At 39.2% G+C, this 72,089-nt stretch overlaps 1 pseudogene; it reads left to right on the top strand.

The window, feature by feature from the left end:
- The first annotated feature begins 20,866 nt into the window (after positions 1–20,866).
- Positions 20,867–69,602, top strand: LOC132693171 (small ribosomal subunit protein uS2-like; annotated as a pseudogene).
- The last annotated feature ends 2,487 nt before the right edge of the window (positions 69,603–72,089 follow it).

The following is a 72,089-nucleotide window of genomic DNA, read 5'->3' as shown; positions in this document are numbered from 1 at the left end:
GTGGGTAGTCTAGGTCACTTTCTCGCGATAGAAACTTACTTTTTGGATTCAAACGTGAGAATATTTTTTAATACCATTTACCAATTGCTAGTTAGGTACAATGTGACAGTGTTTCTGAAGAGGTAAAAAAAAACCCAAAACATGGCAAGATATAGTTCTTTAAGAACCCACCGTCCACCCTGAATATGCACAGTGTTCACAAGATGGGAAACCTTACCCATGAGCACCCAAATGCTGCCTGCTTTAGTTGAGAGGTGAGGTGAACAGGGCAGAAGAGAGGTGCAGAATCAGCTGTGTGCTCTTATGTTTATCACAAAACATACTTAGACCAGTTGAATATCTAAAATGAAAATTGTTCTGCTTTCAAAGTGCCTGGGGATGTTTTTAGTGCTACACGATGGGAAAGGATACTAGCATTCAATCAATCTTTCTTTTTGGGTGAAACATACAGTCTCTTTCAACAGAAAAATGACCACTTACAAATATGCAAATATTGCATACAATTTTAGAAAGCCTTGGCGTTTTGGTCTTTTATTTCTGCCGTAACAAATTAGCACAAAATGAGTGGCTTAAAACAACATAAATTTATGATTTTACAGTTCTGGGGGTAGAAGCCCACTACCTCTCTCACTGGACTAAAACCAATGTGTGTGCAGGGCTGGGTTTCTTTCGCTGGGCCCTGCAGGGGCTTCCTTTTCTTTGCTCATTCAGGTGTTGGCAGAATGCAGTTCAAGTGAATATAGGACTGAAATCCCTGTTTCCTTGCTGGCTTTCACCTGGGAAACTTCCTCATTTTCTGTAGTCCTCTTTCTGGTCCTTGCACAAAGTCCCTCACATTTTTTAGCCAGCCACTGGCCAGCAAATCGTTTTAATACTCCCATTTCTCAGACCCATTACCTGCCTTCTGCGTTTAAGAGCTCATGTGGCTAGGTTGCACCCACTTGAACAATCCAAGATAATCTTGCCATTGTAAAGCCCCTACCGACAATCACACCTGAAAAGTCCCTTTTGCAGTGGAATTTAACATATTCATGGGTTCCCAGGATTGGGGCCTGGACATCTTTTGGGGAGGAAGGTATCATTCTGCCTATGATCCTTGTGATCTAGGACCCAGCTGTGGGCCTTCAAGAAGTACCAAGGAATCTAGGTTGAAATTCTTGAATTAATACTTGACTTTTTTTCTCTGCCTTCCCTCCAGTTTTTGTTCATCCTCGAGAATTCCCTGATGACCACTATATATGACTTTTCCTTTGGGGGGGGATTTCTTAAAAGAAAATGTCTACGTATCACTCACCAATTACATGATTCAGCAATGAACAACATTGAAACCACACAAACCCCTATCCTATTTAAATAAGGTAATTTTAATATATGTCACCCAGCATTTTGATATCGCCATACTGGTGCCGGGGACAGTTTGTCATTGTCAACAAATTAACTATACTTTCAGCTTTGGAAAAATGTACTGGCAGTTGGACGTGATTAATTGCTCTGCGCAATATCTCACCTGGCCATACCCCAGACTTCTTCCTTAATTTCTCAGTGCTTCTTGTAAAGTAATGGAGGCAAGCGATGATACTGCTGTAAATTCATGCTTTGACTTCAGATCCCCCTTCCCAAACTTGCCCCAGACTTCATGCCCTTCCCATAACTTCCCCCTGGCTCCACTCCATACCATCATCCCATCCCGGACCATCGTAAAAGGGTCTGTGCTTTGTGAATATGTAAAAGCACTTAAAATACCAAGCACTATTCACATTCTTTATGTCTTTTCAAAAACAGTTTTAGAAAAAAATGTAAATAATTTTAAATGAGTTTGAATAATATACGTGGGGTAACAAACATGCATCATTATAAACATTTTTTGGTTCGTTTATAAGAGAATAGTCATTGTCTCTGTCTGATAGAACCACTTAGTTGAAGTAGCTCTTCGTTGTTTGCACAGGAAATCTGGAGTGGATTATCTAATCATTTAGAAATCCACTATTGGGGGGCGCCGGGCGGCTCAGTCGGTTGAGCATCCGACTTCGGCTCAGGTCATGATCTCGCTGTTCACGAGTTGGAACCCCGCATCAGGCTCTGTGCCGACAGCTCAGAGCCCGGAGCCTGCTTCGGATTCTGTGTCTCCCTCTCTCTCTGCCTCTCTGCCTCTCTCTTTTTCTCTCCTCTCTCTCAAAAATAAAATAAACATTTTCAATAAAACTTTGAGATTAAAAGTTTTAAATTTAAAAAAAAAATGTTCATTTAATTTTGAGAGCAAGAGAGAGAGAGCATGAATTGGGGAGTAACAAGTATTACTGTGAAAGTGGAAGTGCTCCCAGTATGAAATAAATAAATGGTCTATAGCTTACCAAATACACATGGCGCACGTATCGCTTCTCAGCCCTTTGGCTAAGATCAAGTGCAAATACTCATGGCGTGTGTATATATATAATTATGTTATTACACATATAATCTATATCAATGGTATTTGCTCTAAAATTAATTGCCATTATTTTTAAAAAATTTTTTAATGTTTATTTTTGAGAGAGAGAGACAGAATGCGAGCAGGGGAGGGTCAGAGAGAGGGAGACACAGAATCTGAAACGGGCTCCAGACTCTGAGCTGTCAGCACAGAGCCTGACGCGGGGCTCGAACTCACGGACTGTGAGATCATGACCTGAGCCGAAGTTGGACGCTTAACCGACTGAGCCACCCAGGCGCCCCTAATTGCCGTTTTTTTTAATTGAGATTTCAGGAGTAATCTTAGTGGTTCAAATTGTGCCCTTTTCTTGTTTCAGGTTTTCTTTTAATCTTCTACAGATTCTACCCCAAAGCACCAGGTTTTTCAGAATGCATTCTGGTTATCAGAGCTAATTAATATATCAAGTACAGACACCTGATAATCTTGATCTATAAGTAATAATTAATATTACCTTTATCATATTAGGAACTTTTATGTGTAGTTATTTTTTTTTAAATGTTTTGGAGGGGTGCCTGGGTGGCTGAGTCGGTTAAGCATCAGACTCTTGGTCGGCTCAGGTCATGATCTCCCACTTCCTGAGTTCGAGCCCTGTGTGTTAGGCTCTGCGCTGACAGTGCTGAGCCTGCTTGGGAATCTCTCGCCCTCTCTCTCTGCCCCTCCCCTGCTTATGCACTTGCTCGCTCGCTCTCTCTCAAAAATAAATAAACTTAAAAAACATGTTTTGGAACATCCAGTTAATCCCGTCTTACATGTTCCTTGAACTTTTAGTTACCATTTTAACTTAAATGATAAAGGACTATTAATGCATAAAAGTATGAAAATTCTGCAAAATGAAAATGAAAAACATCCTCTACTGCTTTCTCTTTGAGATGAAGATGTTTGTGCATACTTTTCTATGCACTTTCTACGCTTACCATGTCTCCTAATAGAACAGAACAACATGAGATTTTAACATTACAGTCCTGTATGGTCTCTGAAAGTTTTCCAAACATTTGAAATCTCAAATTTCTTTTTTAAATGGTAGTGCCCCAACATATCTGCGCGTCTATTTATCAATAGCACGAAGTAAAGCTCCCTGCCCCTCTTGGTTGTAATTTGTATAACGTCACCAGCATCTTCTCTGTTGAAAATAGCTTATTGTGCTTCCTTTAGTGGCAAAAATGATTATTTCTGTTTTCCTTACCCTCAACATCAGTATTACCTCATATGAGCTTGAGGTGTAACTGTACCTTTTTAGTGTAATTTATGTTACCAGATTTAAGTTTAGCAAAATAGAATTCTCAAGGACATACTCACCCTTAATTAAATATTTCAACATATATTACAAAACCACATGATCAAATAAGATTACTCATCTAGACATCTGCTTAGATATTTGCAGCTAAATACAGTTTAGCTTTGGGGTAGGGGTAAAGCCAGTTCTGCCTCTAATAATGAAACACTAATTTAAAGCTGGAGATTTGGCTCCTGTTCTTTCCTACCGCTAACTCACCAGATGGCAATGGGATTCAGATTTTCTCTCTAAAGCATGTGATGAGTAGTGAAGGTCACTGATAATTTTGTGATGGCAAGTCTCTTATTATTATAATCATGTCATCAAATAACCTAGAAGGTTCTGTGAAGTTGTCTTGCCAAGGGTAAAAGAAGAATTTTGTTTTAAAAACAGAGTGGCTTATTCCTGGCAATGTTTAAAAAAACAAAAAACGAAAAACAAAAAACAAAAAACCAAGGTTGATATAAATCTATCCTATATCTTTTAGTAACTGAGATATTTATGGTTTCCAACAAACTATGGCTGTTCATTTAAATATTACCCTTATCAGTGATTTCTACCATGCATGCCCATGCATGTACACACACACACACACACACACACACGCACACACACACACACACACACACACACACACACAGATTTCAGTTATTAGTATACAATGCCTACATGTTTGGTTTTCAGCACACATATAAAGTGACAATGATAGTCCTGGAACTTTTGGAATTTTAATAGTATGAATGAAGTTGTTCTTTTTGTTTTCTCAAGAGTTTTTTTGTTTTTGTTTTTTGATTTTCCTAGTGTGGTAGGGATGAATAATGGCCCCTCAAAAGTTGTCCACATCCTAATTTTTGCAACCTGTGAATGTGTTACCGTACGTGGCAAAAAGGACTTTGTGGGGGTGATGGAGTTAAGGATCTTGGAATCAGGAGATTATATTGGATTATCCAGGAAGGCCCAATATAATCAACAAAGGTCTTAGGGAAAGAGATAGATAGGAGGGTTGGAGTCAAACAAGGTAGTGTGATGACAGAGGCAGAGAGAAAAGGATATGTGAGAATGGAATCAGATGTTGGGAGTCATAATAGACTGTGAGTCAAGGAATATGGCAGACTTGGGAAGCTGGAGAGACAAAATATTGGATTCTCCCCCAAGGCCTGTAGAAATTATGCTCTTGACAACTTCATTTCACACTACATATCTCCAGAATGATAAGATGATATAATTGCATTGTTTTAAGCCATTAATTTTGTAGTTATTTGTCACAGCAGCAAAAGGAAACTAACTTGTAGCATTAGTGTTTTCTCCTTTAACTCTACAATTTTATCTTATGATGATTGTCTTCCCTAAATATAGTACTCCATTGGAGTCTCAGACAAGTAGTATACCTATCCTTATTTATTTATTTATTTATTTTTTTTTTTTTCAACGTTTTTTATTTATTTTTGGGACAGAGAGAGACAGACAGAGCATGAACGGGGGAGGGGCAGAGAGAGGGAGACACAGAATCGGAAACAGGCTCCAGGCTCTGAGCCATCAGCCCAGAGCCCGACGCGGGGCTCGAACTCACGGACCGCGAGATCGTGACCTGGCTGAAGTCGGACGCTTAACCGACTGCGCCACCCAGGCGCCCCTACCTATCCTTATTTTGGAGGGCTTGTTTACTCCAGGAGAGTCTACACAATTATTTATCTTCATGGAGCACATGCGGAAATTGCTTTTATCTTGGCTTTTAACACACCAGATTGCTACTTTTTATACCTTTGCACACTAGGTGAAACTGATAAATACAATCCAAAAGATGATGGCTTTTATTAGGAGACATATGTCTACCACAAAAATATTTGGATATACTAGCAAATAGTGAAAACTCTGGTCACTTTAGGAAATCACAGTTTCAATAAATTTATAAATATGTATATGCACATGTACATGTTTATAAAAGCTTATGTATACAATGCTTTTGTCTTTTCAATGTTTTAAAGACTTTTAAAAAAATTTTTAATGTTTATTTTTGAGAGAGAAAGAGAGACAGAGTGCAAGCAGGGGAGGGGTAGAGGGAGAGGGAGACACAGAATCCAAAGCAGGCTCTGAGCTCTGAGCTGTCAGCACAGAGCCCCTTGTGGGGCCCAAACTCACAAACTGTGAGATCATGACCTGAGCCGAAGCTTGACGCTTAACAGACTGAGCCACCCAGGTGCCCCTTCAAATGTTTTGATCTTGATCACTGAAGCCTATGCAAATATTATTTACATTCCTACAGAAAATATTTTATTAACTTGGTAAATTATTAATCTACCATCTTCTAGGTAGAAACTACTGTACTCAACATAAAAAGGAATACTATGAGAGTTGTGGTCTCTGCCTCAAATGAATAAACAAATGCTGGTAAGTTGGGATAGCACAGTCTTGATCATCAGTACAGATGTGACCCAGTTATTTTGACAAAATTATTGAAAACTCTGGAAAATATAGTAGCATGTTAGAAATACCTGATCCTTTGTGTCTGTTGTTCCAACAAGATGTGTAGGAAAGTTCGCAAAAGGATGAACACTGGAAATACCAGTGAAAAAGAAATTTCATTCTTGGATCTTCCTTGAGTGGACTAAGTAGAGATGGATATTTTTAAGGGTACAGTTTGGAATAACTAGTTTACATCCTCCACCATCTCAAATAGAACATTAGAGAGATTGCCCCAAGAAAGTGCGAGCGAGTCAAACTTAGACTCATTCTGTATATGGTGCTACTTCTGTCAACCAGAGGCAGTGCTGGCCAACAGGCAGGCAGCAGGTTTTGTCTGAACAAAACCAGAGTGAAGCTCATGCCTTATCCTTGGTCAAAAGAAGAAAAACTTTGTGTAAATCTGAAAATCCGTTTAGAGCTAAGTCTCGGTACTTCATCTAAACAGGAAGAGAGGGGGTGGATGGAAACACAATGCACCCTTGGATATGTAGTGAACTAATGAGAAGTGTGATGTAAGGGGACAGAAGCAGTGAACTCGTAGACTCAGAGAACTCTCCGGACGTGTTCTTCCAGTGGTTACGTTGCATAAAACACATGGAATGTCTTCATTAGAGGAGCTGCACCTCCTAGCTGATGATCTGCCCTTCGTTCAGTCACCTTTCACAGATGCATAAGTGCTTGTTATCAAAGAAACTAATCCATGAGGTTATTTTGACCTAAAATTAGAAGAACATATTAGAAAACATTTCAGTATTGTCCTTTCAAAAAGAGACAGGACTACATGTGTTCTAAAATACAGAAGCAGGGTATCCTAATTAGAGTAAGCCTAGAGGGGTGGCAGAGATGCAAAGACAGTGGCCAAAATACAAAAAACAATCGAGAAAGAATAAAATACAAGAACAATCAAAATCCATATTGGGATGCATTAAAGAGTAAAATTGCCTGTACAGAAAACTTAAACAGATTGTGGTAGCATCAGAAATAAGAGGCCGGGGGCTCCTGGGTGGCTCAGTAGGTTGGTCCAGCAACCAACTGTTGATTTTGGCTCAGGTCATGATCCCAGGGTCGTGGGATTGAGCCCCACATCAGGCTCTGCACTGAACGTGGAGCCTACTTGGGATTCTCTCTCTCTCTCTCTCTCTCTCTCTCTCTCTCTCTGCCTCTCTCTCCTGCTCATGGTGTCTCTCTAAAATTAAAGATAAAAATAAATAGTAATAATAATGATAATAATGATAATAATAATAGGCCCAAAAGGACACTGAGAAATGTAATTAATTATCTGGAGTAAAGAGAATGAGTATCCAGTTAAGAAAGTAGCTATGATCCCAAGGATGGAGCCCGGACAACGTAGGATAAGGACATAAGGACAGAACATAAGGATGAAACCCATTACTAAGGCCTATATTGTTGGCATGCAGCCCCCATTCAAGCCCTGCATGTACCTGTGTCTATTTACAGCTGAAGCTGTAAATAGAGTGTCCTTGATGGCTCTAAAATTTTATCCTGGCAGAGCCATTTCCTTATCCAAGAGAAAAATGAAAGAAACATCATCCTTTTCATTCTGGGTCACCATATTTTCTTCTCTTTTATTCTGGCAGTTGGTCATATCCTTCCTTATACCTACCACCCAATGTGTGTCATAATCTCTTCGAAAATAAGTGTCACTTCTATTTCCTGTGCTGTTATGTGTGGTATTTCCTTGTCTACCCACACTAAAACCCCATCGCTAAAGCTGTCAACCTGTTTCATGGCTACTGTTAATATGTAACATGTGTTACATATTAAACTGAAATATTTAAACAGCTGCTTTCCAGCCGATATATTGTGAGGGTAACATTATTACTAGGTATCTTATTTGTAGATGATTACTACTATGTGGAAATTTAAAAGAGGAGTTTATGTGATTAAAGAACTTTCCTGTGTGTGCCTGAATTCAACATATCAGTATTGTCTTTATCTCTGGCAATATCTGTATTAGAATTTGAATAGTGGAATACAGTGACATCCTACATTGTTTCTAGCATTTATATTATATTAATTGACATACTAAAAAAAGAAAAAGCAAATGAATGCTCCAGGTAATGTCAGTAGTTACCAGTTCTGTCATTTGGGTGATAAAATATTTGCCTTGCTAATTGCAATTAACATAGTCATTACACATTGGTCTGAAGTATGCATTTCTCCAATTTCTTGTAGACAAAAAAAGCACACTCTAGTGAACTGATTGATTTAAGTTTCTGAAAATAATTTAGCCAGTTTCACATTTCACTGTCCTAAATATAAAGCTACCCTCTTCTGTCTTATTTCTTTTTCCTTAAATCCTATGGAAGGGGCGCCTGGGTGGTTCAGTCGGTTAAGCGTCCGACTTCAGCTTAGGTCATGATCTCGCGGTCCGGGAGTTCGAGCCCCGCGTCAGGCTCTGGGCTGATGGCTCAGAGCTTGGAGCCTGCTTCCGATTCTGTGTGTCCCTCTCTCTCTGCCCCTCCCCTGTTCATGCTCTGTCTCTCTCTGTCTCAAAAATAAATAAACGTTAAAAAAAATAAAATTAAAAAAAAAAAAAAACAGAAGTAGATTCAAAAAAAATAAAATAAAATAAAATAAATCCTATGGAAATAGAAATGATTGAACAAACACAGAATTCTGTATACCTCTTGTAAAATAATAAGGATATTTGTTTATCATACTTCCAATATGGTATTTGAGCCTAAGTCTATAGTTTCTTTATGAGATTCAGACACAGGTTCGGATTGATTTCTCCAATACCCCAGATGTAAGTGTGATGCTTACTTTTTCTAACAGAGAAATAAATCATTGGTTTAGGCATTCAGTGTCTCCAAAACTTAGATTAAAAAATCAACTGTAACAATGAATACCTCGTTTAGCCATGATGTAATCAGAGCTGAAAGATCAAGACAAAAATCTAGGGCTCCGTTCTTGAACAAGATTTTCTCCTCCTTGGTTGTCTGTTTAAGCACTTGAGTTCCCCTGTCTTCCAACAGTTGTCTCAGGAAAGCAGTACTGTTATGTTAGTAACATTCAATCAGTATTTCTCTGAATATATTTCAGTTTTTTGATGACCTTCTGCCTTCTGGTGACGTCTCCTCTCCCTGCAGTGGCACTGGTTTACTTACAATACCTGGAAATACAGAGTACGCAGCGCGAGGGAGCGTGACTGGGAAGGGTAGGGTTGGAAGTAGGTGGGAAATCACACAGCAGCTTCTTCCTGTCCAGGTTCCTACAACTGCACATCCGCCTGTGTCATTAACATCTGTCCTGTCACTGGGGTGTACTTCAGAGCACCTCACGCAGCAGCCTGGCCTCCGGAGAGGGTTAAACACACCTTGGAAGGAGACTGCCCCAAATCTATACCACCAATGGCCTTGGAGCCAGTAGCAACGGCCAGACTTGACTTACCTGACTAACAAGTAAAAGACAAGACTAGTGTTTCAGGAGGTTTCCTGAGGTTTTCGATACGCTTTTCTCACCAGTCCTGCTCTTTGTAGACACGGTGTCTGAAATACATTTCCAAACGTAAATCTAAAGCTATCTTGGAAAATAAAACGAGTAGAATCTTCACTGGAAGCTGGTAGCACTAAGTCCGCTTTGGGTTTGAATGAGCACAAACAATGCTTTCATGTGGAAATGAAGGCAACCGATAGCCAGTTTTCCAGATGACCCCAGTTAGATTGATTTCACAGTGACAGAGAAGTCTCCAAAGCAGCGGAGGCTTCAGAGAGAGTGAATTCTTTTTGCTTTCAGGAAAAGAAACTGCATTTCAAGGGCAGCTCAGTTGTTTCTGTGTTTACAATCCCTTGTGTAGAGACATTGTCTTTGGTCTTTAACTCCTACAGACATCGGCTCTCAGGCAGTGAAGGAAGTCAAGAACAGCTTCCTGCTCACTTTGGCAAACAAAACGATCAGAGAAAAAGGTGTCTGGGTGCACATTACAGTGACCCAAAGCGCCATCTCTCCATTTCTTTTCTCATGTAAATAGACGAGAGAAACATTGAGCCTGTGAACCTCAATTGAATGTGGTGGAACACTACTTTAGACCTCTGATTTGGTGTTTCGACACTCTTATCTCATCTTGACGTTTTAAAAGCCTTTACTAATCGAGTATTCTTGGGGTTCTCCCTTTGCGAATGGTCATTCAGATGAGCTTTTCGCTACTACGTAGTCATTGACATTTTTATACACTTGAGCGCATGTGTTGGTGACTTGATCTCACAATGTCACTTCCCTGGGCTCTCAAAAATTTAATTGGATTTTAGCTTTGTTAGACACCTCCTCCTCAACCGTAGAGTCAAGTAGATACAATTTTATTCCCCCCGGCCATGGGCAGTGCTGGCAAAATATCAGAACCTGATATGTGAATGATGTGAGTTAATACCGTCTCACGGAGATAACTGTGTTGGATTTTTGACAATGACTTAGTTCTGTGGTTTCAAGTGTTGGCCAGCTCTTACTCTTTTCTTGTGTTTATTTCTGGACCTATTCTTTCAGCAGTTGTAAAAATGACAAGAGTATATGCCACAAATAACGTTCAATGGTGTGCAAAAGTGGTAGGGATTTCTGAGAGGTTCGGAAGGATAAGAGTTGTTAATTTTGTTTTTAATTTTTTTTTTAACATTTATTCATTATTGAGCAACAGAGAGAGCCAGAGCATGAGCACGGGAGGGGCGGAGAGGGGAGGAGACAGAATCTGAAGCAGGAGGCTCCAGGCTCTGAGCTGTCAGCACAGAGCCCGACGTGGGGCTTGAACTCACAAACTGTGAGATCATGACCTGAGTCGAAGTCGGATGCTCAACTGACTGAGCCACCCAGGTGCCCCAGACCTGTTAACTTTTTTATGTTAAAAAATTTAGGGGCACCTGGGTGGCTCAGGTAGTTAAGCGTCAAACTCCGGCTTGGGTCATGATCTCACGGTTGATGGGTTCACGCCCTGCATTGAGCTCTGCACTGACAGCTCAGAGCCTGAAGCCTGCTTAGATTCTGTGTCTCCCTTTCTCCATCTGCCCCCTCCCCCACCTGTGCTCGCTCGCTCTCTCTTTCTCTCTCAAAAATAAATACACTTAAACAAATTAGATGACAATAAATCACATTATTTAATTTTTTAGTAAGATATCATTAGAATTTTTAGCCTGTTTTTTGTCCTACACTGAGAGGACTCAATATTTTTTTTTTAATTAAAAAAATGTTTTTTAATGTTTATTTTTGAAAGAGACAGAGCGTGAGCAGGGGAGGGGCAGAGAGAGAGAGGGAGACAAAGAATACAGAGCAGGCTCCAGGCTCTGAGCTATGGGTACAGAGCCCGATGTGAGGCTCGAACTCGTGAACCGTGAGATCATGACCTGAGCTGAAGTAGGATGCTTAACCGAATGAGCCACCCAGGCGCCCTGAGAGGACTCAATATTATAGGACTGATTCTAAAATAACTTATCAAAAGAAAATTCAGACAAATGCATAAGTTGACACCAGAAGACAGATAACACTGTGCTAAAGCATACAATTAGGTTCTTTTTTTTTTCTCTAGAGAAAGGTAATTATATTTACAAACAACAGTAGCAATAATAATTGTCTATAGGTTTGTATATCAAAATTATAAGATTTGAGCAGAAAAGAGCTAATGTTAGAGAAGATAGAGGGGGGGTAAAGAGGCTCAAATAAAATTTAACTTGATACATTTTTCTCAGTATGCATCAGTATAGCCATTAAAACCTGACCCAACTGGAAATGTTATACATCTCACATTGTGTGTGGTTACACAAGGGTACACATATGTAAAAATTCACTGAGCCATGCATTTAAGATCCATTTCACGATGTTTGCATATTTCAAAGGGAGAAAACGATTTTAGAAACTCAGCCACTGCCCAGCACCCAACACTTGGGAATACATGCTCGATAAACAACTAAAAACAGGCAATGTAAAAAAGATTATTATGTAATAATATTATGTATAATATAATATTATGTATAATATAGTATTATGTATAATATAGTATTATGTATAATATAATATTATGTATAATTATTATTATTATGTAAAAAAGATTATTTTGTCCCTGACACATGTCATGGAAAACTATTAGAAGCCTCTCAGATGTCTGCTAGGAAAGTAATTTTTTTTTATCTACATAATGGAATACTATGCAGCTGTAATATTATAGCATTTAAATTGTTTTAAGTTTATTGTGAGAGAGAGCGGGAAGAGCAGAGAGAGAGAGAGAGAGAATCCCAAGAAGGCTGTGCACTGTCAGTGCAAAACGTGACATAGGGCCCAACTCAAGAACCATGAAATCATGACCAGAGCCAAAATCAAGAGCCAGATGCTTAACTGCCTGAGCCATCTAGGTGCCCGATATTGTAACATTTTAGAGAAGAGTACTTAATGATATTTAAATATTTTCATAGGATATTAATCATTAAATAAAGTTGCAAAATCTGTATACAGTATAATCCAACTTTTTAAAACCAAATTGGTAACCAGGTTAGAAAGAAGTCAATTTCCTAGAAGATCTACACAGACTTTTAATGATACTAATAACTTGGGTGAAATTACAAGTAACTGTTTCCTTCTTTGGCCTTTTGTGAATTTTCCCAGTATACTACAATAAATAAATGATTCTGAAGGAAAAATGTGAAATGTAAAATATATGTTAGAAGACACATTATTGCCTACTCCTCTCTCAGTAAGAGAATCATTTCTGGGCCTGCTGCTTTATCTGTGGGGTCAGCTCCTTCCCAGTGTATTTGGGTAGCTGCCATTGTCCATCTGGCCCAAGTGTGAGTAAAATAGTACTTTCTGGAGAGATACAAGAAACTGGCTAGGAAGCAACTATGAAAAAAAAGCGCTTCTTCAGAGTAGTTTTAATATGCTTGACATATTAAAAGTGTCCAATTCATAAGGTCAGCAGAAGAGAGTTTTACAGCATCATCAGTGGCTATATTTATATCATTCTATCTACATATCTGAGTAATAATTTAGATATGTAAGACTGACATGAAAAAGTAAACCAACTTGAACACCTGGCAAATTACAGCAAGAGAACCCGGAGAATGGCTGACATTGACCTTCCCAACCGATGTTGGAAGCATATAGTGTCTTTGGCTGGGAGTGGAAGAAAAGGTGGTATGGATGGGAGTGGCTGGAATAAAAGAAAGAACTCTTGAATGTGAGTACCACTGTGCCTTTGCACAGTCAGTCCGCTCATCACGCCTGTAGTAACTTACACCTCTGGCCTAGGAGTCTTTGCAGGAATAAGTGCAGGGTGGGAGCTCTGTGCTTAAGAGGAACTGGGAAATCAGATGGAAACTAACTGACTTCAGGTTGTCACTTCTCTGCGCCACCATTTCCCCTTTTGGCCCATCACAGAGCCGATGACATTGAGTAGGTCTCCTAATGCTGCTTCTCTTTCAAAGGAGATGAGAGCCCAAGGAGTTGTTTGGGGGAGATGGGGGTTATTGACCATGGTGCCTGGTGCCTGGAGCACCAAATCTGAGGCTCCCCAACTACATTTCATGAGCTCATGAATAATGACTAGAACTGATGTCTGGCTTTAATACACATTGCTTGATAGAGAAGTCAGTGCCTCCCAGAGGGAAAGTGAGCTCACGGGCCAAAATATCAAGACATTTGAGGAGCACAACTTTTTCAAAAGGAAACCATCCCAGCATATCATGGATCCCATCTGAACCACAAATATTACAAGAGAAAGAACAAGAAATTAAAATTAGCACAATAAACATATTAAGGGAGATAGAAGAAGGCATTAATAATGGGAAACTAGAAGAATATGGAAGATAAATAAAGAGTAGAGATATGAACTAAAAAATGATAGTTTAGGTAAAGAGCACAATGTAAATAGCAGTTATATAGAGCAGAAGAATGAGTGAAGTCATCAGTCACTTAGGAAAACTCCCAGAGGGAAGGAGGAAAAAATAAATAGAACATATAATTAAAAAGTTGATATGTAGAATTGAAGTGTAAGTTCTGATATCTAGATATGAGTCCCCAAAGAGAGAAAATGAAATTTCGGAAGAAGGAACATATACCAAAACATGGAGATGGATTTTTGAGAAATAGAAGGAAAAAAATTAATTCTAATTGAAAGGGCCTATAGAGTGTCAAAGGGGAGAAATTAGGAGAAAAAAATGCCAAAACTACTTTTTTAAGTTATAGTAAAATGTAAGGATATATACTAGATTAGAAACTAAAAACATACATGGAGTCTATTATTTATGAAAACCAAATACTAAACATGTTTTTCAACAACTCTGCATTGAAGATGACTTGGATTAGTACTCTCAAAGTATTATACAAAAATAATTTAGAAACTAGAATTTCTTATTCAGCCATGCTACCCATCATTTCTCATTAAATAATTTAATTAAAACTATTTCTAGGCATTCAGGGCTTAAGAAGTTTTGTCACACAAAGACTAATATTGAAAATAGTCTCAGGTAGAGTCACTCAAATAAGGGGAAAGAAAGATCCAGAGATGTTTAAAGATTTCAGATGGCAGATATAGTTCCAAATGTATCCATACTGCGAATAAAACTCTAGTTAAAGTCTCTAGTTAAAAAATTCACAGTTTGGATGTTAAAAGTTCCAGACACAGGTTCTTGTTTACAAGAAGACACCAAAGCATGAATGTACTAACAAGGTGAATAATGTGTTAAAGCCAGAGTAAAATGAGCAACAAAACACAAAGAGTGAAGAGGCTCGTTCCCTACTGGTACGTTCTGTTAACTAAGAGGATATAGCAGTTTTAAAGATTATGTGTCCAGGGGCGCCAGGGTGGCTCAGTCAGTTACATGTCCAACTTCGGCTCAGGTCATGATCTCGTGGTTCACAAGTTCAAGTCCCGTGTTGGGCTCTTTGCTGACAGCTCAGAGCCTGAAGCCTGCTTTGGATTCTGTGTCTCCCTCTCTCTCTGTCCTTCCCCAGGTCACACTTTGTCTCTCTCTCCCTCAAAAATAAATAAAAACATTTAAAAAATTAAAGAAAAAAATTATGCGTCTAAAACAGCCTAAAAATATGAGGCAGAAGTTGACAGAATCATAGCAGGAAATTCCTAAAAGATTATAATGAAAATATTTTTCTTAATTATTGACAAGCAGGCAGACAGAAAACAGAATATTTTAAAAAATATGTAGTTAATGAGGGCCAACCCCTGGACATACAGAGTTCTGCTTCTAATTTTTTTAAATCTATGTTTTCCCTTCTAAAACTCTCGGGAAATTTGCAGAAACTGATCAGTAGTAGGCCACAAAATGTCTCAAATTTCAATGCATACATTACCATACAGGATGTGATTTATGTGTCAGAAGTTCATCATGAACAGAAAAATAGCTTTGCTTTTTCAGCTTCAGAACTCAAGGAATCTGCGATGCAGTAATAGCCATCACAGTCAACTGCCTTAGTTTGTTTGCTCTGTTTGTTTTGCTGCTGTGTATTATCACATTTTTTCATAAATGAGAATTTTCCTCTCTCCTTCTGCCATTTGTCTATTGCTTGTGTTACTTTACTACCCGTTAACCCTTCCAAAATCTGCCTCTTCAGTCTCAAATTGTTTTTCATTTTAAATGGTAGGATGAGCACTTTGGAGTTTATATTATCATTAAAATGGTCCCATCTAGGTTTTGTATTTCAAACATCTGAGTTTGGCTTTCCTGTGCTTCTAACATTAAAACAAAGTCAAAGAAAAAAAAATCAAATGAAACAAAGTAAAAAAAAAACAAAAACAAAAAAAACTTGCTGATTTAAAGCAGTTACTTAAGAAAGTTAAGTAGCACTATACATAGCACATCAGTGGATATTTATAATGGAAACCTACTGGGGATATAGGAAAGTTTACAAAAGTACAGATTTAAAATCAATAAACATATAATTTTAGGCTTAGATTCTGCAAAGGGTGGCAAAAAAAACTGTGTGTGTATGATTTCTGTTATACATGCTAGCATACATTCAGTGATTTAGTCACTAAGATAGGTTTCTTTCCTTTTACGAGATTGGGTTTTTAGAACTGCAGAGGAGTGATTAGCACTGCTCTGCCTCACTGGAATTACTCAAACACTCTTCTTATGCTTTGTTCCTAACAGTTTTTATTTTACCTAGTCATTGCCAGCTGGAAGGTAAATGAGTCTATAGAAACTACTCTTAGAAGTAAATGAGAATTCATTGAGGGACACTGAGCTTTTCTGGCTGGTAATTTGCTTGATTAGTTGCATAGAGCATATGTGTTCATGTTATTCTTAGATTTCTCTTGTGCATACTTTCAGATCATGTGTCCTTTTCTTCCATATGTTTCTTATCCTTATCCTTTCTTCTACTTGGAAGGAAAGGGTTGCCTATGACAACTGAAGTTATATTTTTAGTTCATTTATATTATTTGCTTGAACGTTCTTTTTTTCTTCCAGAATGAGGTGGAATCTAACCAAAATGTATTCCTGAATCAGCCAAATGTCATCCTCACTTCTCTCCATTAAAAGTTGTGGTTCCACTTTTTAAGAATCAGTGCCAGAGGCCAGAGAAAATTTAAGCTAGAGTCTCCGTTAGAATAATCTACTTTGTTTCAATCCAAAATCTCAATCAAGATTATGTTACTTTTCTAGATATATATTAAAACCACTTGGCATATACATCCACACACACATAGACACCCCCACACACACACAGCATAGGCCCTCACCTGGAGCACACGTGTGTTATAAGAAAAAAAGAAAAAAAAATATTTAAATAGTTATAGGGTTGCGTGAGTGGCTCAGTCAGTTAAGTGTCTGACTTTGGCTCAGGTCATGACCTTGGTTTATGGGCTCAAGCCCCACGTCGGGCTTTGTGTTGACAACTCAGAGCCTGGAGCCTGCTTTGGATTCTGTCTCTCTCTCTCTCTCTCTGCCCTTCCTGTGCTCACACACACATACTCTCTCTCTCTCCCTCTCTCTCTCTCAAAAGTGAATAAATATTAAAAAATAAAAAATAGTTACATGATATACATTAAAAATTACATGCTTACAAGAATGAAATTTCAAGCTAAAGCTTTATTTTTGAAATCAAGACTGTCTCAGAAAGTACAGGATAGCGGCCCCTGGGTGGCTCAGTCGGTTGAGCTTCTGACTTTGGCTCAGGTCATGATCTCACGGTCCGTGAGTTCGAGCCCCGTGTCCGGCTCTGTGCTGACAGCTTGGAGCCTGGAGCCTGCTTCAGATTCTGTGTCTCCCTCTCACTCTGACCCTCCCCGTTCATGCTCTGTCTCTCTCTGTCTCAAAAATAAATAAACATTAAAAAAAATTTTTTTTAAAGTACAGGATATATGTGTTCACAAGCAATTCGCGTCATAATTTAAACCTGCTTTAGCTTTTCTGTTTTTTAGCCCAGTTTTTCATAATGAGAATAGATACCCACTTGAAATTTAGGGGACGTGGTTTCAAATTCATTTTATTCTGTCCACATTTAATTATCTTAATAATATCCTGCATCAAAATAAAATCCTACAGAGTGAATATGGAGCTATCAGAAAATGTATAATCCAACGTTTCATTTGGTAGCATATGTAGACCTTTGTGCTAGTTATTAAGCCATTTTCTGTGTTTCAACTCCTGCCTCCTGCACTCTGCTTTGTGATGCTGAGGTTGGCACTCTGGGAACCACATTTCCCTTGGGCCAGTAGGGGGTGGTAGAGAGACAGTGGTAGGCTGGAGAAGGAGGGAACTGTTCATTCCTGTTTGTCTTCGGCCCTGTGGGAATCACCAGCAATGCCCCTTCCCCAGCAAGGGCAAATTGAAAGTAGGTTCAGCCCTTGGAGAATCATCCTCAACATGTTCCCTAAGGAACATCAGCACAGCTGGCTGCCTCACCCTCTTTTAAGGTCTCAAACCCAGCTCCATGGGCCTCTTCTCTAAGCTTCTGAGGCACCAGCACCAGCCCAGTGGGGTGACCACCTCAGAGATCTGGGTCTCAGCCCCTTCAAATTTCTAAGTTTTCTTTCTTCTCTCCAGAACCTAGAAATAGCTGCTGGTAGTTGCCTTGTGAAATTACAGTCTCTGTGATACCCCACTGTTCCCTTGATTGCATTTCTCTTCTTCAATATCTGGCTCATAATTCTTTATATGAAATTATCCCTAGCAAAATGAGTGGTATACTTTCTGTTCCTTTATTCGGCCCTGACATAATGCATTTTGTTCTTACGTAGGATCAGAACCTCTACCATTTACTAAGGAGTAGATATTGTAACACGTACACAGAACGTGTGTGTAATCTATATAATACCTACATATGACAGAGAGGTGCCGGAGAACATTTTAGGTACTTTAAGAGGATGAGCTTTTTGACAGAGGATCCTATAGACACATGATTTGGAAGTTATTTATAGTATATCTTTTAAGAATATTAGTTAAAATTGAAAAGGGTACTGTTCTAATCAACTCATTGGTAGAATCTATTAGATTTATATGTCATCAGGAATGAAAGTCACATTAAAATACAAAATTGTAAAACCTACAAATTATTCTGTTACATTTTGGTCACACGCTCTGAGAAACATGAGTGACTTATATAACTTAATCCTTTTTTTTCTCCTCTCCGCACCCAAGACATACAAACAAATACATATTAAGTTACAGTGATACAAAAATAACTCTGAAATTAGGATGATTCTTCCATCAAAATTAATTTCTGCAGTCTTTTTTTAGAGCCATCTACACAATAAGAAAAAAGTCAATTAAAAAAGTCAAAATCGGGGCACCTGGGTGGCTCAGTCAGTTTAGCGTAGGATTCTTGATTTCGGCTCAGGTCATGGTCTCACGGTTCATGAGAATGAGCCCCGCATCAGGCTCCATGCTGACAGCATGGAGCCTGCTTGAGATTCTCTCCCTCCCTCCCTCTCTCCCTCCCTCCCCCTCCTCTCTCTCTGCCCCTCCCCAGCTCACTCTCTCTTTTTCTCTCTTTCTCTCTCAAAATAAATAAATAAACTTTAAGAAAAAAAAAGTCAAAATTACACCATTTTCAGGGACACATCAACCATTGGAACTTTCAACCACACAGTATTTATAAAATTGGAAAAAGACATTGACTTAGTCCAATGTATTTTTCATTTGCAAGACATGCACCCACCCTTCACTATGAACATGTTCTTTGTTTTAAGCCACCCCAACTCATAAGTGTTGGTAATTCATCAGCTATCTAGTCTCTGACCATGCCACCAACTGCAGGCACCTACTGTGTGAATAGAAACTCAACATACTTTACATAATCAGTTCAGCCAGTGTTAGACAAAGCAGATAGCATCAAGCAAGGCAGATGGCAAAAGCAACATGGAACCAGGGAAGAAATGGGAACGTGTGGATGGGGCTGGTAGTTGCCTTATCCTTACTAGCAGAATCTAAGATGACAGTATTCTCAGTCACAGGACTTTCTATTTCCCATACACACTTGAAGCTAGTTTTCACGATGTAACTAAGTTCAGTTAATGAAGAAGTGTAATCAGAAGCATTTTGTGGGACTTTCAGGATGTTTAATTGAAAGGCAGTAGGTGGAAATTACACTTCTGGGTAGGATAGATTAGATAGCAATGGAACAGCACTTTTGCCGAAAATAACTGTAAACTCGGGATAAAATACAGAAGGATAATGTTTAATGGCAGTCAAGAGATAACAAAAACTGGGGAAAGGGAGCAGAGGAAGAATTGTCAGGAGTTCAGCTGAGCCGAAGAGAAGGCAAGCTGTCAGGTATGGAATAACTGATTACAGCAACAAGCCAAAAATGAGAGTTAAACCTTAATCACTTACTGAGGTGGTATGAACAGGAGGCTAAACCCAGAGAAGAGCTGACTCCTTGATTCCATTTGCCTCCATGGAATGATGCACCGTTTGAAGGTTAGGTGGATCCGTGCAGGTGGGGCCATCCCACAGCGGAAGGAGCCCTGAACAAAAGGCTCCCACAGTTTATGGACCATGGTGGTTAGGATAAAGTGAGGGGGAAATGCTAGGAGCAGAAAAGCACTGGGTACCGAGTCACAGTAGGGAAAAGTGTCTTGCTTTCCCCTTCTTCCTCTGCTAAGGAAAGCTTGGCAGAGATGCCTGAAAAAGATCTTGGCAGAAGGCCTAAGATAAGGAGATCTAGGAACAAAGGCCCTGGGATCGGTATTTAAATATGTGAGGAGGATAGCCAGCCGGAGGGGCTGTCGGGGAAAGCTTTTGGAATAGCCTATGGTCAGGCCCGAAGAAGCACATGGATGGTTTTGAACTCCTCAAAGGTGGAATCATTTTTGCAGTGGCTTTCACTGTGAGGTCAGTTGAGGAGGCAGGTGCATTGGGCTCAGAACCTAAGCTCTCAGCCACAGGGGAGGATGGAGTTCTGGTAGACTTTGGCATCTCCAAGCACGTGGTTAATTTTCCCCTGAAAATATTTGCCAAATTCTGGGCCCTGTGAGGCAGGAGATTCAAAAGCGTGGCAAAGCTATCAACAGTCTTGTAAGACAATGATTGCAATTTAGGACCTGAAACTAGAAGGGGGTCACAGAGAGTGCCCAGACCTCTTGGTTGAGTCCACATCCCACTAGAAGTACAACAGCAATAATGGGGCTGCAAGGCAACCATGACTCACAGTTCTTGTTAAGCCTCTGTTGTTTTAGCACAGTAAGAGAAAGGTTAATACTGTCTGCAGGAATGAATCATTGCCGTAAGTCTCTGTAGTTTTTTACTCCAGAATAATTAGCATTTAATAAAAATTACTACGACACTTCAAGACTAATATCAAGACTAGAAATAAAGTAAAATAGATAAAATAAGTAAAAGAGATAAAATGGTGTTCATAGAAACAAGCTCGCAGTTGACAGAGATAATGCCATCTGACAAGGACCTCACGATAATTGTGATTAGTATATGACAATACTAGAAACAGACGAAAAAATGGAGATTTGGGCAGAGAGCCGCCATCTCTAAAAGGGAAGAAACAGACTGCTAGAACTGAAGAAAAATTATTAAAATGTTGTTTTAAATAAAAGGTCTTTGAAGAATGAAGACAGCGGGAGCCAAGACTACTGAAATTGACATGTTAATGCAAAATTTGAAGGTGAAGTACAGAGAGAACAAAAAAACATTAAAAATAGTACGGTTTTTTTTAGAAGGTTTGTGAGACAAGAAAAGGTCTAATGTGCATGTAATTGGAGTCCCTAAAGGAGTGAAGGGAAAAATAAGGCAGAAGCCATAGTTGAAGAGATAATGGCAAGACCTCTACAAACCATTGAACAGCAGATTAAGGAAGTTCTACAACACAGGCAAGATAAATACAGAGAAAACCCCAAATCCAAAACAAACAAACAAGAAACCACCCAAACAGCAAAGACAGTGAAAACAATAGTTAAGCAACCTGAAGGAAAGAAACCTTACCTTCAAAGGGACAAGGAGACACACAGCTGGCTGGCTTCTAGAGAGTAATGATAGAAATCCTAAGATAACAGAATTGCATAGTTAAAGTGCACAAAGATAGTTACCAATCCAGAACCCATTAATCAGCAAAAGATCCTATAAAAACAGCGAAATACACATGTCTTCAGAGGAAATACTGAGATCGTCGAAAGAAGTGCTCCTGAATGGTGTTCGTTAGGTAGAAGAAAATGTATCCTCGCAGGGAAAAAAGTAAAAAATACATTTTAAAGATATACAGGAAAATATGAATGAATATTGACTGTAAACAAAACAACAGTGGTAGTGTCTTGTTGATGTAAATAACAATTCAGAGTTAAAATGCATGAAACCTTTTCGAGCTACCCAGGGAGGGGTCCATATGGTATTGTTCTGCATTCTCCTTAAAACTTAAAGGGAAACTTTCACGAAGTCTGGAGCCATTGATGTCCCGTAAGTGAAGCAGGAGGGTGTCCTCAAATTCCTTGCAGCAGGAGCCCGTTTAGGCGGCACCAACCTTGACTTCCAATGGAACAGTACATCTACAAAAGGAAACGTGATGGGTTCTACATCACAAATCTGAAGAGAACCTGGGAGCTTCTGCTGGTAGCTCGTGCCTTGTTGCCATTGCAAACCCGGCTGATGAGCGTGTCATCTCATCCAGGAGTCATGGCCAGCGAGCTGTGCTGAAGTTTGCTGCTGCTACTAGAATCACTCCTACTGCCGGCTGCCCGACTCCTGGAACCTTCTCTAACCAGGTCCAGGCAGCCTTCTGGTCGTTACCGATCCTTGGGCTGACCACCAGCCTCTCACAGAGGCATCTTACCTTAACCTGTCTGCCCTCGTTCTGTCTAACACTCTCCTCTGCTCTGTGTGGACATTGCCATCCCTTGCGACAACAAGGGAGCTCACTCAGTGGGTCTGATGTGGTGGATGCTGGCCCCTCCCGCCCCCCCCCCCCGGAAGTTCTGCGCATGCGTGGCACCATTTCCGGTGAACACCCCTGGGCGGTCGTCCTGATCTCTACTCTACAGAGACCCTGAAGAGAATGAAAAGGAAGAACAGCCTGCTGCCAAAAAGGCTGTGACCAAAGAGGGATTTCAGGGTGAACGGGCTGCTCCAGCGCCTGGGTTCACTGCTGCTCAACCTGAAGTCACAGACCCGTCTGAAGGCGGGCAGGTGCCCTCTGTGCCTGTTGGGCACTTCCTACTGAAGACCGGGGCAGTCAGGTCTGCAGCTGCCACTGCTCAGGCCACTGGGAAGGTAGGAACAACCACTGGGTGGTCTTAAGCTGCTCTTCCACAAAGGCAAACAAAATGGAAATACAGCTGATGGAAAATAAGCAGTTTCTAAAAATTAATAATAAAAGAAAATGCACAACAATGATGTTATAAAAGTTGAGGGGGTATGTTGAATTAAAGTGTCCTAAGGTTCAAGCATAAATAGGAGGAGTAAAAGCTGTGATTTATTTTTTAGATTGTAATATGTCAAAATCACATGTCATTATGGTGATTACTAAAAGAGTAGTAAAAGTTTAACAATTTAATAGAACAAAATGGGATCATAGTAAAATATTTCTTACGAAAGAGGCAAGAAAGAAAAGGGTACACAAAATGGATTGGTTAAATGGAAAACAAAGGGTGGTAAAGTAAATATGAATCAAATATGTTGGTATTATGTTAAAAATTAATTAAGTTCTCTAACTTAAAGACTAAGGTTACAAAGCTATGTGTTGAATGCTGGGTCACTGTGTGGAGGGACGTTTTTGTAGTTTTGTTGATTATAGGGGGCAGAGTCACAATGCGATCTGTTCCCACGGGGGAAGACAACCCCCAAAGTGAACTGATAAAGTTTGGGCAAGGTTTGCAGTAGCGAAAGGAAGCACGGAGACCTTCTGGGTGAGGACTTCTGGGCTACTCAGTCTACTGTAGTGCTTTTACACCTGTAGTTGATGGTCTGTGTGGTTGCATTCCTCTGTTCTATGTGTGTCAGAAGAGATTCTTTTGATGGGGAATTCTTGCATATGCAGAAGTGCATATACAGTGAGACACTCCCTCATCATTTACCACCAGTGGGACTATCAGATCATAACGCAAATGACTCTGTACTCTTGTTTTAAAAGTCTTCCATATACTCCTGATGTCCTGCTGGTTGAAAAGTCAGAAGCCTTAGTCACAATAGCGCTGACTTTGAAAATATCACACCTTGGCTCACAGATATGGCTGATAAAGCCCAAAAAATCTCAAGAGCTTGCTCTGTGAATAATGTTTCTTGGGAGTATGTGGATGGATTTGCAACACTCAGTCCCTCTGGAAGTCCTGGAAAGACTGTTTTTGTTTGTTTGTTTGTTGTTTTTTCAGACTTCCACCACCCAAGGGAAAGCCTTAAAAGTTCTCAGACACTGAGTATCAGATACAGTCTGTATCCCACTGGGGCACTCCATGTGGACATTTCAGTTGGGTATCGTAAGAAGTATCACCCTGTAAGCAGGTTCCAACCCAGCAGGCTTGGAGGCTCTTCCCAGGGAGCTGAAGCTCTCTATACCTCTGGGACATCACAAGTGCAATGCTCCCTTTGAGCTGTAAATCTTTGTGACTAATGATTTTGCTGATTGTGGCCTCTGGCAAAGAGAAGCAGCTCCTTTCAGTTTAGAACTTGGGACTCCTTTGGAAAGGAAGCTATTCATTTTTTACTCGGCTTTGTCAGAATTTAATATCTGACCTAGGGAGTCTCCCTCTCTCTCTTTTTCTGACATTTTGGGCTGGGACATTTGGGTTTAAGTCAACTGTCTTGTTGTTTATTGTCCACTTGTCTCATCTATTCCTTTTTCCCCTCTTTTCCTTCGTTTTTGTATGAATGAAGTATTCTTTATAATTCCATCATTTTTCTTTTTATAACACTATATAATGTTATTTTCGTGGTCACCTTAGGGTTTAAATTGTACATCTTTAATTTATTATGGTCTACTTCAGATAATATTATATTACTACATATACACCGTAAGAATTTTAAAATACTTCCATTTCTTCTCTCCCAAATTTGTCCCACCTTTTTTCTGCTGTATATGCTATTTATCTCATTACATTGTTATTCTTCTGGCTACAAGCAGTCTGTTATCTTTTAAAGAGACTTACAGGGTAAAGAAAAAAACCCTATTTTAATCTATGTTGTTCCCATAACTGGTGTTTTTTGTTCCTTTGTGTAAATCCATGTTCCTCTCTGGTATCATTTCCTTCCACTTGAAGGGAGGACTTGCTCTAACATTTCTTCTGGTGAAAACCATCCGTGATGAGTTCTTGAAGCTCTTGTGTGTTTTTGACCATGCAAAATGGAGGTGAGAATGTAGAACCACTTAAATGCCCTCTACTGCTGGAGGGAATGTGAAAAGGTAGAATCACATTGGAGAACTGAAAGTTTCCTGAAAAGTTTAACAGACACCTCCCACCTGATCCACTCGTTTCACTCTTAGGTGTCTATCCTAGAGAAACAAAACTTTATGTTCAAAGACTCGTATACAAATGTTCACATTAGCTGTATTTGTAATATCCCAAACTGGAGAAAACCCAAAGGTTTATTGGCAGGGAAACCGATTAAAAAAAAACAAAACAAAACAGAACTTAGCATATCCATACCAAGGATATTACTCAGCAAAAAAATAAGTGGTTATTGATATACACAGTCCTATGGATACATTTAAAAATCATTATTCTGCCTGAAAGAATTCAGGCAGAGTCTATACAATATGATTCCATGTATATAAAGTTCTAGAAATTTCAAACTCAGCTATAGGGACAGAAGGCAGATCAGTGATTGCCTGGGATTAGAAATTCAGAGGGACAGATTACAAAGAGAAAATTTTCAAGGAAAGTTTCTAGTATAATTGAAATCTTGATTGTGGTGGCGGTTTTATGGGTGTATATATACGTCCAAAATGATCACATGTTGCAACTTTAATATGTAAAGTTTATTGGACTTTTCATTCAATATAAATGGAGGTAAAATCCTATCTTTTCATTTGGATAATCTATATTCAGCATTTTCTATGCTGTATTAAATTTCAAAATGAAAATGTTAACACTGAATACAATTTTTGTTGACCTTAAATTGGTGCTCTCTACTTTTTTTCCTTAATTATGTAATTTTACATAAAATTTGGTAGATTAAAATTACTTATGATTTGGGTACACTGGGAGTTTTCAATCTTTGTATATCCTCAGCTATACATATTAATTTGTGGTTTTCAACCAACAGGGAGAGTGACTTTGCGCTTTCCCCTTAGGGGACATTTGGCTGTGTCTGCAGACATTTTTGTTTGTCATACCCAGGAGGGTGCCACTGGTCTCTGATGGGTAGAGGCGAAAATGCTACTAGATGTCTTACGATGCATAGTCAAGCCCCACAACAAAGACTTATCCAGCTCACATGTCCATAGTGCCAAGGTTGACATGAATGCAAATTAGTAATTATTGATTATGTTGAATGGTAGAGACAAGAAATAATAAGTCAGTCTTGTTTCTTAGTGATAGAATAAAGTGAAAGTTTATAATTTGAGCTACACGTTTAGTGTAACGCAATAGTACAGCACCTTTTTAAAATTTAAAAAAAAAAAAAAGGCGTTTTTTTATTCCAAATGACAGAGTAACTCCTAAAGAGACTTAGAACAACTCCTAAAATTGTTGCTGATGAGCAGTTACGTTTTTATGAAGAGATGGGACTGGATTACATTTCATAGTAATTTTAGCAGTGATAATGTCGTAAAATATTTGAAACGATGGAAATAATGCGAAATGTTTCCACTGGCTCCTCAGCCCTTCTCTCAACAAACATTTTTCAACCCCTATTGTTTCTACTGTTAGTTTCATAGCAAATCTTTTCATGAAAGAACAAAATAAGTAAGGAAAATTATAGCATAATAAGTAGGGTAAGAATTTCCAGTACATTATATAATATTGTGGTATTTTTTAATTATTAAAAAAACTATGTCGTTAGCATAAAAAAGCATTTCATGGGATTGACTTAGTAAATATTTTTATGAAGATAATGAATTCAATTACGCTTGTTAAACTCAGGCCTGTTTCTTACAGTACATTTTTTAAACATTTGTATTCTTAAGACAGTTTGAACCTTCAGAAATGTCCTATATTTGGCTTTCTTACTCTCAGAGAATATGCTATTTGCCTTTTCATGATTTTGTTACCAATCTGGAACAGCCCTTTAGGGGAGTGCCATAGACTTAACTCTGTTGATGTCTTCCAAAGCCACTCCAAAGCTGAGACAGAAACGTGGTAGCACAAGACTAATTTAAGATTAGATATGGGGTATCTCTCTAAATGTTGTTTTAGTTTGCCCCCTGGGAAAAGCGAAACTCTGCAGCTTAATCCTATTAATTAGCTTTTGACCAGCACAGCTACAAACAGTTGAAAAATCCTCTCACTCTGGTGTAGGAGGTTTAACAAAACGCTGATAACCATGGCTTGCCCTTACGGTCCCATTTCAGTAGCTTTTCCAACTCATTATTGTGGTGGCTTCCATTTTACAAAGTACACCATCAGAGGGAAGGAGAGGCCAGGGGGTAACTTAAATGTTTCTCCAAAGGCCTGGCCATACGACATAAGCTCTAAATGTCTTAAGTCAATATATGGTTTCCACGTGTTGCAGAATCTGAAGTGGCTCCATGGCAACCATTTCCAATCCTCACTTCCCAGTCATGGCTCCAGGAAGGGGTGGGAAGCTTTTGTGGAACTAAATGGACGTAGCAGAAGGCAAGGCGAGATGGGCTTACGCTGACCCTACAATCAGCCACAAGGAGCCTTGTGGCTCAGAGGAATGGCCGACAGAAAACACCAGAAAGAAACACAGGAAGAGACAAGCCCAGGAGCCTATTGTCGCTGTGAAAAGAACATCAGAAGTGCAGTTCCCATGGGCTTTGTCTGTGTTCTGTAATTATTTTTAGGCAGCAAAGAAAAGACTTTGCTTTGGGGATTTGAATGAGTATCTGTAAAGGAAGAGGGTATATATGAGTTGTAAATAAAAGCGGTCGGCCTCCGATAATAGGGTCAGCGGCCTCAAAATAGCAGGACAATCGCCAGCCTGTTGTGGACGGCAAATTTTCCATGACAGTTTTTCCTTATTTATATTCTCGTACCACTAAAGTGGATTAGAAATAACCAGGCCTGTGAATTTCTGTAGCCAACCACACCACTGACGTTTCAGTCTTCCTCTTTTCTCTTCCTGTTTTCTATTCTCCTGATTGTTTTCCAGTTTATTTTGGTGTCTTCTGGATTTTAACATTAATTGAGAACTTCCTATACACTAGGCATTGGGTTAGGCACTTAAAAAATGTTTCTATTCTTTAATTCCGAACAATCTCCTGTGATACTATTATTACACAACACATAGTTGTGATAAATGAAGCTTCCAAGCTTCAGTAATTACTCAGACGTTTAGCTGGTAAGTGGCAGTTAATAGAAATCTGCCTGTGTCCACAACCCAAACTGTGCCCGCCCAGTGCTTCCCCGATCCCCTGCCCCTGGCATCCTACTCTCTCCCCACGACGCCTGTCCTCTGAACGAGGGCAAACACCATCGCCCAGGTCCCGGGGTTCATCGTGTATCTGTGAGCTCCAACACTGAACTTCATCGTGGAACCACCTAAATTTCTTTCCTATCGAAAGCAACTTGAAGAAAATGGATACTTGAATTGTACGTGGCTCTGTAGCAACACATGGTAAAACATCACCGCTGTGTTTGTTACAGACGTGATTTAAATGTTGTGTAGCTCGAATTGCCTCGGGTTTTACATTTCAAAATGGTGGTGGACATTGTGATATCAAGGGGAAGCTGTGATTGCTTTGGGGGCGTTCTAAATTTTCATCGTAGGCTTCCTCATCCAAGAGAAATGTCACCCGTGAAAGCAATGTAGATACCACCTGAGAGGGAGAAAGGGTCATTTGGCGCTCAGCATACTGAACATCTGGCAAATTCAGGGGTGATACAGTGACTGGGATCTGATATTGCCACTAGATTAATTAGTGAGGATGCTGCAGACTAATAAGTTAGAAACAGATGTGTGGATGTCTGGGGGAAATATGTTTGGTTCAACACACATTTTCTGAATGGCAAGCAGGCTACTTGTGCTTTGTCTAGGGAGTTTTACCATCTAATGTAACTTATAAATAAATCATAGTGTGAGTCTGTGAGTGATATTTATATATTTTAATTATATAGTTTATAATTATATATTGCCATATGCTATCATGATGCACTGCGATGATATAATATACCCAGCTGTTGATTGCTACTTCTTGCCTTTTTCTAACACAGTCACGTGGTAACTGCCGCCCCAACTCTGTATTAGAATAGCCTAAGCTTCTTGTTGAAAGGAATCCTAACTATGCAAGGCCTAGTAATTTCGTTCCAGAATGTTATCTCTGAACTTTTATTAATGGTTAAAATATCTTGAGATTTAGATAACCCAGAAACCTGGGATGTACCCAGGAAGTGCTTTCTTAGCACATTGTTTGCTAATGTGTGCTATTAACTCTCGACTGAAAAGAATGCTGTAATGGGTAAATGAAAGTTGAAAGATAAATTGTGTCCCTCGTTTCTGTGCGACAAAAGATTTCGATAGTTCACAGAGTGGCTGCATGTGACAGTCACATATAGGATTAAATAGTCTAAGTGATGGTCGAGTGATCTGAAAGAGATGAGGTAAAAAGGAGGAATTGTTAGGAGAAAATCACCGATATAGTTGAAGGGTGGGCACACTTACAGCTGGATCTCAGAAACTATGGAAGCAAAGAAAAAACTCTCGTCATATTTTATGTTGGCTTTATTCTTTCCTGGAGCAGAACAGCTTCCAAAAAATGACAGAGGACATGGCTCCTACCACTCATTCATCTCGGATCCATGGGGTCTCTACCACACAGGGATTGGCTCATGCCCAGTGACTCAAAGAATGACTCAGACTCATCAGCTCAGGTCATGTGCCCACCCCTAGATGAACTCACTGTGGCCATGAGAACACGTGGCCAAGAGAGTACAGTGCCTCGGATGAGCATAATAGCAGGTACCTATCACTTACTTATATGTACCATGTGCCAGGTACACAGAAGATAATGGACTCCATCTCACAACCCTGGGCTTTATTGTCATTATACTCATTTTACAGATGAGAAAACTGAAGCACAGAGAGTTTAAGTAACTTGCTCAAAGTCTGAGTAACTTGTGCAGCTAAGTGGTACAGCATTATTCCACACCTGGGTGATTTCTGAGCTTTGGTCCCATTGGAAAGCAAGGGGAGGTAAGGGCGTTTGAGATCCTTTGATTTCCTGTGGTTTACCCCTATTTTACGGTGACGCTGCTGGGCTGCTTCTTTCTTCCTCATTTTGCTGAATGCTGCCTTCTAGATTCCTGGCTTAGGCTTCTAAACATGTGCTGGCCTTAGGTTTTATCTCCTGTCTTCAATGTGGTCATCCCATTAAACTCAAAATATCCAAGCTACAAGGGATAGGCAGATGTCCTCAGGGCAATTATTGGCTTTAGAGCCTGGATGCTTTTGTGGATTATACTTTCATATAATTTTTGATTTCCCCTTTTCCAGTCCAGATATACATTTGAAGAAATTTCATGATACTCTTTTTGGACTAAAAGTCGGCCTTTATGAATAGTCCTTGCCAGAAAACAAAGTCCTATTATAAATTAAATATGTGAGCACGAACAATAATTTTTGTTCATCGAGGATGAACACTTAGTGAAAGCTGATAAATTTATCATGTTATGGAATGACAGGCACAGGATATATCTCATTCTTAGCAGAAATGGCAACTTAAAAGGCAATCAATAGCTATAAAATCTCCCTGTCAGTCATATCTATCAATTTGTAGATTTGCAAACGATTTAGTGTTTATAAATGTCAGGTGTCTCCTAAAGAATTTAAATACAGAGATTGTGCTTAAACTTTTTGTGCAAACAGTATGCTTTATCCTGAACACCTGCTTTTCTTCCGCGAGTCTGGAATCTGGGTATATGCCAAACGGCTTATTCTTTCAGATTTCTTTAGGCAAAAATGGATCCCACTACTCGTATTGTTCCCGTTCATGCACCAATATATTTTGGCATTTGGTATTTTGTATTACATATAGAGCAACCTCATTATTTTAAAGAGTGGCTTGGGGGCACCTGGGCAGGCCTGTCAGAGGATACAGTTCATTCCTGCTAGGTTGACTCTGTCCAACCCAGCCAGGAAACAGGAGTCAGGTGTACAACAAACATAAAATTTGGGCCGCCTAGATGGCTCGATCTGTTGAGCTTCCGACTCGGTTTTGGCTCAGGTCACGATCTCATGCTCTGTGGGTTCGAGCCCTGCGTCAGGCTCTACACCGACGGTGCAGAGATGAGCACATTGGGAGATGAAGAGGCTGGAGGCGTAAAGCGTTCTTTGAATAAGCTGGAAATAAGCAAAACTAGGACTTATTTGAGAAACTCTAGAAGTCAATTTATAATGGGTATGTTGTAAATAAATAGAAACGATCATCTTTGAGTCATGGACTGGCTCAGGGTTCCTTCACCTATAAGCCAACTGATACTAGCTCATGAGGGGAGTGTGATTCTCTTCCATTTTCATAAACATGGTGGAATATATTGGTAGATGAATGCTTCTGGAAAGCAACTAAAACTTTTGTACACAACACAAAAAATATCGTCTTGTTGGTAAGAAAATAAGAAGTACTAAAGCCACGTCCTGAGAGCAAGTGGGAACACGGACAGGCTTGGAGATTATTTTTTGCTGAACTGAGTGAACTTAAACACAAGTTTTCATATACTCCATAGAGTGTTGTGATGGAAGTCATCAGACTCTCCTTCCTCAATAATTCTGAGACTCCAACAGGGCCATAGCCCGAGGATGAGGGAAAACCAGAAATAACCCCATTCTGCCACAAAGAACTTCAAGGAAATGCCTTCATTGTCATATTTCTCCTGAGCAGAAGGAAGAAAACTGTTCCCCTGAGAACACATAATGATAAACCTGTCTTCTCAGAGGATGACAGCCTGAATTCATACTGCCTGAGTGACACACACACACACACAAACTAAAGCTATAAATTTGGCTTAGTGAGCCTGGACTGCATCTACAGAACCAAATGCCAACCTGTTCTGGAGAAAAACATCCCAGGCTTCAAAGTATTTCTACATATAATGTTCAAAGTTTACTGTGAGAGCGCTTCATAGTGAAATAAAATCACAAAAACGTATAAAGACACAGGACACCATTAACAACACCAGAAGCAAAACCCCAACAGCAAAATCAGTCCTGCATATACAGCATCCATGGGAATTATGAGCCTTTTATAAAAGAAACAACTTTAAATAATCATAAAGAACAAGAAGATTAGGAAGACAATCAAAGAATATAACACTTGAAGATTTGAATTTAAGTCACATTAAAAACTAAAGAAAATATGCAGAATTCGGCCCAGACTAATAAAAGAAGGATAGAATGTATGATGGTAAGATTAAAGACGCAGAAAGTTTAAGACTTAAGAATTCCTGATGGAGAAGTGGGGGAGAGTGAGGTGCAGGTAGAATGTCTGGGAACTTTCCAGAATTTGCAAGATGCCAAATCCAGATTCAAGAAGCCAGTTTATTTATTTATTTGTTGATTGATTGATTTTTGAGAGAGATAGCACACACATGTGCAAGCAAACGGGAGGGGCAGAAGGAGAGGGGGAAAGAGAATCTTACGCAGGCTACCCACTTAGCACAGAGCCCAATGTGGGGCTTGATCTCACAACTGTGAAATTATGACCTGAGCTGAAATCAAGAGTCAGATGCCGACTGAGCCACCTAGGTGCCCCAAGAAGCCCAGTGGCTTTTAAATAAAAAATAATATGATATAAATCTACACACCTACAAGAACAAATAAATGATATCTACATATAAGCACGTGATGGTAAACTTAAAAACCACCAAAAGCAAAAGCCAAACACTCTGAAGCCAACAGTCTGCATTGAACACCTGACTCTGCGTGTAATTGGTGTGATTATGGGGAAATTAATTAATCTCAGTGTGTCCTTCTTTTCTCCTTTATCAAATGGCGATGATCATACTATTTCCCCGAGAGTTACCATAAGGATGATTTGAAAGAGTATAGTAAAGTATTTGGAAAGTATCTGGAGCATAGTAAGTGTGTGTTTTGATTATTATTTACCACTGTATACAACAGTAATGGCAATATTGTGAGAGGTTAAAAATACCTTAAATTACAGAAAAATAATAACCTGAAATCCTGCAGTGATGAATAGAATCATGCTGTTTGGAAAAGGGTAAAAAAAAAAAAAAATTAACTTTAGAACCTGATAAGTTGAATATGCATGTTAAAATTTCTAGAGAAACCACCAAAATAATGGAAAGAGAGTGAATACATTCCAAAAAAGTAAAGAAAAAAATGGAATGAGAATCCATTCAAAAGCTGACTTGGGGTGGGTTTAGCCGATGAGAAGCATTGTCAGGAAATTGGCAGGTGAAAGAATAAGAGAACTCGGTATTCCTCCCCTTCCCTTTCTACCTGGGATGTTCTCTGAGGCAGTGGCTGCTCTTCCAAAGGCACCAGCTCCCCCAGTGGACAGATGCACCATGGGTCCAGTTGTGGCCAGCCCACCCAGGCGGCTTGTACATCTGCCGTCTCCTTCTGCCTCTCTCTAGCCTGGGGAAGCTAATGACCTCCTACTGGAGTAAAACTGTCTCCTTGTTAGTCATTCTTTTTCCACTGCCTGTGTGACCATACGTTAAATTATACCTGTTCAACTCTTAGTGGTTTCTGTTAGCTTTGTTGGCCCCTCCTTTATACGATAGTGAGAGATCCATCAAGATATGATGTAAAAGATAGTAAATATTTCATAATTCCTTAATTCCCCTTGGTCTGAGTCTCTGCTCAGTGAGCAACTTTCTGACCATGAGATTGGTTGCAAATGGCTTCCGTGAGAGAGAAAGCATACTAGTTATGCTTGAACACGTATTTTATTCTTTTGGATTGTTATATTCTTGGGCTCCTGTAAACTTTGAAAACAGACCCCTGCTCTAGAAAGACAATTTTGCCATTGTTACTGATATTTAGATGTCTGACCTTATGATGTTAAAGACTAGAGCCAGAAGAAGGGTTCATTCTGTAAGTTAGGTCTTGTAACTGAGAGTCACTTGGTCTGTCCCAGAGAGCCAGCAACCAGTACCATTTATTTGGATTTCTTTATGTGCATAATATTTTTATTTTTAAAGAGTGCTACTTTCTTTAGATATTTTGAGAAAGGTAAGTACAATGATTTTCATGGTAGAAAATTCAAGGAACACTCATTTTTTTGATACCAATAGAAGGATGGCTCTTGGAGGTCATAAATATTTTCTCTATCTCTATATAGACTTTCATGGAAAAGCAAAAGAATTTTAAAAGTCTTAAGTGAAAGACTTTTTACTATTTTAGGATGATCAAGTTTTTTTTAAGCCCTTATCTTTTTATTAGGCAATCTAAAATTTTCCAACTCTAGCTGTTATAATTATGTAAACAGATGGAAAAGGCAATTTCACAATTATAACCGAACTTTGTTAAGCCATTTGCAACTCTTAATTAGTGTGCAAAACTTGGATGGCAATGAATCCTTTCCTCAATATATTCTCAATACAATGTAGACTGCTGTTGCTTATTGGTAGCACATAGATGTACCTGAGAGGCAACTATAAAGGAGAGAGTTCATTGAAAGAAAATCTTGATGAGCTTCTTAAATGATGTATTTCTACCTCTGTGGCCAAGAATTTTCAACATAAGATTTCATGACACAAACAACTATTTCTAGTAAAATATTAGACTAAAAACGTTTGTCTTTGAGTTCAAAACTCAAAGATATTGGTGGGGTGCCTGGGTGGCTCATCCAGTTAAGCATCCAACTCTTGATTTCAGCCCAGGTCATGATCTCACAGTTTGTGAGTTCGACCCCTGCATCGAGCTCTGAGCTGACAGTGTGGGATGATCCTGCTTGGCATTCTGTCTCCCCCTTTCTCTGCCCCTCCCCACTTGTTCTCTCTCTGTCTCAAAATAAATAAAAAACACTAAAAAAGAAAACCAAACAAACCTGCATGACATTGCTTTTCACACACCTTGTTGAATGCCAGTTCCTGTTTTAAAAAGGATATTAGAGATCTACGTGGCAGATAAAAAGACTCAAAGTCTCATATTCTGATTGTAGAAAACTGAATGGAGTAGAGCAAATGAGAATATAAAAATAGAAATTTCAAAGAGCAGCTTGTACAAAATATGTGACTTATTTGATGAGGAAGAAGTTTCTGAAGTCATCTAATAATTATTTAAATGGTGGTATACACTGGGGAAGCAGAGGAGCCCCTAATTTAGAAAGCAAGATTCCCATCTCATCTGCCTGTTCTGCTGTTAAAGAACCCGGTTAGAACAGATACAACTACATTTTGAATGAGAAAATGAGTATTGGAGGAGAAAAGAGAAAAAAATGCATGAATATAAACTCATAGAGGATCAAAGTGTTAGTGCCGCAAGGAGCATTAGAGAAGTGTTTATTTTATTTATCAGATTCTTCCACGTGGAATAGATGGCATCCAGCAAGATGATGTAACGGCTCAGTAGCCAGTGGCGGGGCCTTCTTGGGAGCTTGCTGTCTCCTTGCCACTCAGAGGAAGGTGCAGGAGCCAGCAGCATCCAGGACCACCTGAGAACTTGCTAGAAGTGTGCAGGCGCAGATTGCACCCCAGATCCACTCAACCTGAATCTGCATTTGAGCAAGATTCCAAGGTGATTTTAGGCACATTAAAATCTGAGAAGCCTTGCTCCATAGTGTCTCATGTTGCTGTTTAGTTGTTTTCCACAGCTGTATTGCCTGAGAATGTATTATCCCCAAGGGCAGGAATTTGTTATCTGCTTATTTGTGTATCTCCTGCCAAGAAGTTTCGATAAGGCCGGGACAACATCTTCTATTCTTTTGTCATCTATTTTTTAGTGTACAAGAGAATACTTAGGGGAAAAAAATGCATACACACACACACACACACATATAGTCCTCAACAAATATTAGTTCATTTGTGAGCAAGATTATTTTCTTAACTTACTAACCAGAATATTCAACATACACTACATCCCTGGAGAGCAAAGCTCTTTAAAAGAAATGGAGCTACCAATAGACTTACTTGATTGTATGTGTTCTATCAGATCATGATGAATTGTAGTGGGTGGAAAAAACCATCTTGAGAAAGTCACTTCAGATACTTTTTTGGAAGTAGGCAAGACATCCATAAATCATTTAAAAACAAACTCCAGAAGTCCGGCACAAAATATATACTTACTAAATACTTGTTGAATAGACAGAATTACCAAGCATGTCATTACTGAACATGTGTCTCTATAACATCAAAACAGAGAAATGAACTCAAAAAGTTAGGAGAGAAGTTAGGAGAAATGAACTCCCTGATGGAATGTTTTTACACTTCTTGATCTTCTGCCTGTACTGTTTCCTGACAAACCAAAAGATTTTAGTTTTCTTTGGAAAGCAAAGCGTATGTGAATAATTTACTCACATTTCAGCGTTCTATCTGTAGACTGGTAGGTTCATAGATGTTGCCGATTGTCCTGTGCAACAAACACCATGAAGAAAACATGGCTGTGGGGTTGTGTTTATGGGATTTAGTGAGAAATGTGCTGGGCTCAGGAACCAAGAGTAAGAAGTAACCCATTTCCAGCACATTGATAGAAGTACCTGCAAGCTTGTTTTTGTAGACTGTCTTCCATATGATTTTCTACTTGGTGTCCTTGAGCTTACAAGCCCCTCTTCCTGGAGATGATTGAGTATACTCTATATTTATTCATGTATAACATTTAAAGTTCTTATTTTCTCCTATCTGAAGTGTCTTGGGGAAATTACTACTGAGACCTCATCAAAATAAAAAGCTTCTGCACAGCAAAGGAAACAATCAGCAAAACTAAAAGGCAACTGACAGAATGGGAGGAGATATTTGCAAATGACATATCAGATAAAGGGTTAGTATCCAAAATCTATAAAGAATTTATCAAACTCAACACCCAAAAAAACAAATAATCCAGTGAAGAAATCTGTAAAATAGGTGTACCTGGGTAGCTCAGTTGGTTGAGCATCCGACTTCAGCTCAGGTCATGATCTCACGGTCTATGAGTTCAAGCCCCACGTCGGGCTCTGTGCTGACAGCTCGGAGCCTGGCGCTTGCTTCAGATTCTGTGACTCCTTCTCTCTCTGCCCCTCCACCTCTCACACTCTGTCTCTCTCTGTCTCCCTCTCAAAAATAAACATTAAAAAAACATTAAAAAAAAAAAAGAAATGGGTAAAAGACATAAATAGACACTTCTCCAAAGAAGACATCCAGATGGCCAACCGACACATGAACAAATGCTCCACATCACTCATCATCAGGGAAATACAAACCAAAAGCACAATGAGATACCACCTCATACCTGTCAGAATGGCTAACATTAACAACTCAGGCAACAACAGATGTTGGTGAGGATGCGGAGAAAGAGGATCTCTTTTGCATTGTTGGTGGGAATGCAAGCTGGTGCAGCCACTCTGGAAAACAGTATGGAGGTTCCTCAAAAAACTAAAAATAGAACTATCCTATGACCCAGAAGTTGCACTGCTAGGCATTTATCCATGGGATACAGGTGTGCTATTTCGAAGGGACACACTCACCCCCATGTTTATAGCAGCACTATCAACAATAGCCAAAGTATGGGAAGAGCCCAAATGTCCATCAATGGATGAATGGATAAAGAAGATGTGGTATGTATGTGTGTGTGTGTATATATATACATATACATATATACGTACAATATATGTATACATACATATATATATGTATGTGTACATGTATATATATACACACACACAATGGAGTATTACTCGGCAATCAAAAAGAATGAAATCTTGACATTTGCAACTACGTGGATGGAACTGGAGGGTTTTATGCTATGTGAAGTTAGTCAGAGAAAGACAAAAATCATATGACTTCACTCATATGAGGACTTTAAGAGACAGAACAGATGAACATAAGGGAAGGGAAACAAAAATAATATAAAAACAGGGAGGGGGACCAAACAGAAGAGACTCTTAAATATGGAGAATAAACTGAGAGTTACTGGGGGGTTTTGGGAGGGGGGATGGGCTAAATGGGTAAGGGGCATTAAGGAATCTACTCCTGAAATCATTGTTGCACTATATGCTAACTAATTTGGATGTCAGTTTAAAAAAATAAAAAAAATATAACAAGTAAATAAAAAAAAAAATAAAGTGTCTTAGGAAGGAGGCATACAGGGAATGCTCATGTTTCACAAGCACAAATGGTTATTAGAATGTTTTCCTCAGGGCACCTGGGTGGTTCATTCGGTTAAGCAACCAACGTTGGCTCAGGTCATGATCTCACAACTTGTGAGTTTGAGCCCCGCATCGGGCTCTATGCTGAAAGCTCAGAGCCTGGAGCCTGCTTCAGATTCTGTGTCTCCCTCTCTCTGTATCCTTCCTTCGATCATGCTCTCTCTCTGTCTCTCTCTCTCAAAAATAAGTAAAATCATATAAAAAAAATTTAACAATGTTTTCTTCAACAACAGAGTTGTTCGTTCCAAAGAGAAGATTCTCTCCATCAGTTTAAGGAAAAGAAATCACAATATATTTCTAAATGTGTTCATATAGTGAGGGCCCGTTTGTGCTTGCTACTGTAACTGTGTGACAATCAGAAGCAAAATACATAGACACTAAAGCAAGGAAATGAAAGTCTATTTAACTGAATAATATATATTCATGATATCCCACCCTTGAAATCTAACAATGGCACTGTAAGTTAACTGGGTAACAGGAGAGAAGAACTATGCAGAATAGAGTGGCCAGTGAAGCTGAAAAAGAAAACTAGCACTCAGTATTTGAACAGGTGAAGAGAGGTGCAAGATATCGTAGGCAGAGGTAAACATCAGGAAGGATGATAAGGAGGAATAAATTATCATGTCTGGTTGTGGAACAATTCATGGATTTACAATGTTTTCTATGGTGACCATAGTATCAATAATCTTATTGAAGGGCATAGGATACAGGATGTCCTGTAGAATGTAGGGGGCACCTGGGTGGCTTAGTTAAGTGTCAGACTCCAGCTCATGTCATGACCTTGAAGTTCATGAGTTCAGAGGCCCCATGTTGGGCTCTGTGCTGACAGCTCAGAGCCTGAAGTGTGCTTTGGATTTTGTGTCTCCCTCTCTCTCTGCTTCTCCCTTCCTAGTGGTGTCTGTCTGTCTGTCTCTCACTTCTCTCTCCCTTTCAAAATCAAACATTTTTTTTAAAAAGCACAGGATATATAAATTTTATATTCAGAGATATGGGAGTCAGAGATGTGCTTTGAAAATTTTAAATATTTAAGAAGCCCCTTGTTTGATCTCATTTACTGCTTTATAAATTGAACTTAGAGTCTCTCACTTACAAACATTGTGTCCACTGTAAGTGTTCTCTGATGTGTGGAAATGGCGATGTGTGGTGCTGCTCTAACTTCCCATGGACCGCTGCTGAGGACATTGGACGGTCTCTCGTGCTAAAGCCAGATGTAGCACAGTTCTCGGTTTGCATATTATCTCATAGTCTTCATTCCCAAGTATACTTCCATGTATATTATTTTCATTGATCTTAAAGTAACTTTAGATGAAGGGAAAGTAAAGGCAGGAACAAAGATCCCTTGAAGAGGGAACATTTACCGTAGCCCAGAAATGTTATCACAATGTCACATGACGTCACTGTGTGCCAGCAGCATTCTGTGGTACCCATTGAAGGCTGAACATTCTGTGGAAGGAATGATGGAAAACAAACACTTTGACAGAACCTAAATAGACTCTATTTTTCAGGGAATGAGAATACGAGCTATCTTTACTCTACCAGAGATATATATGAGAAAGTCCCTAAGATTGAAGAAGACTGGTCCCAAGGAAGGTTTCTCTTCTGTTAAGCATTTTGCTTATCTACTATGAAAGACTCTGAAGTGGTGCTAGTTTTAGATAAAGCTTAAAGCCTTGATGACAAGAGGGTAATGAATTTTGACAATCACTGGTTTAGTATTTTAATGAAAGTGGAAAAAAGGAAAAGGAAAGGCCTTTTAACCAGAAAAATTGAAAATAAATTTTATAAAATAATTTAGCAAAAAGATTCCAAACTTGTGTTAACCTTTAAACTCATCCCTACTGCAGTGACACACATTTTTAAAGCAAGCACTCAGAAACTCTCTAAAGTCAATGCAGTCTATGGGGAATTATCCAGTGAAATGGATTTTGTAAGAAGTGTCTTTAAAGTGTTCCTGTGAATAATCACTTTTTAAAAAACTTTCCAAGATTTTAGAGGGAAGGAAATTTTTACTATTGGAAAATTATGTTTCTGAGAGTTATACTGAAAATGGTAATAAGTATTCAATCCATTTTCTAAGGAACTTTGGCAAAATTCTACAGATATATCTGTATGATATAATGACAGTACTCAGTTAAATGTTTTTCTTTTACTTCAGTGTTTATTGTTATTAAAACTCATTATGAATCCCAAACATGCCGGAAACAAAATTGAGTGTTCAAGCTTTATAGGTATTTGAGTTGTATCTATCAAAAGACAACACCAATGAAAAGGTAAATATTCTACTAAAAGGCAAAATCTACTAAAAGATTCTACTAGTAAAAATCTATCTTTATTTCTACCAGGCCATATGAATTGTATGAATCATTCTTAAGATTTTTTTTGTCTGTTTCACACAACTAATTCCTGGTATTTATCGGAGGGCATTCAGCAACAGAACTCCATTTGTCAGGTGAAGATGACATTCTTACCAGTTTGGGGGTCCTTCATGCAGAGGGACACACATTCTGGTGTGACTTTGTATGAAGACAGTGAGTGGGGTGGGACACAGGGAAGATTAGCAAAACACTTGGAAATGAGGATTATTGAAGCTGTAATGCCATCAGATCAACTTTTCCATCTGGCCCAACTTGGCAACCATGTGAGTATTTCTGTTTTGCCAAAATATGACTAAAAATTAAACATGAAATTTTCTGGAGCTAGATCTTGGGGAGACCAAAATGATCTCAGAAAAGGAGTGGGGGGACAGTATATTTCTAATTAATGTAAATTCATTGTTGGTTAAGATGTTTCCACAGCTTTATAAAAACAATTCACTTATAAGGATGTTGCTAAGGGATTTGTAAATTCAATAATATCTACAATCATAAGCAAATATCTTGTTTATGGTAAAATAATATAAAACAATGGATTCCCCCATATCATCATGCTGTTGGCACATCATCAATGAGGAGATGACTTTATTAATTATTTCAAATAGAGTGAGGCATATCAAAGAATCTGTGAGTTTGAGACCACATTTATAATCCACAAGCTGAAAGAAAAAAGCTTTCAGCTCTGAGATATCCAAACAATATAGTAGAGTTGATTGGCTTTCAATTTCTAATCAAGTAACCATTTAAAACTTCTACCTGGGTTGATTTATACCTAATAATACAAAGAGTGATGACACTAGAAGATATTGATGGTCTTGAGAAGAGTGCTATAGCCATAAATTCTGCATAAATTCCAGTATAACTATTAGGAATTTAAATATCTGTAAAAGCTAAAGCTTCCTTGTCTGTCCTTCCATTTGGTGGCCATGTAGATTAAGCATAAACCTGCAAATATAGTGACCTACATAACTAGCAGAGGATTTCTTCCTTGCTTAAATACCTTTCAAGCTTCCTTTCTACGTGAGTTAACTGGCCCTTAATAAACCAATCAATTATGGTCTCTAAGATAGATAGATAGATAGATAGATAGATAGATAGATAGACAGTCTAATCCCATTTAAAGTAAACTGAGAGGGAGAAGGAAATATTTCTGCCCATTTATCGCCTCTGTCCATAAAAGCAAGACTTCCAATGCATCTTTCATAGCCTCCTATGACTTATTTACCCAATGCAGGAGGGATGCTGATCTGATTCATCAGAACTTGAGTTATTAAGTAACAATTCATTAGCTTTCAGAATAAGTTTATATATGAAAGGGAGCCTGGGGATACTTCAAAGGATAATCCATAAAATCATCACAGGATTTCTCAGCAGAAATTTTGCAAGCAAAAAGGGAGAGGGATAATTATATGCAAAGTGTTTAAAGAGAAAAAACTGTCAACCAAGAATACTGTATATAGCAAAGTGTTCCTTAAAAATAAAGGAAAAATTAAGACTTTTTCAGGTAAGGAAAAGCTGAGGCAGCTCATTATCATTAGATCTGCTCTTCAGAGTCTTTGATTGACCTGTCTATCAAAGTAAAATGAAAGGGGGATGCTTGGGTGGTTCAGTTGATTAAGCATCTAACTCTTGGTTTTGGCTGAGGTCATGATACTACAACTCATGAGTTCAAGCCCTGTATTGGGCTGTAGGCTGACAGTGCAGAACCTGCTTGGGATTCTCTCTCTCCCCTTCTCTCTTTGCCCTTCCCCTACTTGTGCGCTCTCTCTCTCTCTCTCTCTCTTTCTCTCTCTCTCTTGGAATAAATAAACAAACTAAAAAAAAAAAGTAAAAAGATGGTAGACAGAAACATGAACCCATACATAAATATAAGGTTCTCCAGTAAAGGTAAGTACCTGGACAAATGTAGTAACCTGTGCCATTAAAACTTTAGTGCAGAGAATTTAAATGACAAAAACAAAAACCATACATAAATCTATGTTAATGGATATACTGGTAGCAATAATATAAACTGCAGGAGTGGTTGAGCTAAAAATGAAGGGAGTATTGTATGTGATTGACGTTAATCTGAAATAACATGTTATAACTTCAAGATGTCTCACATAATTGCAGTGGTAACCATGAAGACATTCTCTATAAAATATACAGTAAGAAAATGAGAAGGGAACAAAGCATGTCATGACAAAAAAAATCAATGAAACACGAAAGAAGGCAGTAAGGGTAGTAGTTACTTTAAATGTGAATAGATTAACTGTCTAATCAAAAGGCATAGATTGACTGAATGGATTAAAAAAAAAAAAAACAAAACAGAGTTAAACTATATGCTGTCCATAAGAGACTCCTTTTAGATCTGAAGATACACATAGGTTGAAAGTAGAAGGATGGAAAATGATATTCCATGAGAATGGTAACCAAAGGAAAGGAAGGGTGGCTATGCTAATATCAGACAAATTAGACTTTAAATCAAAAGCTTTTATAAAAGACAAAGTAGGCCATTATATAATGATAAAAGTGTCACTTCACCAATAAGATATAGCAATTATAAATATTTATGCATCGAACCTCTGAGACTCCTAAATATATGAAGCAAACTTTGATAAAATTGAAGAGAGAAATAGATAGGAACATGATAAGAGTAGGAAACTTCAACATCCCACTTTCGATAATGAGTAAAACAACCAGACAGAAAATCAATAAGGAAATAGAGGACTTGAACAACACTATAGACCATCTAGACTTTAGAACACTCTACCCAACAACAACAGAATATACACTGCTCTCAAGTGCAGATGGTATATTCTGCATGATACACGGCATGTTGAGACAGAAAACAAGTCTTAACAAATTCAAGAAACTTCAAATCATATAAAATGCCTTTTTCTGTTAACAATGGAATAAAACTAGAAATCAATAGCATAAGGAAAACTAGAAAATTTACAAACATGTGGAAATTAAACAATATACTCTTAAACAACCAGTAAGTCAAAGAAGAGGTCACAAGGGAAGTAGAAAATATCTTGAGATAAGTGTAAATGAAAACACAAAATACCAAAACATGCAATTCTCTGAAAGCAGTGCTAAAAAAGAACTTTATAGCTATAAATGCATACATTTAAAAAGAAGATATCAAATCAGCAACTTAACTTTACATTTCAAGAAACTAGAAGAAAAAAATTGAACTCAAAGTTAGCAGGAAAAAATAAGACTAGAGCACAGGGATAACTGAAATAGACTAGAAAAACCATAGAAAACAACAAAACCAGAGTTAATTTTTTGAAAATATGAACAAAATTGAGAATACCTTAGCTATACTCAGAAAAAGAGAAGACTCCAAATAATTAAAATCAGAAATGAAAGACAATACATTACAACTGATGCCACAGAAATGAAAAGGATTATGGGACTACTATGAACAATTGTACTCCAACAATTTAGATAAACTGAAAAAAATGGGCAAATTCCTAGAAATACACAATTTACCACCACTGAATCATAAAAAATACAAAGTCTGAACAGATCAATAGCAAGAAAGGAAATTGATTCAGTAATCTAAAATCTCCCCATAAAGAAAAGACCTAGATCATATGGCCTCACTGGAGAATTCTACCAAACATTTAAAGAAGAGTTAGTGCCAATTCTGAAACACTTGAAACACCAATCCAAAAAAACAGAAGGAGGAGGAATACTTACACACTCATTCTAGGAGGCCAACATTACTCTGATACCAAAACCAGACAAAGATACTTATAAAACCAAAAACAAAACAAGACAAAAACAAACAAAAAAAACCCAACCAGCCAAACAAAGAACACCTACAGACCAATATCTCTGATGAATATTGATGTAAAATCCTTAACAAAATGCTAATAAGGAGACTTTAACAATGCATTAAAAGAATTAGACACCTTAACAAAGTGGAATTTATTCTAGGAATGCAAGGATGGTTCAACATATGAAAATCAATTCGTGCAATACACCACATTAACAGAATGAAGGATAAAAATTATATGATCCTCTCAACTGATGGAGAAAAAGCATTAAACAGGATTCAGCACCCTTTTGTGATAAAAACACCAACTAGGAACAAAGGGAAACCACTTCGATATAATGAAGACCATTTATGAAAATCCCACAGCTAACATGATACTCACTGGTGAAAGACTGAAAGCTTTTCCTCAGCAGTCAAGGCAAAGAAGCCCATTCTTGCCACTTCTATTCAATTATAATATTGGGAGTCCTAAGCAGAGCAATTAGGCAAGAAAAATAAATGAAAAGTATCCAAAGTGGAAATGAGAAAGTAAAATTATTTCTGTTCTCAGATGACATCTTATATATAGGAAACCCTAAAAATTCCCCCCCCACACACATGCACAAATGTTAGAACTAATTAACAAATTCAGCACAGTTGCAGGTTACAAAATCGACATACGAAATCAGTTGTGTTTCTGTACCCTAACAACAATCTACCTTATAAGGAAATTAAGAAAACAATTCCACTGACAATAACATTAATAAGAACAAAATACTTAAGAATATTGTTAACCAAGGAGGTGGAAGACGTGTACACTGAAAACTACAAACATTGCTGAAAGAAATTTAAAAAGACACAATACATGGAAAGGTGTCTCATATTAATAAATTGAAAGGCTTGATAATGTTAAAATGTCTATATTATCCAATGCAATATTTACATTTAATGTAATTATCAAAATCCCAATGGCATGTTTTACGGAAATAAATTCTTCCTAAAATTTGTATGAAATACCAAAGGATTCCAAATAGCCAAAACAAGTTAGAAAAAGAGAAATAAAGTTGGAGCACTTAAACTTCTTGATTTCAAAGCCGCAGTAAACAAAATAGTGTTGTACTGACATAAAGACAAATAGACCAATGGAATAGAGACCCAAGAAATTAATCTTTGTGTATATGATCAAATGATCTTTGATATGAGTGCTGAGATCACTCAGTGGAGAAAGTGTTCTCAAAAAATTGTGTTCAGAAAGTTGGATATCTGTATACAAAAGAATTAAGTTGGACCATTATCCTATGTCATAAACAAAGTTATCTCAAAATGAATTAAAGATCAAAATGTAAGACCTAAAAGTCTAAAATGCCTAGAAGAAAACATAGGGGGAAAAACCTCATGACATTTAACTTGGCAATGATTTCTTGGATATGACATCAAAACCACAGATAACAAAAGCAAAAATAGAGTAGAGGGACTACATCAAACTTAAGAACTTTTGTACATCAAAAGGAGACAATCAGTAGTATTAAAGGCAGCCTACAGAATGGGAGAAAATATTTGCAAATTATATATCCAATAAGGGGTTAGTATTTAGCATATATAAGGAAGTCCTACAACTCAACTACAAAAAAATCAAACCAGTTAAAAAACAGGCAAAGACATTTCTCCAAAGATGATATATGAATGGTAGGCAAAGATATGAACAGATACCCAGCATCACTGATCATCAGAGAGATACAAATGAAAACTGCATGAGATATCACCTCACAGCCATTAGGATGGCCATTACGTAAAAACAAATAAACAAACAGAAAATAACAAGTGTTGGTAAGGATGTGGAGAAATTGGAATCCTTGTGCTCTGTTGGTAGGATTTTAAAATGGTCTAACTGCAATGGAATACAGTATGGAGGTTCCTTCAATAATTGAAAATAGAACTCTCATATGATCGAGCAATCCTGCTTCTGGGTATATATCCCAAAGAATTGAAAACAGGGTTTCAAAGAAGTATTTGCACACCTGTGTTCATAGCAGTGCTATTTGTAATAAAGAAGAGGGGAAAAGCAAACCAAATATCCATTGATAGATGAATAGATAGAAGAAATGTGGAATATACAAAGGTGGAATATTACCCGCCTTAAGAAGGAAGGAAATCTTGTAATGTGGTACAGCATGAATAAACTTTCAACACATTAAGAAAAATAAATCAGTCACAAAAACATAAGTACTGTGTCAGATGCCCAACTGACTGAGCCACCCAGGCACACCTGAAATTTTCTAATCCCAATGAATGTGTTTAGGGAACAAAAATTAACTAAATTTGCACTTAAGGTGACTGGTGATATATGGATGTAGCTAGATTATACCCTTTCACAAAATAAAATATCATAAAATTATCTAATAACACCTTTGGTAAATATTTCCTGAAGTCATTTCCCAGCAGCATCATGTAAGACAGAGAACATAGATCTGGAGGCAGGTACGCTTGGATCTAAATCCCAGTTGCCACGCCTGTGAGTCATATTATACTAGATCAATAAAAATCAAATGTTCAAAATATTGCTTAAGGTATTAAATCATGTAACAACAAAAAAAGCAGTTTTCAGTATATACGTGCTTTAGTTTCATTTTCTTTACCCTCTATTTCTGTATTTCTAGTTGTTTCTCAGTTACTTGTTTTTGTTCTGGTAAAAACACAACATGGAGTTTATCATCTTCACCGTTTTCTTAAAAGTTTTTATTTATTTATTTTGAGAGAGAGAGAGTGGGGGGAGGGGCAGAGAGAGAGAATCCCATGCAGGGTCCATGCTGTCTGCGCAGAGCCCAAGATGGGGCTGGAACTCACAAACCATGAGATCATGACCTGAACCAAAATGAAGAGTTGGACATTTAACTGACTGAGCCGTCGAGGCGCTCCTTAACCATTTTTAAGTGTACACTTTAGCAGTGTGAGTAGTAGTGTTAGGTTTGTTCACATCATTGTGAAACAGGGTGCTTCTCTCAAACAGGGTGCTTAGGGATATTTGATACTTTTTCTAAAGATAAGATCCAAAATAATTGATGCTATAGAAAACAAACATTTGGGAAACAAAATCTGAAGTCTACTTTTTTAGCAAAATGATCATTAGAAACAGAGTAAATACTTAGTCATGTTAATAAGCTTTCATTTATAAATATTCAAACAAAAAGACTTCTAAGATCTTTTTCTGTCAAATTACTTAGGTCAGAATACAATAAAATGGAGACCAGACTTAAAAGTTTCCCAAGCAGGGAAAATCAGTTCAGCTGTATAAGCAAAACTGAATCTAACTTATTTTATGAATGTAAGTGAGATTCATTTTTTTTTTAATGTTTATTTTTGAGAGAGAAAGAGAGAGAGAGAGCGCTAGCACTTGGGGGGTTGGACAGAGAGAGAGGGAGACACAGAATCCAAGCAGGCTCCAGGTTCTGGGCTGTCAGCACAGAGCCCCAAGTAGGGCTCAAACTCAGGAGCTGGAAGATGGTGACCTGAGCTGAAGTCGGAGGCTAAACAGCTGAGCCACCCAGGGGCCCCTATAAGTGAGATTAAATTTAGGTTATTTCTTGCAAATGCCTCTAATAATCATAAAGGAAACTTAACTTGTCTCCTGAAAATGGTATAAGATAATCACTTTTAACCAGTCCCCTGCTGTCTGGAAACTCCCATTTCGTTGTAAAGACTTGATAACGTCCTCATTGTCACTTTCTAACCATCCCCCCCACCCCCTGCACCTCCCACCCCATAACAAGAAGCTTCTGAGCTTCCTACCACTTTTAGGTTGAAGTTTCCCTGTTGGAGAACAGTTTTTCTGGCTCAATATAGTATTCTTATCAAGTAAAGCTCTTTGAATTTTCTTTGGATATTGACATAGTACTTTAAAACAATGTTGGCAGCCAAATTATGGAAAGAGCCTAAATGTCCATCAACTGATGAATGGATAAAGAAATTGTGGTTTATATACACAATGGAGTACTACGTGGCAATGAGAAAGAATGAAATATGGCCCTTTGTAGCAACGTGGATGGAACTGGAGAGTGTTGGGCTAAGTGAAATAAGCCATACAGAGAAAGGCAGATACCATATGTTTTCACTCTTATGTGGATCCTGAGAAACTTAACAGAAACCCATGGGGGAGGGGAAGGAAAAAAAAAAAAAAAAGGGTTAGAGTGGAAGAGAGCCAAAGCATAAGAGACTTTTAAAAACTGAGAACAAACTGAGGGTTGATGGGGGGTGGGAGGGAGGGGAGGGTGGGTGATGGGTATTGAGGAGGGCACCTTTTGGGATGAGCACTGGGTGTTGTATGGAAACCAATTTGACAATAAACTTCATATATTGAAAAAAAATAATAAAACAATGTTGGCATTCTGCTGGCTCTTTGGGGGTTTTTTGCAGCTTTTGTTGAGAGCTTTTTACACTAAAGTTAAAGTATGCTTTGAGACAAATATAAAGCTAATGATGCAGATAGAAAAAATGAAGTAGTAAAAGTTTGAGTGAGGAACACAGCACAATTATCGAAAACATGTAATGCTTTGTGGATCTATGTGCTTGAACACTGAGGAAAAATTAGCGTTACTTGTTTTATTGCTTAGGGAAGGCCATGCAACAACAAATAAAGCTTCCCTCGTGCTACCCATCAATTCTAAGATCATGCTGCACTTGCAGAAAGGGAAAATATCTATTGATTATGGACTCTCTGTTGTTCCATCATTTTCTGACTTAATGATAATGATTATTTTAAGACATATACTGTGTAATTCTCTTTATTATAATATCTGGAAATTTCCCTACGTGCTTTGGACAAAATCAAGTAATTTTTTTTAAGTTACTTAAACTTAAAAAACAGAACAAAACATGGGGTGCCTGGGTAGCTCAGTCGGTTAAGCGTCCGACTTCGGCTCAGGTCACTATCTCGCGGTCCGTGAGTTCGAGCCCCGCGTCGGGCTCTGGGCTGATGGCTCAGAGCCTGGAGCCTGCTTCCGATTCTGTGTCTCCCTCTCTCTCTGCCCCTCCCCCGTTCATGCTCTGTCTCTCTCTGTCTCAAAAATAAAAAAAATAAAAAAAAAAACATTAAAAAAAAATAAAAAAAAAAAAAACAGAACAAAACAAAGGCCATTCCCTCCTCTCCTGCCCTGAATCTCTCTCACTTTTTGAAAGATTTTGCTAGTCATCTCTTTGCTTCTCTATCAGCGTTAGTTACTTCCTCTCTACTCTGAAATTATTCTCATCCACACTTAACCATCTCAGAAAACAACAAAACGAATCTTCCTTGCTTCTCTCATACCAACTCTCTCTCGATCTCTTTCCTTGCTTTCATAAATCATTTGCCAAAAGCGTTACTCGCAAATGATATTTTTACTTCCTTTTCCCCAGTTGCTCTTCAAATTACTGCAGTCTGGTTTGGTCACAACGTGCAACAGAAACTACTATGGTCAAAATGACCAGCAAAATCCAATAAATATCTGTCCACTCTCATCAGATTCAAACCATCTGCAATTGTTGACCAATTCGAAGATTCTTCCACCATTCTTCCTTTGGGCTTTCTTTTTTACCTTTCACATGTTACCTCGCCAGCTACTCCTCGTTCTCGGTTGCTGGTGCCATCTTTAATCCTTGACCCAGCAGTGAGACCTCAGCCTTCTCTCCAACCACGATCAGCCAGGAAGCTTCAGATAACCACTGATGAGGTGAAGAATATGAAATGTACAGTCATGACCTCCCCCGATATCCAAAGTTATTTATTTAACTACTACTTGGTATTTCCACGTGGATATCTCACCAGACCTTCAACTGACATTTTCTTGCCCTTTTTGTACCCTCCAAACCTGTTCCACTTCCAGTTTTTCCTTAGAAGTAAGTGCTATTACTGTCTATTCCCTTGTCTCGGCTGGAATCATCCAGTCGAATGGGTTTGTCCTGGGTTTGCCCTCCCTTTTCTTATGTGTCACTTCATGTGTTTCAACAAATCCTACGATTCTAACTCCAGAATACATTCTCAAATCAATCTAACTCTCTCTGTCTTCAGAACCTTTCCCTTACACCATGCCCTCTTTTTCTCTTGCCTGAAATACTATAATGGCCTGGGGATGTAGGTTCCCAGATAGAAATGTGGGACATTTGAGCTTCGTAACTGAAGCAAGTTTCATAAAGGGATTATATTTACAAAGCTCTGGCAGCAAGAGATAGTACAAGGGGACTAGTAACAAGGGGACAAGGGTCAAGAAAGGGTTTTTGGAAGCTGGACAGAGAGGTGAGCAATGAGGGCCATAGTGCAGGTACATTGGCCTCCAAAAGAGGGCCATGGCCAGATTTGGCAACCTAGCAGAGAATAAGCCAGGGGAGCAAATGCTTTGATTGTACTCTCCTCCCTTTCTCTCATTTCCTGCCCACAGTCCCCATTGGCCAAGTAGAACTGGAAGCCGCAAGGAGATGCTCTTACTGTTGCAAATCTGTGTGGTCAGCCTCCTAGGGCCTGGGAGGATGGAATAAAGGTGGAGAGAGGACCTGTGGGGGTCAATAAGAATATGTCAACCATAGTCTCCTCTAACTTCTGATTTCTACTCTTAGTACTCATCCTTTTAGCACATAGAGTGGGTCTACTTAAAGGTCCATCGGTTTCCTTATTGAACTGAAAATCCAAGACTGTCTTTGAGGTCTGTTAGACCCAAGATAGTTTGGCTCATGCTCCTCTCTCCAACCTCATTTCCATTCACTTCCTTTTATGCTTAATCCATAGAAGTCACCTCGTCCCTGTTTTAGCTTCTCTAACACAGCAAGCTCTGTCTCCCTATCTGAAGCACACTCCCCTACAATATCCTGCTCTGCCCGTAGCTGAGTCCTTCTCATCTTTGAAGTTCCAACTTAAAAGTAGGGTCCCCAGCAAGGACTTCTTAGCTTGTTCTGTCTTGTGTAGGTGCAGGTATCCCTCTTATTATCCTCTGTCATATCATTTTGCTTGTTTACTAAATTATTCCTAGCTCAGCTGTCCACTCATTTGTTTGTTTGTTTGTTTGTTTTTTATCTCCCTCACTATAAATCCCATATAGCTGGGATCACAGTGACCTCAATCACTATTACACTGTTATGGCCACACACAATGGGGGACAGACAGTGGGTAACCACAAATGTAGTTAAACTAATAACCAAATAAATGAAAAGTTGTACATTTTTACAAAGTTTCTGGCAACAAATACTGAGATGATCACCTGCCAAGTAACTGGCTCAGGTGGAGTCCAAATTTGCAGACTTGACCTCATTAGCACCACCCCCAAGTGATTGAATGAGATTCACGGTTTGGAGTATTTCTTAGAAATACTCTGATAGCTCAGCTACAAAAACTTCCTTTTTCTCTTTGGTGTAGGAGTAAAATCAGGGTGGAGTAAGACAGTGATGAAGGCTCAAACTCCTCAGAGCTGTAAAAGATGTCATAAGTCTTATGTGCTGATAGTTCATTTAACTCATCACCTCCTCACAGTGGGGGGGAAAAAGACAGAAAAGGATTTGAAGTCTTTACAGCTGGCAAACCTTCTCCCCCTCCTTCAGACTGTCTGTTCCAAAGAGCACCTTTTCTTGTAGGGTTATATTCTTCATTTTTGTCAGGCTGTGAAAGAAAGGATTATTCATAAGATTCTTGAGAGTTTAAAGCCAATGCAATATTTTATTCAATATTTGAACATTTCTCCAAGACCCACAGTCTTCTAGGGATTATCAAGGATGTAAAAGAAAAGTATAGTTTAATTACAAGCTTCTGGGGCACATAGGTGGCTCAGTCCATTAAGCATCCAACTCTTGCTTTCAGCTCAGATCATGATCTCAGGGTTCCTGGGATTGAGCCCCACAACGGATTCTGTGCTCACAGTGCAGAGCCTGCTTGGTATTCACTCTCTCTCCCTCCCTCTCCCTCTCTCTTTGCCCTTCCCCTGCTCTCTCATTCTCTCTCCTCAAAATATATAAATAAACTTAAAAGAAAAAACAAAACAAAACAAGCTTCCAGAAGAGTAACAGCTTCTTCTATGACTGACAAATGGAATAGTGATGATATAGGTAATAAACATCTGCAGTGGTGAGGTCCCAGGACTCCAGATTCCCAGGAACAATATCAATCTTCTCTAGTAAGTAAAACACCTGTAACAGCGACCAAGTACCTGCTAAGGAGTAACAGCCTTGTCATGATTGTAGAAAGCATCATTTCCTCTCTCTGTCTCTGTCTCTTATCTCTGTGTCTCCCCACACTCACTCTCTCTCATTTTTTTCGGAAGAGTATCTTCTAAAAAATAAAACAAAGTGAAACCAATAGACAAAACCCAAACCCTGTGTAACTTCCTAGGCTATGGAGTATATCATATAACCTACATTGAGCTCTTAGGATGTTTTTCAATTTAGTTGAAAAGGTGAGAATGTTTTTATGTTTTCTTGTCCTTAGAAACTCCCCCAGATCATTATGTTTTATACTTGCTGGGGACTCAGTAATGAGCAATTCAGAAGGCCAAAGAAAGCAAACCAAAACAAAAGGACTGGTTTTTTAACACTATGCTTTTTTTTTTTTTTAAATAGGAAATGTATTGTCAAATTAGTTTCCATGCAACAACCAGTGCTCATCCCAACAGGTGTTCTCCTCAATGCCCATCACCCATTTTCCCCTCCCTCCCACCCCCCATCAACCCTTAGTTTATGCTCAGTTTTTAAGAGTTTCTCATGGTTTGGCACTATACTTGCAGGGCAGGCAAGTATATTTCCCAGATTTTTAGTAGCATTAATTGGTTCCAGAGAAGGGCCAGCTACATATCTACACCATCAGCTGACCACGCTGTTAAGGACTCAGTTTAGGAAATAGGTCCAAAGCGATTATGTCTACGGAGTCAACAGCTTTACAAACTCTATTTCTGACATAGTACTTGGTGAAACGTATATGTAGAATGCAAGGTGTTACATCTACAAAGGTCAGTTCACAACTAAACTGAACTGAACTGTAGAGTGGAATATATGCTTCAAATCCGGGTTTGTATCTTATTCGTTCTCACCTTCTTTAATGTTCTGAGACCTCTTTCCTGCAGTAAGTCCTGAAGAAAACTAATAGTCTTCTTGTAAGGAATCTGAGAGAGCATCTAGTAAGGAAAATTAAGAATATTTTGTTTCTCTAATTAGCCAACAAGGTCGGTTTGGAAAAGGTACATCTTTTTCCACCCCTAATTTTGGCAACTAGAAATAAATGAGCAAAGCACATTCTTTCATTCTTCTCCTCCTTGTTGATAAAGGTGAGAGACGTGGTTGAAGCCAGATACCAAGGGACTGCAGAAGATAATATTTTGTTAAGGTTTTGAAGGTTTTGAAAGTATGCATTTGATTTTTTTTAATGTTTATTTATTTTGGCGGGGGGGGAGAGGGGCAGAGAGAGAGAGAGGGAGACACAGAATCCAAAGCAGGCTCTGGCCTCTGAACTGTCAGGACAGAGCCCGACGCGGGGCTCAAACTCACAGATGGTGAGATCAACACCTAAGCCAAAGTTGGACGCATAACTGAGCCACTCAGGCACCCCTGAAAATATGCATATTAATGTTTACAAATAAATTGTGCATCTAGAAATTGATGTAGAAAATTCATGTCACTATATATTGTATACAAATCAATGAGGAAAAACACATTAGTTACTTTTTACCAAAACTGCTTTTTGTAAACTAGGAGACACCTACAGTGTGCCATGAATCATTTGTGTTGTAAGTTCATCAGTGTCAAGGACTTTGAAAGCTGGCAGATTTTAAGCTGTAGTTAAGCAGTTATTCTGCCACAGTTTCATTGATGCTGGCAGAAGAGAGAAGACTCTTGAACTTGAGACAGTTTAGTATACACAAGGCAGCATGAGTAGGGTGTATATATGTTGATATTCCTAGCTCCCCGAGTTACATGGGGGGTAGGGGGGCTCACACAGGGTACATTTGCATCCCAGCTGAGAACATACACCCCAACACCTTACAGTGGACAAAAGGAAACCTGTCCTTTGTTCTGGAAGAAAGAATTATCTTTATTACACTTAGCAGAAAGAAAATCTGCCCTCTGCTCTAAATGGAGACACTCTGTTTTTCAAGGCTGATTACCATACACATATCTTTGAAAAGATAGTTGGAGACAAAAGGGTAGTTAGCTCCTTGCTTATAAAATGTGCAGAGACACGAGAGGCTAATGGAAAATTTTCTGTGAGCAATCAGGAACCGGCTCATCCTAGAAACAGCTATTTAGGTAACTCATAAATGGTGTTAAATGCGACTTATTAGATTTTACTCTGACATCTTACCCTCTTTTTAAGTCGTATCTTTAGCGAATGAAAAATAAGCCACCTCACTCTATAACTATGCCAGTAGTAAAAATAGAATTGCACATTTCTTATGAGTTTATTGTATTTTATATTTAATTTTTATTGCATTCTAGACATTAAATGCATTTATTGGGTCAGTGAATAAATAAGCAGTTGCTGTGATTAATCTGGGCTTTGATATTGGGGCAGTCTTCAGAATCTCATAGTAACTCCTCTCATTCAAAGACCTTTGATCCCACTGTTGAGCTGAAAGACAGCCAATTTACAGCCTTCTAGGATATTGTTTTAATAGCCCCTTCTGTGCAATCCCTATTTTAAAGTCAATTGATTGGGAACTTTAATTACGTCTGTAAAATCCCTTCACAGTGATACCTAATATAATGAGAAGAAGGTATAGTCAAGAGGCTGGCATTTTGGGGGGCTACCTTAGACTTTTCTCCACCACACCAGCCATCTGCTACTTTCTGACAGTGTCTACCTATCGTGAACCACTTAGTCACATGCTCACAGTTAGATATTTACTTTCTTTTCTCCTCATAAATTGTTGTCACACATAGGAAGAGAAATGGGTTTTTTAGCCCCAGAGATAAGGGAGCCTTTGGCTGTTGTGGGGTCGGCCTCCTGTGCCCTACATCCTAGCTCCCTTGTCAAATTTGTAACACTGCTAATGATGTATATTTACAAACGTAGCATACTGCCATCTAAACCTTATGACTGGCATTTGAACTAACAATCGTAGGGACTATCCAATCCTAAGAACTATGCCAGTAGACCAACAAGAGGCAGACAAAAGTGGTTTCCTTTAACACAGCACTGTTCGATGAAGGCATCTAAAGGAAACTGTAAACACTGAGCCCCACACAGCTCCCCCACTACCATCTAGAGTTGACAATCTCAATTGAATTGAGATTCTGAATGGACTTAAACCAGTTGTTTGCATATTGTGGATCAAGTGGTAGCAACCACAGTTTTGTGTGGGTGAGGGTCAGCACCTCCCCCACAAAGTCGATGGAGCATTGTAGCAACAGCACGTCTCAGGTGAAATCTGTTACGCATGCACACCCATGCTAACTTTTTATCAACCAAACAAGAAAATACCGCTTGATGACATGCCAGCTCTCCATGTAAGGGATCCAATCTGTTTTGCACAAAATATCATTCAGGCAGACTCCAGGATTCTGCCTAGAGGAAGGATTCGTTACCCCTATAGTCAGAAGTCTCCAACTCAGTGACCTAATACAAAACCATTTAGTGATCATGCCTTGGGTTCCCATCCCATGGTTACAGACTACAAGACTTCAATTAGAGGAGCACCTGGGTGGCTTAGTGGGTTAAGCGTCCGACTCATGATTTGGCTCAGGTCGTGATCTCAGGGTTTGTGAGATTGAGCCCCGTGTCAGGCTCGTGCTGACAGCATGGAACCTGCTTGGGATTCTGTGTCTCCCTGTCTCTTGGCTCCTCCCCTCCTCGCTCTCTCTCTCTCTCCCTCTCAGAATAAATAAACTTTCAAAAAAAAAGACTTTAATTAAAGTCTCAAACCCTCCTCATTCAGGGTAAGGTATTTTCTAAAATATTTTAAAACCCACATATTTCAAAGAGTAGTTTCGCCAAAAGAGAACCCAGCTGTAGTTATGCTGATTAACAGAACTCTAATTTATCAATGGAAGTACATTTTGCAAAATTCATTAAGATAGTTACTTAAGGTCACTGGTGTTCATCAAAGATCAAAATGATGGAAACACTCAGAGTTACCTTGGCTGGAATCTAGGCTTTCTCAAAGAGCTCTAGCAGCCCCGCTTTCTAATAGGATTATTGACTTAGGAATCCCTGAACGGGGTAATTGGCTGCATCAATGGCCTACCTTTACCATCTCCATGCTCATTATACTGTCTGGACAGAGCCATTTAAAAATAATTTGCAGCTATCTTATAACGGGTGCGGGTCATAACTTGCAGTCAGGTCATTGGAGCCACTCCTGAAACTCTCTTGAGGCCCTTGAATCTCTGGAATGGCCAAATCGTAGTGTCTAGGGTCATAGGTCGTAGTGTCTAGGGTCCTGGTCCTCCCACGGCCCTCTTTAGCCACATCTCTATCTCCCGTTTTCTCTCTGCCGCAGACCTACAGGTGAGTCCTGCTCACATCACACCTCTTTGCGAGGAGATCATTTCGTCTTCTCTCCTCCTGTTTTCAAGGCTTTCTTCTCTCTGGTCCTGTCTTTGGAAGACCTTCTTCACACACCGAGGAAGGACAGTGGCCTCTGGGTGGCTTCTGAGAACACTTCTGAGCACGGCAATGAAAAGGCTCAAGCTATTTTAATGGAATAGACAAAGAGATAAAACACAACTAAGAAAATGACAATATATCAAATTATCTTGTCAAAAATAATTTTATTTTGCCGAAGGTGGTTGAGATTAATTCCTTTAGTTTTGGTAAAACGAAAAATGAACTAAACCATGGTCTAGGAAGGAAAAATAATAGTCAGGGCTGGAACCTCACCTCTGAGCATCTGTATCCTCACAGAGCCCTGGAGGAATCTTGTCTGAGAAAAAGAGGGCTGGGACGTTGAGAAATTTTTAATAAATTGTAAAAAATGAACTTAAAAAAGTAACAATATTTTTCTTTTTCTCCCCATGTTTTTCTTCCAAGATATAAAAATGTTACAATAGTTTCAGTATAATGAGTATTTTAGAAACGGCCGCTTCATACCAGCATGGGTTTGGTTCTCCCAAGGAATCCTAGGAGGTGCCTCCGGGTTTACCCGGCAGAGTTATAATATCTCCATGTATCCTCTGTGTTGACTAATCCGTGCTGTGCAGAAAGGACTGTGTGCTTAAATAAAGTTGGAAAATGTTTGGTTTAGAAAAGGTAGTTGTTTGGGGCGCGTGGGTGACTCAGTCATCTGAGCGTTCGACTGCGGCTCAGGTCATAATCGCATGGTTCATGAGTTCAAGCCCCATGTCGGGCTCTGTGCTGACAGCTCAGAGCCTGGAGCCTGCTTCAGATTCTGTGTCTCCCTCTCTCTCTCTCTCTCTTCCCTTTTCCTGCTTGGGCTCTGTGTCTCTGTCTTTCAAAAATGAATAAACATTAAAAAATTTTAAAAAAGAGAGAAGGTAGTTGTTTAATTTACAGCAGGATTTCTAGGGAAAGACAAAGCAGTCCTCTCTTAGCTGGCAGTCAGCAAAAACTCATTGCCCTTTTAAGTCTCAGCTTATGTACTGACTCTTCATAAGCCTTTTTCCAACTGGTTTGTCTGCAACTGGTTTGTTTCCAACTGATCTGTGCTCTACTATTGTATCTTATATACATCAATACAGAAGTTACCAGTGTCTTAGAGTCAACTGTTAGCTCATCTACAGTCCAGCCCAGTGGTCTTCATCTTTGTATTTATAACCTCGAATTCAATGTCTTTTACACGCTATGCACTAGAAATGATTGTTTAACTAAAAGTGGCTGGACTGATGCACAGGGTCCATGACTAGATGGGAGGAGATGAAAACACAGGCAGATAAACCTTCCCTTTGGAGGTAGAAAGAACAGTGTCTTTGCCACTAAAACTGGAAGTTAGAAACTAAGACTGTAAAGCAGATGTAAATAAGATTGTAGGTGTGGGCATAGAAAATTAAAGGCATGTGTACCTCTTGGGCTCTGTTTCTTTTATTGCAAAACAGGAGGCATCCGGGATGGAGACCTGTGTTAGAAATGGGTGGAAAGGTTTAGAATTGTAGGATAGGTTTAGCGTGGTTGTTGCGGGGTGTGGATGGAAGACATAGCTGGAAACACAGAAAATCATCTTTCCAGGGCATTGAGAACCTAAGTGCAGCTGGGTAACAGTAACTTTTTAAATGACAATGCAACAGTACCCAAACCGCCCAGAACAAACCTAAAGACGCTCACCACTCCGTAAAATGAGCCCCGTCTGGGGTAGATAAGAGGCCACAACCTACATACTTGTAAATATACTCATCAGATGACAATTTCCAACATTATCTACTCACAGTTCACAGATAGCTTCCAAGAAGAGAAAGTAAGCAATTAATCTTTAAGAGCCTCTCCACTAACAGACGTCTGGCACTCAACTAGCTGCCATAATTTTTGAAAAATATACGAGGCTAAGGAAACTAGGGTGGCACAGTTCTAATTGCGAAACAGAAGACAGTCTGTAGGGATGAGGCGCAGCTGTTAGAGGAAGTTTCTTCCAAAGGAGAGTATGTAAAATTGCTTTTGGTCTAGAAGTGCGACCTTGAGTTAAAATTGTACACTATATACCAGATTTGGATCATGATTTATTCTGTTGGCCAAATAATACATATAACAGAAGGCTCCTAAATAGCTATCACATTTATTTTTCATAGAGTTTGATAAATATATTATTTTGCACCACTTTGGAATAGTACTTTACTTAATACTCAGAAGTGTAACATTTTGGGGCCACCTGGGTGGCTCCGTTGGTTAAGCATCTGAACTCAGCTCAGGTCAAGATCTCACGGTTTGTGGGTTCGAGCCCCGCATCGGGCTCTGTGCTGACAGCTGGGAGCCTGGAGCCTGCTTCGGATTCTTTGTCTCCCTCTCTGCCTGCTTCTCCCCTGATCGTGCGCTCTCTCTCTCTCTCTCTCTCTCTCTCTCTCTCTCTCAAAAATAAGTAAACATTCCAAAAAAAAGTGTAATATTTTTATCAAGAAAAAACTGTTTCCACACCTCTTCATGCTTGAAAAATGTGATTGCTAGAAGTTACTAAATATTTGTGTCTCCCTTTTCACTTAAGGGGGAAGTAACTAAGGAGATTCATTTTTAGAATTGCAAACAGCAAACAACGGGACGATCAACCGGAAGCTCTTATCTCTTGCGTAGGCCGCAAGTGAAAAATGAAATCTTGTTGTCTCGTTTGTACACCCCTATAAGAGGGGGGCTGAAAGTGATTTATAGTTTCATCAGTAGATATTTATGAAAATTGATTAAATTCTACTGGGACTCACAAAGATATTAGCAACTTTCAAAGTAAAACAAGTTCTTCTTTCCATTCCTATGTTCCAGGAAATTTAAAAATATGCTACAATCCACATATTTTTTTCTGGCACATTCCTAATTGAAGAGGAAATCATTCAACAAATTTAAATTATTTTCCATGACTTGTCCTGTAACTATTTTATTTACTTTTAGCCTCATACTATCTACTATTGAGCTCCATTTACACTATATGCTTAGAGGCCCTTTCATTCTGGTAACTATGTAATATATTTTAGTTTGCTAAGAAAGATATTATGTGGAGGCAGAGGGAAAAAGGTTAAATTTCCATTGTTAGTCATTACAGATATGTTTCTCTATTCACAATGCTTAACCATGGTCAAGGACTTAATGGAAGATGAAGTCTAAATTCATGTTGCTGTTTATTGCAAAAAGTGATTTGCTGGCCTCTTAATTGGTATAAGATTAAAAAAAAAGTCTCCATTGTATACTCTACTCTATGCTGTGACTTTGGGGTTTTGGCTACATCCTCCCTGAAGTTTCTAATCCATCCATACAATGTGGAATCATTATATGAAGAAAATATGGGAAATGACTTTAGTCAGTTCCTAGGGAAAGCAGTGTGGTACTCACCCAACCAGCCCAGACTAAGTATCTTCCCAAATGGGAAAGCATTTTATTGTACAACCGACAGAAGGCGGCACATTTCTATCATCAGAGTAAAGTAATTGAGTGGTTCCTCAATTGTTCACATTCAAGCCCTCACACTTGCCTATGAAAAGCACCTCTTTCCTTCCCAAATGTCACCCACAGCAAATCTACCCTTTTCCTGTATCTCTATCCTACTTTTCCCTAGTCTGTGCCAAAGTCGTCCCGCGTCTCACAGAGGAGGTGCTTAGGGTGTCAGAGATAAACAGATCCGAAGAGCAGAGAGCTCTCCCCACACCCATGGCTAGCTCCCTCCAGGAATCAGAACTTTGAGACTGTGCCTCCAGATCCCCCAAAGAGGACGACTCTGTGAGGGTTCAGCCTGCTAACTTGTATAGCATTGAGAGCCCACACGGAGCGACAGAAACCAACCATACTCTTAATCCTCTGGGACTTAAAATGTGCCGTAGCATCTCTTTCCCCTCTGTGGGCCGTCTTTGCACTTTACCAGTGTAGATACAGCCAGTTAACAAGTGAACTGTGGTGGTGTTGCACTTACTGAGCGCTGCAGGGACTGACAAACTGGTAATCTGTCAGGCCAGAAGCCCGAAGTCGTAGGCAATGGATACTTTATGCCCGAGGGAATGACTGTCCTGGTGGGAAATTATAGCTTACTCCCCAGTAACTGTATACACTTGAAGTCAGGGAGCTCAAGAGTTGCAGAGAGAGAATCTAGACAGGGCCGTGGTGATAATTGTAACAGCTGCCACTTACATCAGGGGTCTTCTCTGTATTGGGTAATGTGGCAGGTCCTTTAAAGCCATAATTCCTAGCCAGTAACTTGACCAAGGCTAGTAGTCTAGTAAGTGACGAGAGCCAAGATACAAAACTAAGTGTGATTCTAAAAGGTATGTGTGCCTTCCACTCACTAGAAGTCTTTCAAATGTCAGTCTGCCAGGACACTTTTAAAAATGATTGAGAGTCCCAAACAGCTTATGTTTATGTGGGAGTCCATGTGTTAATGTCTATCATGTTGGGAATTAAAAACAAGTTTTTAAAAAAAATTTTTAACATTTATTCATTTTTGAGAGAGAAAGACAGAGGTGGGGCAGAGGGAGAGGGAGACACAGAATCCAAAGCAGGCTCCAGGCTCTGAGTTGTTGGCACAGAGCCCAACACGGGGCTCGAACTCATGAACCGTGAGATCGCGACCTGAGCCGAAGTCGGACGCTTAACTGACTGAACCACCCAGGTGCTCCCAAAATGAGAAGTTTAAAAATATTTTACACGTTAAATCGTGTCCAAATAAGAAAATTAAATGTCACATGTTAACGTGAATATTTTGTGAAAACATCTTTATTTTCCAAAACAAATAAAAAATAGTGAGAAAAATAGCATTGTTTTACATCTTTACAAACGTCTGGCTTAATGGAAGACAGATATACATACTCAGATGTGCTTCTGGATTCAATCTGCTGCAATTTTGGTTTTTTGGGCTTTTGTTTTTGGTTGAGATATATAAAGAAAATAGGGCTTCACGCATATATGTAATAAGAAAAGGGAAGAGTATTTTAACATTTTCAGGTTATTGTAAATATTTGGCTTGGATACTAGATCAAATGGTACAAAATGGCACATTATTTTAGTTGCACTGTGGCCTCTGAAATTACGTCTGTAAGTTTTACGTACCCTATTCTACCAAAATCCATTGATCTGTTTTTCGCTCTGATGAATCTTTTAAACCATAAACGGTTTTTCAGGTATCATTTAGTGGTCATTAGGAAAATATTAACTCACTGAACTTTTCAGACAGATCTACGAAATGTTGGAATGTTTCCTCATCCAATAAAAAAATCACATTTTCTAAAATTCTAATTTTCACTTGAAAAGTCAATTTTCTCTATTGACACCTGCTGTCTGCTGTTTTCTATCACTGGCAAGAAAATAAATGTGTGTCCCTCATTTCTTTCTCTTGTGTGTAAACGTGGTATTCTGTGAAAATAGTGACTCACTCAGCTCCTAACTCCAAGGAACCATACAAGGGCTTTTCTAGAGAAAAACATACTTCAACATGGAGCAGAAGTGCCTCATCTGTAGTTCTGTTTTGTCACATGGAATATTAGAAAGATGAGGATCATGAGTTAAGATTCAAGAAAAGTGACCATTTTTACTGCTTTATAAAAATAGACATTCTCAAGGGAAACTGGGCTTTTTCTTTCCTTTTTATGTGTTTGGGAGCGAAGAATACAGTGATCACTAGCACATAGTGGTCCTACCTTTATTTTGTACTAAGGCACCAGTGGTTTACCCACTCTTTCTTTTGCACCCGGGGTCAACACAGTGAAAAACCTTTGGCCCCTCCTCCTCCTTTTTCTCCTTCCTCCTCCTCGTCCCCCTCCTCCTCCTCCTCTTCTCCTTCCTCTCATTTATTATTATTATTATTATTATTATTATTATTATTATTATAAATGCTTTGACTTTGAAGACCCCTTGAAAGAATCTTAGAGACTCTGAGGGGTGTGGATCATACTTTGAAAATCACTACAAAATCTCATAAGGATGTGTTTTGGGTCTTCCTTCTTCCCTCCCTACTTCTCTTCTTCCCTTGACTTTCCTTCCCTTTCCTTCCTTCCTTCCTTCCTTCCTTCCTTCCTTCCTTCCTTCTTTTCCTATCCAAATTCTGCTCGTTTGAGTTAGACATGGCAAAATATTTGAACTCCTGGGGGTGTTAGGTGGCTGTTCTTAGCTCCTTGTTCGCTGGGTGGTCTCAGTCAGCATAACAAGAGTGGTAAGACCCAGTAAAGGGTTTATGTTTCGAGATGCAGTGGCTTCCCAATTCCAGAGTTTACTCAAAAGCCCCACTTTTAGATTCACATTGTCCAACGTGGTGGTCACTAGGCACATTCGAAATGAACACTTGAGTGCTTGAAATGTGCTGTTCGAATTAGATGTGGTGTCAGTGGAAAACCTCATCAGATTTGAAGACGCACACAAATGTGTACTGTTTCTACACACTGAAAGTTTAAGAGATCCTGAGAAATGTATTTGTGTATCTACATTAGAAATTATTTGTGTGAGAAAGTAGGAAGATGCAGGTATCTTGACATCTAAAACATCGAAAATGTATTCAGTTTGTAGCAATCAGATTGAAGTAAGTATATTCCCAGGAGCCCCATTTCCAGCATGGCGCTTTTTTTATAGGGAACGTGGGAATGTGGGAAGGGAGGGAATTACAACCAAGCAGGACCCTGCCACTTACTAGCAAGTTATTGCACACGCTTAAATCTTGGTCGGCTTACCTCAAGCATGTATTCGATGTGTCGACCTCACAGGGCTTATTGAGACTCTGGATAAGGTGGCATCATCTACTTAAAGCATCTAGCCTAGCGCTGGAAGTGTCCAAAGGCATAGAAGCCATCTGTTCCTTTCCCCCCTTGACTTTCCCAAAATTGACAAAATAGATATCTTTCCTGACAGTGTTTTTCATTTCCACACTTACCCGTTTCTGCTTTGTCGACCTCAGGAACTTCCCTTCAGTTCTCTCTCCTTTCTCTGCTTTCTTTCTGATGAAAGCTTTATCCCCACTCTCTCCCACACTGATGTGTAAGCATGTTTTTTTTTTTTCTTTGTGATACATGGTCCCTTTTAATTCTGGCTCTCAGCTCAGAGTGTACTGTTCCTAACCTCCCATGTGAAATTGTCCCTACTTTATTAGAGGAACCAAGAATATTTTTGAAATTAACTTTTCAGAAGAAGCCTAAGAATCAAAGACAATCTAGAAATTTTGTTTTATTATGTTTTGTGATGGCTGCACGTGGCAGGACCAGCTTCCTGTTGTCTTTTGTTTTAAATAAACATGCATCAAGCCTCAGGATTTTGTCATTTTTGAGCAGGATGTAAATTACATCAACCACATTAGCAAATGACCATATGGTCAGGGCTTCGGGAAGTTCAGACAGGAGCCAAAGACCTCCAGGCAAAGTAAAGATAAAGGAAATCAGATCGAAGGTCTCAGAACAATTTGATAACTTCTGTATCTTACTCATAATGTAAACTTGGCAGGTTTGACAAGGCATACTGACTTTCCTGCATACTAAGAATTTAATCCAGGCAGATGGATGCATGTGTTCAGAGAAATGCCCAAGGTTGAGATCATCTTGAACAGAGGAAGACTGGCATAGGAAATTTGGATAGGACCAACACGAAGTTAGAGTTGGTGAAAGTGTTTAGGGGACTTAAAAATATTTTTGCTAGTTGGTAGGGACTGCATTGTATAACGTGGCCCCTTACACCTTTCTCGGGTGTTTTTTTAATGTTCTCAGAACATATTATGTATTTCGTATGTTCACATCAGAAATCGTGTGTATATGTGCATTCCAAATCATACACATTCCCAGCTTTCCATACTAATACCAGTTAGTGCTTAAAATAGTGCCAACCTGACATGACTGGTCATGTTACTCTTTTCCCCAACCGTGCACCATAAATATACACATTCTTATCTGCTCACTGCTATGGGAAGTTCATACGAGCACTCTGTGCCATAAAGTTTCTCAAAGCATTGCACTGATGAGAAACTGTCCCTGTCAGTATTGGAAGCATATATTTCAATCTAATTACTATTTACCAAATGCTCACAGGATGCCTGCCTTTGTATGAAAATGTATTACAAATACCTCTGCTCTGTTGTGTATCATGTGTCTTTAATAGGCGTCAGGCCCTGTGTGCTAGATTGGTGTCTTAGAGATATTTCTTTATTAATTAGTAGAAGAAACCACTTTTGTGCTCCCTAGTTCCGTATGACTTGATTCTTATAATGGCGTGTCTTGAATTGAGAATAATTTTTTTATATGATAAACTCTTGGCTTTGCTCTAGACTCTTTAATGATGACTTTTAATGTGCCTCCAAGTGATATTCGTTTATTTTTCTATGAAGCATTTCGGTTTCTAAAATAATTTCTGTTACCATGCGGTTTCAAGCATAATACAGTAAACAGAGAACTGTAATGATGTCAAGCCCAAAAACATAATGAGTGACTTTGCCAGGACAATTAAATCGTTCTTTCAAATATCTGCGAGTGACATTCATGGTGTGTCTTCGTCTCATTTATTTTCTGGAAATACTTTCATAGAAAAAAAAAAAATGCTCGCTTTTGTCTAACTTCATTAGGCCTGCCTGTGACATTTGAGTTGGTCCTTAAGATAAAACATCTCCCTGTAAGTATTCCTTGCAGATGAGCTTGGGAAATTATTCAGCAGTGAAATTTCACTTGACCTACAGGGATTTGCTTTAGATCTGTTTGGCCCTCACCGCTGAACAGTTTTCCCTCCCACCGCCCTTTCTTACGAGAAGAACACACAACAGTGATCCCCAGCACCTCCCTCGATTTGTCCTCCATCAACATGTACACTCAGAGAAAACAACCAGAAAACTATCTGGAAGGAGGGGTAGAATGCATTTCATCCCTTACGTCTTTGCTCTTGGGTTCTCACTGTACCGTCAGATAGAGCACGATCTCGGGAAAAGTGTTGTTGTTGCTGCTGTTGGCTTTTTTTCGTAAGTTTTAGGGGAATCTCTCGTGAGCTAATGAAAGTGTCTGGGAAAGTTTTAATTATAACCCTGAGCTTCTCACCCTTTAGAAGGATCATTGTGCAATTGGAAATAATTTGACCAAATATTTGATTATGTTCTGCTGTGTGACAAACCATCACCGAATTCGGTAATCTAAATCAAGAAATATAATTTATGTTGCTCAGGAATGTGCCCTTGGGGCAGGGATCCTAAGTGACTGCATGCCTGTCTCTGTTCCACACAGCATTGCCTGTAGAGGCTTCTGGGCAGGAAGGATCCCCTTCCAACGCCGCTCTGCCACGTGGCTGGCAAGTTGGTGCTGGCTGCTGGCTCGGTCTTCAGCCAAGACAGTTTGCAAAGGTGCTATTTCTTTTCCCGTGAATCTCTCCCTGTCGTCCTTCTCACAGATGAAATGAGTGTTTCAAGAGTCCTGGGTAGAAGCCACAAGTCTTCTTAGGATCTGGCTTTATATCCACTGCATTCTGTTGGTCAAACAAAGTGATGAAAGCCAGTATGGATCCCAGGGAAAGGGAATTAGACTCCCTGTCTTAATGAATGGAGTGGTGAAGAATTTGTAGTCATAGCCAGTCTACTTATCTGCTATGCTGATGCCATTGTTTAACCTTACCTCACATCTGAGATCAAAGACCTTTTTGGATATGGTAGTCCTTGGATTCCATGGAATTTTCTGATCTCTCCAGTTTTGGACTCTTCTGTCTCTGACTGCTGTCCAGCTTTCCGGGTGGAAAGTTGAATGAGCTGAAGAGTAATGAGGGTATAATACGCAGACATGGAGTTTTATTTAAACTAGTTATAATCTGTATCCCTGTCTTCCACCGTGCCTCCACGCAAGAAATGAAAGGAGGGATGTCATCCTAAGGAGTCAATATCAAGATATGCTCATGAAGGAAACTTGGGAATATGATAGAGAAGGATACCAAGGGATTGTCCCTAGCCACCAATCTTTAGGTTGATAGGATGCCGTCCAACTAGTCTGGAAGGGAGACATATTCAAGGAGAGTATTCATCACACAGCAAAGCTAAACACCTTGGAGCCAAGCTTCCTCCAAATCCTTCCTGACAAGCACCCTGTCTTTTGGGGTGGGAGTCTAATCAGATCCTATCAGAGGCTGTGCTGACACAGGGTTTTAGACTTTCATCATGGACAGGTGCTCCTGAAAGAATTGCTCTTCTCAACCCAAACCCTCTCATCTCTAACAAGGAGACCTTCCAATTCATGTCAGTCATGGGAGTTTTCCCATTACATCCAAAATTCAGGATTTGTGACACTAAAAAAAATCTGAATTTTCACATTTTTTAATGTTTACTTTTAAGTGAGGGAGAGAGAGAGAGAGAGAATGAGTGAGCAAGGGAGTGGCAGAGAGAGGGAGACACAGAATCTGAAGCAGGCTCCAGAATCTGAGCTGTCAGCACAGAGCCTGATGCAAGGCTTGAATTCACAAACCATGAGATCATGACCTGAGCCAAAGTTGGATGCTTAACCGACTGAGCCACCCAGGCACCCCTCAGATTTTTTTTTTATATATATACAACTATTACTGAAAGCTGTCTTAGAGTAATGTTGGAAGTTTCCATCCTAAGAGGAGATTTGGACAACTCTGAGACTGTGGTATGATTTCCCCCATAAACTAGATAAAAGCATATTGCCTCCTTTTCTTCCATTCAGCCCCTTAAATATGAGAGGTTCCCAAGATTCTGACTTCAGATTTATTTTCTGACACTACATGCTTTCACCGAATGGTCCCAATTTATTTTAACAACTTCAACGATCACTTCTACCTCAACGGCTAGAAAATGTGTATCTCAAGTTCCGTCCTTTCTCTCATATCTTCCAGAATCATAATTTCCGTTGGAATTCTCCTTATGTCATGTCTGCTTCCATCTCAGAACGAACCGGTCCAAATCGGAACCCATCATTCCTTATTTCCCTCTTGTGGAAAACTACTTCTACTGTTGTAATTTTCTTAACAGGGCAATTGGTGTACCTGTGTCTACTTGGGATTCCAAATAAAAGAGAGAGTGGCTGTGGCTCCTTCTCTAGGCAGGACATTCACCTGTCCCCCAAGTCTAGTGATTTACCTCAGAAATTATCTCGGGCTCACTAGGTACTACTTCTCCTCTGATTTCTCCTGAGCTCCAAGCGTCATCCCTCAGGCTCAGCCCATTACAATAATCCTTAACTGCTTCAGCTATCTCCTACCTTTCAATTCCATCCTCAACACTGAAAGTAGCTTATCTACTAAGTACACTTGCGATTATATCAGCCCACTGTCTTAAAATTCTTTATAAGGACAACTACCCTAGTGTTTTTATGCCCTTGGCCCTGATCTGACCCTGCACACCTTTTAGTTTCATTGTCGTCTTGTTCTTTCCTCCTCCTGAACTCTGGCCAGAACAGGCAACTCCCAGTTCTCTTAAAGATGCCATGAACTTTCACAGTTTGGACTTCACGTATTTTACCTACCCTCTCCTGAAATTCTTTTCTCCGTGCCAACTCAAAAACCCCCTTTCATCCCTAAAGACCAAACTCAAAATACCATAGGCTTTATGAACCATGACCTGTCAGACAGAATTCATCATCTGTTCTGGTTCCCATGGCACTAAATAGCTCCACTGTGGCACTAAGTAATAGTTTCCATATAATTTTTCCCCACTAGATTAAACAAAGATAGTGTTGTGTTAAATTTTAGATTCTTATTTTATTATCCAGAACCTCACATACAGTATGGACTAGATGTTCAAAATGTTAATTGAATTAAGAGTCTGGATTGAATCGTGGCCAAAGCATAGATTTCTTTCACATATTTCTGAAATTATTGTTAATTGAGAGACCCTTTTAAGATATCGACAGCCTTTAATACGTTCATACTTATTTTTTGCACGTTTAGAAATCCATCCTAAGGAAGTCATCCTAAACATGGAAAAGCCTTTACAACAACAAAGGTGGCAAACTCTTTGAAATCAACTTTTGTTTCTTCTTAGTCTTTGTATACACAGCACTTTTGTGCAGTGTTTAACATAAGTCATTTTTTAAATCAATCAACTGATTACTATTGCACAAAATTGTTTATTGTAACTTAACCTAAATGTACAGATCTTTGGGGAACTAGTTAACTTTGATCTGTACACTTAGTGGTGTATTGTACAATTATGGAATATTTTACAAACTTCACTCTCACGGTGGCTTTTACAGAATGCTGGGTTCCCCATAACTCATTGTCCAGTGGAGAGCTCATGGAAGGAGGAGAGCCCAAACCTCATTTCTACTCACCCTAACCCGCAGCTTGCCTTCTAATCACACCTGTGTTCATCTCCTTACTAGGCTTTCTCTGGAAGGTTTATGTAGCTCCCTGGAGCTATTCAAATCATATTTCTCCTAATGACCATTTCTCTAAGTAGCTGAAAGCAGATACGCTGTTGCTGCTACCACTGCCATTACCCATGATAGATAATGAGTGTAGGGTGCTTCTGATATGCCAGGTCTTAGGTAGGTATTTTAAACAACTTTTTTGGGTTTGTCATGGACATTAAGGTAATCAGCATTTAGTAAATCCCTAATCAGCATTAAGGTAAAACCCTACTTAGGGCATGGAAGACCGGAGTCATGCCTTTCTTGACAAATATTTATCTCTTCCATTGTTCTCCAAGGTTAGAGACTCTTATAACCTACCATCTAATTTGTAATAACTCACAGCCCTTTTATCTGACATTTTGCCTTTGTTATTTGCTTCTTTGACAGTAGGGTTTGTGTCGTTTCCATATTTTCAGGTCTAATGATGCTGGATATGAGTGGGACCCAGCACTAAGTGCCAGACGTTTAAGACTTCCTATATTCAACATACAGAAACTCTGGAAGGCCCACCAGATCACTGGCTTGGCATGTTACTGTATGCTGAGAACTTACCAGAAGAAGATCGTTGTCACTGCCAAAGAGCAGTGATGAGACCTTTCCAAACGTGGCATAGCAATTGCATTAGGTTGTTTATTCCTTTTTACTTATTTGCTTCCTGACATTCTGCTTGCTGCCAGTGTTGGAATTTGCCACAGGGTTAACGTTGGAGAAGGACTTCACAGTGAAACAGGTTGTGGAATGTTGTAGTGGACATTGGTTTTTAAAAACTATATATATTTATATCTGATTTATGTTTTCTTTTTTTTTACTTTTTTTTTTCATTTTTCCTGTTATTTATTTGCATTTCCATTCAATTCAAGTGTCTGGTTCTCCTTCCCCCATGTGCCATGTACTTCAACAGCAGGAGGTGAGCCGAGAAACAGGTATCCTTAGTCTTCCCCTCTCCGCCCAGTGCAGCTTCTTGTCCATTTTCAACTTTTTTTTCAAATGTAGAGCAAGCATATTAACGGCTTCTCAGCCCACCTCCCAGCCCCCAAATCTGCTCTCCTGCAGTCATCCTATCTGTATAATATCCTTTCCCTCATCTTATTTCCACTCACTGGCTCCAGGGGAAACCAAATCTCTCGGGCCGGCCAGGTTTGGCTCTAGTGCTCAGTTGTGATAGTAAGGATCTCAGGGACTTTGTTTACCATCGGATTCCTTGGGGTTCTAACGGGCAAAGGGGAATCTGGGATAAAAAGTAGTAGAAGAGATCTGTGTCAAGGGAAAGCACATTGCAGTACAGAGATGAAAATACTGGGAGCCACAAGGACATACAGTTTTGGTATTAAAAAAAGAGAGAAATTGATTATCTTGATATCTTAAGTGTCACGGTGTAATTAACTGTCTTCCAGGCTTCTTTTACTCAGGATGCATAGTTTGAACGGCTTGCGTTTCCAAGAGTAATCATGGATGAGACAGAACAGCAGCCTCTAGTGGAAGAGAGGTAGTGAGAAGGAAGGCAGGCAACTTTCCAGAGAAAGACAATTAGAATCTAAATATATTATGCTTCTCAGACAGCGGTTAAGTAGTAGAAAAGGAATTCAAACCCATCCCAGTTGGAAGCCATGTTATTTCCTGAATGTTCCTCTGCTTTGTCCTTTTCTAATTTTGCAGATAAGAAATGCATGTATAACCGCCCTACCTTAGTACAGGAGAAAAAGTAAAGACCTTGGCGTAAGCAAAAGGAAACTGGAGATTTCCAAATAATAGAGATCATAGAAAGGTCTGGCAATAGGAGTTAGTAAGTCAATTATGGGAAACTGAGGCACAGAAGGGGAAATTCACAAGATGTCCTTTGGAAGAAATAGGGAGTTCCAAAGATCATAAAATAAACATCATTAATTTGACTTTAACCATGTCCTTGAGTTAGAGGGATGCTGAGGACAGGGAACCAGATAGGCCTTTAGTTCTGATGGGAAGGCTGCTCTACCTGGTATCTAAGGTGAGTGTTTCTGCTCCCAGCAATTCTTGCCACTAGCTTTGTGATTCCAGGTGAGTGATCTCATCTCTTTCGGGTTCCCCTGACCTGCATTTTCCTTAGCTGAAGACAAAGGTAGTACCTGTTGCCTACATGTGTCATGAAAATAAATGGTCTCCTTACAAACCTCAAATGTGTAAAATCTCACAAACTGGAGACCCTGAATACAATGATTTTTCGTCTTCCCGTACCTGGTTACCATGTTTGAATATATCCCTACCCCAATTCATTCCGTCTAGACTAGTCTTTTTTAGGAGCCTCTAGCCTAGTTAGAACCCATTTCTAGCATAAATTCCTACAATTTGTCAACATAAATACTCTGTTCCAGCCAGCATGGGTATTTGCTCACAATCAAACACACCTTAACTTTCATCTCTAATCCTTTTTCTTAGGTGACTATTTTGTAGCTGGTACAGATCTCTGTCTACAAACTCAGCTTTCAGGAATTTTAACTTGATTACGCCCAGATTTAAGTTTGTTAAGAGACTTTACTCAGGCAAAGAATTAGAAACTTAATCTCAAATTGTCCCTCCTTCCCCTCCCCACAAAAAGCTAATTTGCTTTTTTTTTTTTTTTTTAAATCTGGCATTTCACCTGCTTTCCAAGGGAATTCACCCAGTCTAGGTAATCATCCATGCAAGCTAGAATTTTCTGACCTCTCCTTTGTCATCCTGCAGGAGGCCTGTGTGATTCTCTGTTTCATGCCACTTTGAGAACATTAGAGCTTCAGTCCTACCGGAGCACTGGGGAATTCTAGGCAGCTGTCCCAGGCTCATCAGCCTAAATGTTCCAAACCCTTTTTACCCTGGGATTTTGTTGTTTTCCCGGGGAATTCCTATGAACATTAGCACAAGATCTCCATTTTCAGGTGTCCTAAATGTAGAAAGATTAGTGAGGACACTCCCACCCCAAAATGTCACTCACTTTTTGATTCTTGCCTACATTCTTCTCTTTTCCCAAGATAGAAGGACTTAGCACTAATGGTGGATAGTCAGGCTGTGTTACTCTCAGCCATTTTCTCACACATCCATCATCTTGGGTACAAGTTCTACATG

This window comes from Panthera onca, chromosome B1 (assembly GCF_046562875.1).
Source record: "Panthera onca isolate mPanOnc1 chromosome B1, mPanOnc1 haplotype 2, whole genome shotgun sequence".
Classification (NCBI taxonomy): Eukaryota; Metazoa; Chordata; class Mammalia; order Carnivora; family Felidae; genus Panthera; species Panthera onca.
Note: the sequence above shows the minus strand (reverse complement) of the source record. Positions and strands in the feature narration are given on the sequence as shown.